The 72089-nt window shown below is 46.7% G+C and overlaps 1 protein-coding gene and 1 pseudogene across 3 annotated transcripts; one reads left to right on the top strand and one right to left on the bottom strand.

Moving 5' to 3' along the window:
- The first annotated feature begins 20458 nt into the window (after positions 1–20458).
- LOC123177763 (uncharacterized) lies at positions 20459–23791 on the top strand. 3 transcript variants are annotated; one of them, XR_006489119.1, is made up of 4 exons: positions 21594–22800; positions 22897–23027; positions 23153–23211; positions 23616–23791. XR_006489119.1 is itself a non-coding variant. In XM_044591307.1 (3 exons), the coding sequence occupies exons 1-3, from the start codon at positions 20563–20565 to the stop codon at positions 23013–23015; spliced, it is 306 nt and encodes a 101-aa protein (XP_044447242.1). In that variant the 5' UTR covers positions 20459–20562; the 3' UTR covers positions 23016–23114. The 3 variants fall into 3 exon arrangements, 1 of the variants encoding a protein (XP_044447242.1); XM_044591307.1 differs by lacking the exons at positions 23153–23211; positions 23616–23791 and adding an exon at positions 20459–20638 and having other exon boundaries at positions 22690–22800; positions 22897–23114; XR_006489121.1 differs by lacking the exon at positions 23153–23211.
- Positions 23792–25218: 1427 nt separating this feature from the next.
- On the bottom strand, positions 25219–31864 carry LOC123161239 (DNA-directed RNA polymerase V subunit 1-like; annotated as a pseudogene).
- Between the last annotated feature and the right edge of the window lie 40225 nt (positions 31865–72089).

The raw sequence follows: 72089 nt of genomic DNA, 5'->3' as shown, positions 1-72089 counted from the left end.
TTGTCGTCTCGCCAACTATTGCTACTACAACTATCGCTACCGCATAGTGATAAAATAAAGCAATTACATGGTGATTGCATTTCATACAATAAAGCGACAACCATAAGGCTCCTGCCAGTTGCCGATAACTTTTACAAAACATGATCATCTCATACAATAAATTATATAGCATCATGTCTTGACCATATCACATCACAACATACCCTGCAAAAACAAGTCAGACGTCCTCTACTTTGTTGTTGCAAGTTTTACGTGGCTGCTACGGGCTTCTAGCAAGAACCGTTCTTACCTACGCATCAAAACCACAACGATTTTTCGTCAAGTGTGCTGTTTTAACCTTCAACAACGATCGGCCGTAGTCAAACTCGATTCAACTAAAGTTGGAGAAACAGACACCCGCCAGCCACTTGTGTGCAAAGCACGTCGGTAGAACAAGTCTCATGAACGTGGTCATGTAATGTCGGTTCGGACCGCTTCATCCAACAATACCGCCGAATCAAAGTAAGACGTTGGTGGTAAGAAGTATGACTATTATCGCCCACAACTCTTTGTGTTCTACTCGTGCATATCATCTACGCATAGACCTGGCTCGGATGCCACTATTGGGGAACGTAGCATGCAATTTTAAAAAAATCCTACGATCACGCAAGATCTATCTAGGAGATGCATAGCAACGAGAGGGGAAGAGTGTGTCCACGTACCCTCGTAGACCGAAAGCGGAAGCGTTAGGTTAACGCGGTTGATGTAGTCGAACGTATTCACGATCCAACCGATCCAAGTACCGAACGTACGGCACCTCCATGTTCAGCACACGTTCAGCTCGATGACGTCCCTCGAACTCTTGATCCAGTAGAGGGTCGAGGGAGAGTTCCGTCAGCACGACGGCGTGGTGACGGTGTTGGTGATGTGATCCGCGCAGGGCTTCGCCTAAGCACTACGATGCTATGACCGGAGGAGTAAACTGTGGAGGGGGGCACCGCACACGGCTAAGAGAACAATTGATGTGCCTTTGGGATGCCCCCCCCCCGCCCTCGTATATAAAGGAGAGGAGGAGGAGGCCGGCCAGGGGGGCGCGCCATGGGGGGGAGTCCTACTAGGAGTGGGATTTGCACCCCCCCCCCCTTTTTCCTTTCTTCCGCCGGAGGGAAAAGGAAGGAGAGGGAGAGGGAAAGGGAAAGGGGGGCCGCGCCCCCACCTCCTTGTCCTATTCGGACTCCCTAGGAGGGGGCGCGCGCTACCCCCCGTGGGCTTCCCTCTCTCTCCCTTAGGCCCATGATGGCCCAACACTTCCCCGGGGGGTTCCGGTAACCCCTCGGTACTCCGGTAAAATACACGAACCACTCGGAACCATTCTGATGTCCGAATAGTACCTTCCAATATATGAATCTTTACCTCTCGACCATTTCGAGACTCCTCGTCATGTCCGCGATCTCATCTGGGGCTCCGAATAAACTCCGGTCACCAAAACACACAACTCATAATACAAATCGTCATCGAACATTAAGCGTGCGGACCCTACGGGTTCGAGAACTATGTAGACATGACCGAGACACATCTCCGGTCAATAACCAATAGCGGAACCTGGATGCTCATATTGGCTCCTACATATTCTACGAAGATCTTTATCGGTCAAACCGCACAACAACATACGTCATTCCCTTTGTCATCGGTATGTTACTTGCCCGAGATTCGATCATCGGTATCATCATACCTAGTTCAATCTCGTTACCGTCAAGCCTCCTTACTCGTTTCGTAATGCATCATACCGCAACTAACTCATTAGTCACATTGCTTGCAAGGCTTATAGTGATGTGCATTACCGAGAGGGCCCAGAGGTACCTCTCCGAATACATGACAAATCCTAATCTTGATCTATGCCAACCCAACAAACACCTTTGGAGACACCTGTACAACATCTTTATAATCACCCAGTTACGTTGTGACGTTTGATAGCACACTAGGTGTTCCTCCGGTATTCGGGAGTTGCATAATCTCATAGTCAGAGGAATATGTATAAGTCATGAAGAAAGCAATAGCAATAAAACTAAACAATCATAATGCTCAGCTAACGGATGGGTCTTGTCCATCACATCATTCTCTAATGATTTGATCCCGTTCATCAAATGGCAACACATGTCTATGGTTAGGAAACTTAACCATCTTTGATTAACGAGCTAGTCAAGTAGAGGCATACTAGGGACACTCTGTTTTGTCTATGTATTCACACATGTACTAAGCTTCCAGTTAATACAATTCTAGCATGAATAATAAACATTTATCATGATATAAGGAAATATAAATAACAACTTTATTATTGCCTCTAGGGCATATTTCCTTCAATATTGTATGCACTGGAAGTGAAAGAATGGTCCATCTGCTTGGCAGGGGCAGTATAAGTGGCATGTCAAAGCTTGCACTATCATACTTGAGGCTGTGTGGCTTCACAAGATCTCTAGATTTGACACTCTTTTTCGGCATGGCTGACTCAACGTGCTTTAGCGTTCTCCAGTGTTCGGAAGGCTTGTAGAAGGAAACTGCCCAGAGGTCAACGTGAGATCGATGGCCACCATTACAAAAAGGGATACTAACTAACTGATGGTATCTACTCTCAAGCGACAACTCTTGTGAAGATAATCCCCAACCCGCTAGGAGAGAAGAGGCAGAGATTTGCCCAAGCACCAGAGAATGCTAGGAAGGATATGGACAGTGCTTTTGGTGTGCTTCAATCTCGATTGGGTATTGTTCGGTATCCTACTAGAACTTGGAGCACAAAGAAGTTGTAAGAGGTTATGACTGCTTGTGTGAGCATGTACAACATGATCGTACAGGATGAGAGTGAGGATGAAATCTTCGACCAGGGGTTCCAATTTCAGGATGAAAATATTGTGCCTGAGGATGGAGAAGCAGCAACGTTTGCATAGTTCACCTAATTTTCATCATGAAATGTGTGAATGGGAAACTCACATTCAACTCCAAGATAATTTGGTTGAACATATGCAGGCTCACCTTGGCAACCAATAGATGTATCGGCTCTATTTCTGTTCAATGTACTTATCGAAATTTCAATTTATTTGGTTTGTAAACTATGAGAATTTTATTTGGTTGCGAATTAAACTTTAGGCAATGTTTACATATGTATGTAAAAAATTGTGAAAAAAATATGGTGTATACCGCGCGTTGACCAACAAAACGGTGACAAGCCGGACGCAGTCCAAAACACCGACCCAAACGTACAAAACACGGGTCTGTTTGTGTGGTTATGTTGGAATGGACAAACTCTCGATTATTAACGTGTGGTTTATGTCATAGTACAATTACAATCAATCACTCATCATCTCAGATTTTTACTGTGGTGCCATGAAGCCGGGGAGAAAGATACCATCGGTTGTCACAAATTATCTCAAAATTAAAATCACTGATATATTCTACAAGTGGAGAACTAAGCCCTAGTCCACGCACTCACGAGTCCACGTGCACACCATGCATGGTCGTTTCCTGAGCAACAGCTTCAAGTTGCCAAGAGCAGATCGCATTCGTTTACTCATTTCGAGAAGCTACCCCTCTGTAAAAATATAAGACTTTAGATCACTCATCTCTATATGGAGATATAAGACTTTTTAGATCACTAACTTAGTGATCTAATTTTCGCAAAAAAAAGAACTAACTTAGTGATCTAAAAATCTTATATTCTTTACAGAGGGAATAATATATAGTAGCAGCAGTATTCCAATTCCCTCCATCCTGTTGAATTGTTAAGAGAAAACTTTTGATCATTATCAAAAGGTTTATGTTTTAGTGCAATTGACAATCAATCAAACATCGTTTCAGTTTTTCATTGTGCTGCCACACCCGAAGAGAAAGTGACCATCAGTTGTCACAGATTATCTCAAACTAAAGTCACTGGTATATTCTACTAGTTGAGATATTAGACAGTAAGAGTGGAGCTGGAAGGCACAATATGGTTTTAGCTAGAATCTAATCTTTACAAGAAAGCAAAGGCATGATTAATTTGATGGATCTATAAGAGCCTGAGGAAGGGATAGTTTGTTTTCAAGTTACAGATGACTTTCTTGAGGTGCCGCATCCATAGTTGAAAAGTACCGTGAAAGTTCGGTGATGAAGGCTGATCCTAGGACAGTTGTTTCGAGTGAGTATGGGTGGTTGAAACAGACTATTGTCGCGCCCGGTGAGACCCACACATTGTTTGTCAGAGTGACTGCAAATGTGTTCTTTGATCTTCATGACTTGTTGGTGCTTAAGTATGGGCATGGGCTCAAAGCAACATGATTTGTTAGCACATATGAGTCTCTTGCTACATTCTTGTGGACACTGAAGGGTTGTGAATCAAATAGAAGAATCCAAAACCGCTTCAGGCATGCAACTGATACAATCCATTAGGATGGCATCTCACTACATTAAGCTGCAAGCTCCAAATTTCCATGAGGTGCGTGATATGATTAGGAAATATTGGAAGATTTTTCCTCATCTCAAGGACTCATTGGTGCAGTAGATGGGACTGATAGTAGGTTTTCTATGCCTAAAGCCCCCGAAAAGTAAGGTGGGTAGGAAAAACATGCGCAACAACTCATGATGGGATGGTAGTATGTAACTTTGATATGCACTTCACATATACTTCAGTTGGACAACCGGGTTCTATGCATGATACAAGTGTGCTTCCATGCAATTGAGAAGGACATGGACACCCTCCCCCAGTTTTGTCGTCATTGTCGTTGTAGTCTAGCCAAGTACTACCGTGTCAATGTTGGCTATCCTAAGAGAGATAGATATTTAGCGCATAGATCGTGGAATAACGACCTAACACGGACCCCCAATGCAAGTGCGTTGCTTCCAAGGGGCTGACCCAATCTAAGTTTTCCTCCCTGCCGGTTTGGGGAACGTTCTAGAACATTCCATGAACAGGGGTTTCCAATCCATTTTTTCTTTCTTTTTAATTTTCTTTTCTATTTTTCCATATTTGGTTTCCTATTCCTTTTTACAAATCCAACAATTTATTTCAAAACTTGTGAACTTTTCCAAATCCCCAAACTTTATTTCAAATTAATCATTTTTTAAAAACATGAATCATTTCAAAATTCAATAACTATTTATAAAATCACGAATAATTATTCAAATTCACCAACAATTTTCTGATATGTGAAAAAAAATTGAAATATGAAATGTTTTTCATATTCGTAACCATTTTCTATAATTCAAAATAATTTTAAAAGTATGGAAATATTTCTAAAATCTATGAACACTTTCCTGAAATTTGAATTAAAGAACTTTTATTAAATTCAGAATATTTTCTTGCAATCCAAGATTTTTTAATATTTTATTAACATTTTCTAAAATTGGAAAATAAAATAAAAAATTTTCACATTTTAAAAAAATATGGAAACATTCTTAAAATTTCTGCACATTTTAATAATTTCTTGAGCATTTTTTTTAATCTGGGAAAACTTTGAAATTTGGCACATTTTTAAAATTCGTGAGCAAAATTCCTGAACTTTCTTTTAAATCTGGGAATTTTTTTGAGAATCCGTCAATATTTTTAAAATGCATGAACATTTTATTAATTAATTTATTTACTTAAATTTCAGAACTTTTTTTGAATTTGGAATTGATGATATTTCGAAGTTAAAAAAGCAAACAAAAATTAAAGAAATAAAAATGAGAAAAATAGGGGCGCACCCGTCGCACATGGGCAGGCCCAAAGCATGCAGGAGAGTAGTGTGTGTTTGCTCGAAACACTCCTTGGAAAGGTCACCCACATTCTCACACGCTAACAAGTAGTGCACTGCATGTGCGCCACTTGTCACAACATGAGAGTTTTATATTTCTTTCATACAACTGTTTTTCAAAATGTTTTATCTCTTGCACTGTGTGTCCAAATCTTGGACCATTTTCATCGTTAGATTTCTCGCGTCATGGTTTTCGAAACTAGATCCCTTGTTTAATAGATTTTGACGAACTTATTTTTCAGGAAAAAACTGGACACCAGAAAAAAGGAAGAAAAGATTACAAAAGGGGTAAGAAAAAAAAACTAGGAACAAAAAAAAGACGAAGAAATGAAAGATAAAAGCCGGAGAATAAGGCACCTTTTTTCCTTTTTGAGAATCGTAGTTGTAGTTCTCGCGGAAACAAATCTGTGCGCCCACGAGAAGCAAATATATGCTTCTCGTGGAAGCACTGTTTTTTTTTGAGAAGTACAATTGTCCTTCTCACGGAAGCAAATGTGTGCCTCCACAAGAAACAAATGTATGCTTCTTGTGGGAAGCACAGTTTTTTTCCTGAGTTGTGCTTCTCACGGAAGCAGTGAGATTTAAATATGTGCTTTTTGTGGAAGCACATATTTGTTTCTTTTTCCGAGAAGCACAGATTTTTATAGTTTTCGTGGAAGCACATATTTTTTTCCTTTTCGAGAAGCATAACTCTACTACTCGCGGAAGAAAATATGTGCTTCTCGTGGAAGCATTTTTTTCTGTTCTAAATTGTGCTTCTCGCAGAAGTAAATTTAGGCCTCCAAGAGAAGCAAATATGGCTTCCCATGGAAGCATAATTTTTATTATGTGCACAAATAAAATCCATGATTTTTTCCACCAAAACCTAGGAAAAACCAGACGAAAACCAAAAAGCCGCCCCCCCTCCCCCCAAAAATATCATCTAGAACCCAAAAACGCGTACAAAAAATAAATAAATGAAATCCAGAGGGTGTGTCCAGCACGTGACATGTGAGGGCGGCTGAACACACCACTTGACGTGCTCCCAGAGCACCAAAAGTGACCCCTGGAGGTGTCCCGCAAGGTGTAACCTTGTTACTCTCGCGTTGCTCGTTGCACTCTGTGGGGAATGTCTATGCACCAAATTCTATCTTGTTGTGAGCAGTACCCAATTGCTCACTAACATGAGGACATTTCTTGGCCTGGCCCATTATCACACAACGTACTGTTTTATGCCAAAATCACTAATTGAGAAGGACTATTTGCAAAGATCACCCCCACCTTCTCAGGTTGTGACAAGTGGCGCGTTGCATTCGCGCCACTTGTCGCACCCGGGAAGTTCTTCATTTTCGTACATCTGTTTATTCAAAATATTTTATCTCTGAAACCGTGCGTCCAAACCTCGAACCATTTTCACCGTTGGATTCCTTGCGTCGAGATCTTCAAAACTAGATCCCATGTTGATCGGTTTTGATGAACTTTTTTTCATGAAAAAACCGAACAAAAAAACCAAACCGGGAGCACGGTTTTTTCCCTTTTCGTAAGAGGCACAGCCGTGCCTCTCGCGAAAGCACAATCGGGCCTCTCGCGGAAGGAAAAATAAATAGAAAACGCGTATTTTTTCGTTTTTCGAGCGGAAGCACAATCATGCCTCTCGCGGAAGCAAATCCGTGCCTCTTACCTAAGAAAAAAAAATAGAAAACGCGTTTTTTCGTTTCCGAGAGGCACGGCCGTGCCTCTCGCGAAATCAAAACCGTGCCTCTCGCCAAAGAAAAAAACACAGAACGCGCTTTTTCCATTTTCGAGAGGCACACCGTGCCTTTCATGGCAGCAAAAAAACGCGTTTTTTCGCGAACCAAAGTCGAATTTTTTTTGGTCCAAATCTAATGAAGACCGATGGAAAACCAAAAAGTCGAATAAACCGCTTAAAAAGCCGAAAACACGTGTGAAAAAAAGAAATCCGAAGGGAGCGCCAAGAGCGCGACATGTGGCGGCGGCTGAAAGCGCGCCAAGTGACGGTCCCTCAGCCCAGCCACAAGTGATCGTTGTGAGGCTCCTGAAGGAGCGCTCGTCAACTAGTTGCTCCCGTTTTGTCCTACCGGTTGCAGGAATGTCTCTGACGTTTTTTTTCTTTTCTTCATTTTCTAGTTTTTCTTTTTTCTTTTTGTTTTCACCTTTTCTTCCTTTTATTTTCATCCCTTTTGCTTTTTTCTTCTTTTTTCATTTTCCTTTTTTAAATTTCATTACGTGACATTTTTCAGTTACAGAAACAATTTTCAAATTTGTGTAGGTCTGCAAATATATTCTGAATCCTTGCATATCTTTGATCTCTACGAACATTTTTTGAATTCACTAAAGTTTCACAAAATTTAACATTGTCCAACACGCATCTTTTGAAATTTCTGAACATTTTTGTAATTCGAAAAAAAATCAATTTTTCAAAATTGTAAATTCAGGAATGTTATAAAAAGTTATTAACATGTTTTTCAAATTAGTGAACATTGAATAAATTGGTAACCTTTATAAGATTTGTTTAACATTTTTAAAATTTACTTATGTTTTAAAATTTGTGAAAAAAAATAAATACACAATTTTTAGAAATTCATTATTTTTTTAATTATGAACATTTTTGGAATTTTTTTGGTCCAGGGGAAAAAGAATATGAAGAAGAAAGAAGCCACAAGTCGTACCTATGCTAACATCAAGTAGGTTGGATGGTGATCTTAGGTCATGTCTTGGCCCACACCCACGCCCCGGTATAATCAAGCTAGCTCGACACAGGCTCACAACCTCGCGCTAGTTTGCTTGATTTAGGCATAGGTAGACATGTTCGGTTGGGCAATCCCCATGACCTAAATCTTGTAGCAATCCCCATGACCTAAATCTTGTAACTATGAACATTGCTATGAATCAATAAAGTGGGCGAAATTTCTCAATAAAAAAAACAAGCTAGCTCGACGCCCCGAAGTGAGCAGTTGGTCGATCGGGAACCATTGCGGGCGATACATATCACTGCCCCTATTGTATGTCTCGCCTACTTCCAGACCAAAGAACGCCTCGCCACAAGGAGCCTCTGTAGTGGGGTGGCCATTAATTGTAGCGTTCGCTAGTTTTTCGTATGACTGATACATTTTCTTTATATTTCAAATATTTTAAATAAATTGTCCGCGCAAGCCATAAAAATGTTCGCATCATTCAATAAAACAAGTTTGGCATTCAAAATTGTTCACATATTTAATAATATGTTGATGAAACTTTTAATAATATTCATGAAATGTAAAAATCACTTAAATTTTCAAAAATATTCATAACATAATAAAATGTTTGCACCATTCAAAAATGTTGAGCGTGTGTTTCAAAAACGTTCATTTTGTATTAAAAAAAATGTTCAACGCACATTTTACAAATGGCATATATGTATTAAAAATAAATGTTTATTGTGTATTTGAAAATATGTTTAGCATGTTTCTGAAAAAAGTTCAACCTATATATGAAAAAATGTTCAACCTGTATTTTAAAAATTAACATGTATTCGAAAAATGAAGATAAAAGAAAGAAATATTAGAAAATTTAGAAAGCAAAAGAAACCAGATGAATAAAACACACAAAGAAAGAAAGAAATATACACAAAAGCTTCTAAGACTTGTTCATACTGGTTCATAGAAGCTTCTCAAAACCGCTCAGACAAAGCCTTCGAAAACCGCAAGAATGGACCTTATTGAGCTGGCCCACTAGCGAGTGCGCCAGAGGCTAGAGGAGCATACATCTTGCAATAAGCAAGAAATAGCTCTTGCGTGTTGAACAGAGCTGGCTTCTCTCGAGGAGCTAGCACACGCCGCTCTGCTGGGAAATTGTGAAGTTCAGCGCCATAGATGACTTCCGACCAAGCCCTTGGTTGTCTTTAGAGGCATTGGTTCTAAATTTAGTGATTCATGTCCTCACCATATATAACATGTACACTAAAAATTGTAACAATGTTCTGCCTACACATATGCTCTCATGCGAGAGGCACCTAGGCAAACTCAACAATAAACCTGGCTACCAGACATAATAGACATATTTTGATTTGCATATGTATATGTTTCAAAGGCCATATGTCAACATGTAGAAGCGTACCCTATTGAGTACTTTCTATGTAAAACCGTTCCGGAGAGAAAAATAGGAAAAACATTGTATGTATATTGTGTTCAGTAGATAAGCCACCCAATTTTGCTTTTGATTGGCTCAAATTATGTTAAGTAATTTTTGTAAATAATCTTAGTTGAGTTAGTGATGCAACTACAATATTGTGCTTAGCTCCAAGGGGATAAGTACAAAATTAAATTCCCCCGCAAAAAAAGAACAAAATTAAATTAGTTGTGAATAAAATACATTCATTAGTCATTTCCGAAGTCAAAGGGAAGTATAAACTCCAAGTCACATCGACCCCATGTCTCTACAATTATGTTTGTGAATGTCACGGTAATAGAATTGACTTTCTGATATATGTATAGAACACAATACTTTCTGAGTACTATATAAGGTGCTCTATATAGAAACTATTAGCCAATTTTTCATAGACCTTGTCTGCCACCCTTCTTACCCAAGCCTAAGGCCAAACCTGATAGTAAATGACATGTGAGTAAATATATTTTTATCGAATCAATGTGTGAAAAAAATCATAATTGTTCAACATTGTTTTACGCACGACACACAACAACTTATATGGAGCAGGGAAATCATGAGACCTAAGTGAGGAGTCGAAACCACCTTGAGAAGAAAAAACGTGTGCTCACGAATAAGAACTTTTGGCTTCGGGGCTCCATGGAGCTCTTTATTAGAAAAAAAACAATGAGTGTATCTACGATTCCAAAAAATAGTCACAAGGGATTCTCCAACAATGCAATTTTTGGCACATTGGATTTTTTTTATGACGTATCGAAGAATAACTTAAGAGAAAAGGGAAGGTCTTTTTTTTCGAACCCGCAACCATTGATCAAGCTCGTAGGTGGAATAAGAAAGCAACCTCACATATATATGTATGACTGTACTAGCTTATGCCCGCGCGGCGGCACGCCGCGCCTGCTCTGCTTCTAGATAATACTTTGATAAAGGATAAAGATGACGCATCCTTCCAATCTTTTATTTATGGTCAACATTGGTAGGGAGATTGACCTGTTTGGTTCAGTTACAATAGAACTACATTGACCACTAATTCAACGATGTATATCTTCTGAACCCCTGTAAAGCGAAACTACACAATGAAGATCCGAAACTTATTAATATTGGCTATTAAAATCAACCACTCTCAAGTGATGAATGTAGTTATTGGTATTTAGAATTTAGCAGTATATTCACCTCAGATGGTTAGCACACAATACTACTTCTCTGTGGCTAACTTTGCGCCCAAGTCTACCTAGCTATATATAATAAAGAAATTGTAGTATTAAAGAAGTCTTGAATTGAAAACAACATTAATATATATATTGATTTTGTTTCAGAATTGTGACTGCTGAATATACAAACAGTGGAACCAAATGAGTTAGTACATGCTTCTCTTAAGTGATATCCATACTTGTGGTGCGTATACCTGTCCTGTATTGACTTTGTTTCAGAGTAGTATTACAGAAATATTTGTGAACGGAATGAGTGATAAGAGCCCCTGCTTTCGTGTGGGAAAATAATTATTATTTTAAGTGATATCCATATTTGTGGTGCGTATACATGTTCCTATGCGAAGGGTAGAAAAGAGTGTATAGGCCAACGCTTGTATGATGTGGTTCCTCTCACTTTCGAGGTAATTCAAAGTTCAACAGAAGGAGATTTATGATACGCGGCTCTGCATTGAAACGTTTAATTAGCGGAGCTGCTTTTGGTAAAACAACCGTGTGCCAACAATTAACTAACCTAACAGTCATTTCCAGGCAAGATCTGCATTCAGCAAGCAAGATTTGCTTCTCCTACCACAATTCATCAAGAACCTGAGTTATGTGGCGTAGCAGGCTAAACCAAACTCTTCCAACACACTTTAGTTTGACATACCACAAACTTGCAGCTCCAGCAGGATACATCACAGGAACATGCTATGTTCTAGCATGAAGCATCTAGTCAGTTCTTTGTCACGATACCATGGAGGGGCTCAGGCAGTGCGTTGCGGCGGTGCAGTGACTCGCAGGTCAACCGTGGGCGTCGGCAGAGCTCGCGTGTGCTTGCGGCAGCGTGCGACCAGGCAGACCTCGCGGCAGACGCAACACAGCAGCAGCACGCAGGGCGCACGACGTAGAGAGTGAGGAAGAGGCAACCGACGTGTGTTCGCCATCCCGCAGATGACGCCGATCGAGGCGGAGAGGCAAGGAGCAAGGGTGCCACCTCATGTCTGCTTTGGCTCTAGCCTAGCCGGTGCAGCACCTCTCCACGCGACGACGCGGAGGGAAGGGCTCCGATGGCGCTGCCCGGCAAGGCGATGGCGGCCTGGGCGAACGCAACGTCGAGCCGGTGACGACACGACACAGAACGGCGGGGCGTCGGCAGGTAGGGCTGACTCGAGGTCAAGATTGCCGGCGCATAGGCTCACGACGAATCGACGATGACGCAGTCCATGAACGCCTTCTCCCACTCCTTCTTGGAATCCAGAGAGCTCATGTCGTCCGAGGCGCCAACGGGGTCCTCTGGAGACCGCAGCTCCTCGACGAGCGGGGCCTGTAGCCTGTCCTGGCATTAGTTGGCGACCTGGGCGCCCCTGGCAGTCGTACATGGCGAGGAAGTGTGTGGGGAGGCGGAAGGACATGGGGTCGAGGCCATCACCGCGGCGCCGTCGCCGGCGACCACCCAAAGTGGTCCAAGAGAGGGACGACAGCGGCCGCCGGCGACCATCCAGAGTGGTACAAGGGTGGGATCCCCCGCAAAAAAAAGGTACAAGAGTGGGACGACAGCGGCGACGTCCTACATCCCCGGTCGGCGGGCCCAGAAGGACTCGAGCCCCTAGAGTGGCGGAGAAGGGCGAAGACGCTCCTGCAGGCGCCGCGACCGTCGTGGTTTAGTCGGCCGCCGCGAGCAGGCCGTCGGACAGGAGCGGGGGCGAGCCGACGTCGACGGAAGGGGAGAAGAGGCCCTCAAAGTCGGCAGAGATGACGCTGTTGCAGTCGCTGGCGACGGAGCAGGCACTCCCACTGTCCTACACGCAAACCCCGCGTCGGCGAGAGCGAGCCAGCGACGTCCGGTTTGTGGACTTGCGTTGCTGCAGCTCGCTAGCTACTCATAGGTGGACGGCGATGGCGGACGCAGGCCGCCGTCCTCTGCTCGATGGTGGCCTTCTTGGTGTCCCTCGGGTACGCCCACCTTTCATGCGTGCGCCATCACATCGGCCAGCAGAAGGGAAACGGGGCTCCATGCATGGACTCGTGAGGGTCACGGAGGATGATTTGTAGACGTTGCCGGGATGAGAATTTATAGCATGACAAAGCGGTAGCGGTGATGACCGGAGTTCTCTGGAAAGAGAGAGAACGAAAAAAATAAAGGAAGCTACGCGTGAGGCGGTACCGCCTAAGAGCATCTTCAGCCGCGCCCCCCAACAGGTCCTCCCCAGACGTTTTTGCCGCCGGCGCCGAAAAAACGGCCCAGTCGCCCCCCAGAAGCCCGTTTTTCGCTGGCTCAGGTTGAATCTGGTGCCGGCGGACCCACGCAGAACCCGGCGCCCTGGGGCGCCTGGGGCGCCGGCACAAGCGAAAAGGCGCGCGTGGGTCCGCCCTGTCGGCGAGTCGAGCGCCTCTTCCCGCCGTTTCTCCCCGCTTTTCCCCCAGTTCCCTCCCATTTTCTCCTTTCCTCCCGCCATTCTCTCTCCCGCTCGCCTCCCAGCCGGCCGCCATGGCATCGAAGAAGTACGTCGTCCCCCGCGCCGCGGCAACCGCGACCGCCTCCGTCGCCCAGCCGAAGCAGAGGAAGCCGAGGGCGCCGCCGTCCAAGCCGCCGGGCATGACAAACGCCGATTGGAGGGCAGAAGTACAGCGACGGGAGGCCGTCATCGCCGACCGGCGGAAGAGGGCCCTCGCCAAGAAAAAATGGTGTCATTTTGTTTTCAATAGAAGCACTCCCCACGCGCATGCCGACGCCGCCAACAAGCCCGACCTATGATGCCGCCGAGACTGCCCGCAGCGCAGAAGCCACACCGCCAAGCACAGAGACCCCGTCAAGCCCGCGCACGCCAACTCCGCCGACGCCGGAGGCCGACCTCGCCGTCTGATGCGCGTTTCTGTTCTGATTTTTGTACGCTGAACTTTTCATCGATCGCCGATCACCGCTTGATCGCCGGATTGTGGCGTTTATTTTTGGGCGCGGGAATGAACTACGTTTGAATTTGCCAAGGTTGGGGGAGGGGCCTTTGCTTCACGCGGGTAAACATCCATCATTGCACCCATCGCTGTCCGTTGTCTGCCAAAAAACGCTATGCCAACCAAACCAATGGCCAAACCCGTTCAAAAAATTTGAACCAAATAGCTGAATACATCACTCGTTTCTACACCGCCAGGTACCAAAAAAAAGGCACGTGCCAAGCCCAAAATTCACCATGGGTCTTTTTCATCCAAGTGGATGAATAATAGGGCAAAAACCTTGCCGGATATAGAGGCTTGGGTATGTATATATACTCTCATGTCCTCGGGCAATTTAAATACAAAGAGTTGTTGGCTAATGATATGTCTACTTTTTCCATCAAACTACCAATCACAGAGGCTCCAACAATTTAAGCATATGTATACATCGGAATGAGCAAAAATATGAAAAATATTTCCAGCCATGACCTATATAGAAAGGAAAATTCTTGATCTAAAATAGCCAATAACACAACTTTTGTAGGAAGCCAGAGTAGATTATAATTGCTGAATTTGTGAATTGTTTACAATGTTTTGGAGCAAACCAAAGAAGATTTCAAGACACGGCACATGAACACGGCTCGGTTACTACCGTCAAGCAAAATACAGCTCGGTTTATTTACAGCCGGAAGCCGAAGCGGAGGAAGAAGAAGCAGAGCCTGGCGAGGACGACGATGGACTCGAGCACCCACAGCAGCCGGAACACGATGCTCTCGTAGAAGAACCGGAGTAGGTCGACGCGCGGCAGCCGTCTCCTCCGCTGCCGCAGCGCCGTGGACAGCGCGCGCATGCGCAGCGACCCGCTCCCGGCTGCCGCCGTCATCTTCTTACGTATCCACTCCCGCTTCCTCCCGCCGGCCATCGGTGCCGGTCGATCGTCAGGTCGCCGGTGGGCTCTAGGATTTCAGCTCTTCTCCTTTTGCTTCTGCTGTTTGGTTCGGATGGCAGTGCCAGTATGTCCTGAGTCCTTTATGCTTGAGGGCCGCACGGTTCTTGCGCTTGCATCGACGCAATTTTTAATACCTGGATAATGGATATGTGCCGGCCGATTCACGGGGCAGGCAACTTCGTGGGAGGATCATGCGCGAGAGCCGTGTCATGTGCAGTGACGATCTCGTGGAGGGTGGCTTTGACATGAGCTGCAGCAGCTAGGGTGGACCGGAGACAAGTATTCGCTTTGTGTTCTGGCCTTCCTTGTGGAATTGCTATGCTGCAGTTGGTGGCTGGTGGATGGCTTGGTTGGTGGTTATGCTGCTCATGTTGCTGACCTAGTTTCTGGTTTTGCTATGTCAACTGTTTCTCAGTTTGCTTAGACAGCTCTTGTTCTCTTACCTACCCGTTGACAAGGTCTCTTATCCAATTATTATCCTATAAGTAGTTTTATTTACTAGTCTGCTCTGTTAATGCAGAAATAAGTAAAAATGTACTGTATTTGTCAATTTACCAAATAAATTTGTTTTTTTTCTCGAAACGGAGGATGATCCTAGCATTTGCATCAGGGCGATGCATACAGTCATTTATTAATTATTCACCAAGACCTTACAAAGTAAAAAATCAATAAGTTTGAAGCCACCATCTTGGCAACATCAGTCGCTACTCCTATCAACTTGACGAAGGGGTGCGCATTGTTGGGGCCGCCTGCCCAGATCTCACACCAAAGCCCAACATCTAACACCGGACGCCTCAACCAAGCCGCAATCGCCGGGTCTGAGCCGCACACCGGTCCAACGCACTCTCAGCGGGCACCGCATGCGCACCCTGCAGAGGCCGCCGCCACCGTCTCCACCGATCCATCTTCAGCAGGTACCGACACATCGACCTTGCCAGGCCTGTTGTCGACGCCACCACAACACCAGACAATGCCACCTTCCTACGCGCGTCCATCATCACGCATCCGTCATAGAGGCCCTGCGGCGCCACACCGCCGAGACTCCATGTCGTCGATGCGTCACATGATGCGCCGCTCCACCGCTGAAACCGTTCGCTGGTCCCTCGAGCCAATGCACACCTCCAAGAACGACGCCCCCAAGGGGGGATGACACAAGAGCGTTGTCGTCATTCGATTGACTGGTCTAGGGTTTTCCTTGGAGGTAGCGGGTGGAGGTCTGGAGCTTCTCCACGGGATGCCTTTAAGAAGGGGACGACACAAAAGAGCACTGACATCGCCGGCCTTGGCAACTAGCCGAGAGCAAGGTTTTCACTCTGATCTGCTCAAAGAACCTCCATCTAGCATCGTGTGCACGACTCGTCACCGATCTCTGCCACCGAGCAGTGAGCAAGCCACACCGGCCAAATCAGATCTGACCGGAGGCGGGACCACACTTGCCGCCGACCCGTCCACCAGGCCCTCCTCCACGCTGCCGCCGCTGATCCGAGGTCAGATGGCCCATCGCCGCACAACCGGCCACCGTCGCTGACTGCATCCATTGCCGCTGCCCGAAGCAAGGCGGGTCACCATGCCACCAAGACCCGTTCGGCACCGCCTCCTCACGCAGAGAGGCCACGCACTACCCCCATGACACGAGAGAGAGGGAGACCCCTGCCACTGCCATCGGCCCCTGAGCTTAGTCCAGCGGTGTCCCCCGGCGGCGACGGGAGGAGGGAATGGAGGAGGTAGCACCCCAGCGGCTAGGGTTGCGGCACCACCCTTGTTGCCCGAGCAGGGGCGACGTGGGGGTCAGGGAGGAAGTAAACCTTCGTGACTCATGTGATGACCAAATATTTGGTGTTTCAAATTTTCTTTTGTTTTCAACAAATCTCATTACCCGATATTGTTGTCAATAGTTAGCCTTGACACGCGGGACTCAGCCATCAGTTTTGTTGTTAGACCGAACAGATATGTGATCAATGGCCTCAAAGGTGGTTGTTATTTGAGATTTTCGTTGATTTGTGGTGGTTTCATGTTACCCTATCCCCCAATGTGGTGGTTTCATGTAGTTACCTCACTATTGTACAATACATGCAAACAACTAATAAACGACGCTTCTAGTTATCCCTAACAACTATTTTACACATGCAAGTGTGATGGCCCACCAATAAACGGTGCTTTTAGTTATCCCTAACAACTATTTTACACATATGTAAGTGTGATGCCATACAAGAATATGTTTGTGGTTACTAGTTAAACTGTTATTTTACTAAGCCGTATGTAGTTTAACACTTAAAACATATTGTGAACACGGTGTCTCATAATGTGGCTCAGCGATGTCCAATTGTTCGCACGCACCAGGAATCGTCGCCGCCCGCCTTCTTTGCAAACAGAGGCTCGAACAGGGCAGAGGCCACCCCAAGATGTCGCCATATTGGTAGATCCGCCATGAGCCGCCGCCTCCCACTTCCGTGAGCTAGCACTCCAACCCACAGCTCCTCGCTGACAGTGTCAGTGAAACAGATTTGGAGTGAGTGAATCCGATGGTGGCTCTTCCTCCTCTGCCGCTTCCACGGGCACGGGTGCGCCACACGGCTCGCCGTTCACCCCTGCTAGTGCTGCTTTGCCCTACGCCGCTTCTCTCCAAACCGTGAACATGTTGACGCCCCATGCCTCAGTTGTGCTTGACATCGTTGAGCCCAACAACTACTCACGGTGGCGCTATTTCATGGATGGCATCATCGACGACTCCGACTTCATCGGCGGTCACCTCGCCTCCTCCCCGAACACATCCGAGCGACGTGACGATGAGTCGTCGATGGTGGACCAATGCATTGTCGAGTGGTTGTACGAGAATGTCTCCACCTATGTCTGTGACATCGTTCGCGTCCACAACGCCACGGCCTTCACCGTCTGGCGCAGCATCCACGATCTTGTCCGCGACAAATAGCTCCAACTCCCCGCCTCCTCCGGCCCCACCAACGTTGCTAGGTCGTTCACGAACACGCTATCGGGCCTAACTCCAGCACTTGCCGCTGTTACCGTCACCTGCGTGCCTCTCGCAGGGACCAACTCCTCCGACTGGTTCCTGGATACCGATGCGACATCGCATGTGGCCTCCACTCCCGGTATCACCCACTCTGTCACTCCCCTCTGGCCTCAACCCCCCGCCTCCTTGTATTGTTGTGGGTAACGGTGACCAGCTCCCTGTTACTCATCTGTCACAGACCCACCTTTTCTCTTCCTCCAAGCCCATGTTCAATACAAATAAATATACATTTGAATGATCAGTATAGAATGATGTTGAGTTCTATCTGTTGTTTCATTCACAGCAACTACAACTCAAGATGGCAACGGGGACGAAACCCACCGGCTTTTGCTTGCCCAAGCCCATCCCCATGAAAAAATCGCAAACCCGTCCCCGTCCCCATCAACGTGCCTGGGTTTAAATTTTTGCCCGTCCCCTAAACCCGTCGGGTTTTCAAAACCCACATGGAACCCATCCCCACGAGCAGTCAATGAAAACAACAACATTTGAAAGGAAAACAGGAGCATATTACAACAGCAGGCGACGGATGGGGGACCTAGGTTTAGGTTTAGGTGATGTGTTGTGCGAGAGAGAGAGGCCTGAAGAGCGAGCGACACTGCAGCGGCCGGGCGAGGGGTTAGTTTGTACTCCAGGTCCTCGATGCTGTGGGGCTCGGCTGCTCGGGCACTGTGGCTTTGGGCCACTTTAGTCAAGATGGATCGGTGCATGCTAAATAACGTATTTTGACGGGTTTTGTCAGGTTTCGGGTTCGGGTAGTACTCAAACGGGTTTAAACCCGTGAAACATGCCAGGTTTTATAATGTACCCACGAGCAGCCCCGCGGGGAGAGAAAGTCGCCCATCCCCATCCCATAATAGGGTAAAAACCCGCGGGGGCGCGGGTTTTGGGGCCCCATTGCCATCTTGAACTACAACCCAACTCCAGTTGGCTCCCATTCCGCCGCCGCTCCACCGCCTGAAGCCCTACGACGGTGCCCTGATCCCGGCGCCTCTCAGCCTCCGCCTCCGCGCGCTCGATGACGACCAGTCGTGCTCCGCCCGCCACGCACCTTCGCCGCCTTGGTGTGGTCATGGCTTTCGCACCTCTACTATTCAGTATGCAAGTGGTTCACAAAGCAATTTCAGGCTATTGCAGGAATCCAAACCTGAGTAATAGCATTCTTGTGCCACCAACCTTTGCAACGCCACCGGCGTGCTGCAGTATTGATTCAGCGAATTTTCAGAGGATGGTTAGCTAGAAAGAGACTGTTAGGTTAGTACTTATTTATATCTAAGATTGCCCTCGATATATTGTTGTTGCATATTGACCATTGTTTATAGCTGGACGGTTGCCTTATATGTGGATGTTAGAGGCTGCCAAGATGTGATTCATCTTGCATTATCTTAGTATTGTTGACCGGTGCTACTTGTATAGGTTCTTCTCCACGACGAAACTACACAAGACTTTGTCTAGTTGACTTTGCTAAACTACACAGTCTTGTGTAGTTTCGCCGTGAAGAAGAACCTGTACAAGTAGCACCGGTTAGCAATACTTAGATGATTCAAGATGAATCACATCTTGGCGGCCTCTAACATCTATAACGCAACCGGCCAGCCAGAAACAACGGTCAATTTGTAACAACAATATATCAAGGGAAATCTTAGATATAAATAAGTACTAACCTAATAGTGTCTTTTTTGGTAACCATCCTCTGAAAACTCGCTAAATCAATACTGCAGCACGCCAGTGGCGTTGCAAAGGTTAGTGACACAAAAATGCTATTACTGAGGTTTGGATTCCTACAATAGCATGAAACTGCTTTGTGAACCACTTGCATACAGAATAGCAGAGGTGCGAAAGCCATGACCACACCAAGGCGACCACATCAAAAAGAATGGAGACGAGTTGAGCTGTGAGGTGCCGCCGGCGCCGCTGGAGTTGCGCTGATCTCGCGATTTGACAACTGCAAGATGACGGCGAGAGGAAGGATTCCAGCGATTAGGTTTATCTATATCCATCGAGTAGGCCTTCTGATGGGCTTCAGATCGAGCATTAACAGGCCCTTTTGTATCCCTGTGTATCCCAGTCGTATTCTGAATTTTTTTTGCTCTATTTTAATTTTTTTTTAACATAGTACAGACGCAAGTGCTCATATACACGCGCATACACTAACTCCTATAAACGCACACGCGCACACTCTACCTCTATGAACACCTCCGAAATACTGAGCCGACATATCATCTTGAAGTCACCGTAGCCACCTCGTCGTCAGGCCCGGCGCATCGGGCGGGCAAACGGGGCGCCTGCCTTGGGCCCCCTTGGAAGCAGGGGCCCCGGCCCAGGTATAGTTCTCTCTGTTTAGTTTTATACCCAGAAAAATACAGAGGAAAAAAAATAAGAGGGCCCAAAGTGCAACCAATCAGGCAAAGCCCACCACGCCCTCAAAAAAAACGAAGGAATTAATCAATCCCGACGGGGATCTCTCTCTGCAGTTGGGCGTCTCCTCTTCTTCCCCAATTCCCGATCTCAGTCTCCAAGAACAGTGCCGCCCTTCCCATGCCTTTCTGATTTTGAGGTCGCGGCCAACCATGACGGAGACAAATGGCGCAATTCCAGTCCCCAATTAGCTCTTCTTCATCCCGTACATTCTTCTCCATCCCCATATGGTTGAGAGATGGTACGGCCCTGGTTCTTCTTTGTTCTTTCTAGTAATCTCGTTCCTCAGTATGATGATTCAATGTTAAATAATGTCGATCCATGGTAACATAGGAATTATAATTTCCTTTTCCTAGCACTATTTTCTACATTTTAAACTTTAGACATGCTTATCTTTTGGAGGTGATGTCTCTTGTATTTTGAGGACATTTTTCAGATATTACAGTCTGCGGTTTCCATGGATTCGTACTTTTCTTACGTCCGATCCAAACCATCCATATTAAGGTGCTTTCGTTCCTTGACCATATATATCTTGAACAAAAATTGCACTTTTTGTATTTTTGTTGTGGAATGCCTTCCAGTAAGTATTTTGCCAGTAGTGAATTGTGACTAGAGGAAAGAAAATAATGGGATTAGATTTGTTGATACAATATCATTTTTTAAAGGAATTCCCAATGGGAGCAATTAACGTTGCAGAACCAGTGGTTATTCTTGGGAATGTGTGATATTGGTTTTGTTTCATTTGAACAACCAAATAATTATTTAGATGAAGACAAGATCATCGAGATGTAAATTGTTACATGGTTCGGATTGGTCATCTTACTAACGAAAATAAGTGGAGTATTCATCTATGTGTGAGGGCCCTAAGTTTTAGTTTCGCCCCAGGGCTCCCAACATGCATGGACCGGCCCTGCTCGTCGTCGACGGGAACGTCTCCTCCCACTGAATGCGCATCGCCGGAAATCCTGAAATAAATCCAAAAAAATGCGAGCACCAGGACTTGAACCGGGGATGACTAGTATAGAATCTGAGCCTAGGGTGCAAAAATAGAAAAAATGGATATGTACCATCGGATGGGAAATTGATGACCCAGATTTGGGTGGGTCGCTGTGTGCGCAAAATTTGCAAGAAAGTCCCTCCCTGCAAGCTATTTCGTTCCCCATGCCCCTCGCCGTTCAAACCCGAATCCACTCGGCAGAGAGCTAGATACAACGCACAAACCAAAATCTCCCCGACGGCGGCCGCGGCGGCAGCCGAGATCTCTCCTCCAAGCTGAGCGAGTACGGCCGGTAGAGGAGGCATAGATCCCTCTTCCATGTTGTTCCAACTCTTAACGGCTCCCTGCTGTTGTGTGGGTGGCGTCCCAGTTTGAGGCGGACCAGATCGGAGCTCGCCGGCGACCTCCGCTCCGCTGCTCGTCGCAGCCTCCCTTCTGAAGCTCCGGGAGCGGTGCCTTCGTCGCCTCTCTCTCGCTCTCTCTCTCTCTCTCTCTCTCTCTCTCTCTCTCTCTCTCTCTCATGCTCAAGTATTAGCTCGCATCCTCCTCCCTCTCGTCGGCGGCAAGCCGGTGGTGGTCTCCTCGGCTCCTTCCCGACCGGCCCGTGCGACGAGGTGGTTCACCTTTAAATAGGTGTTAACTTTTGTTTGCTAGTAAATTTGTGCTACATCCCAATTTTATTATCATGTAGATTTGTACTGCATTTCTCTAGTTCTGTTTTCTTGTTCATGTCGAGTGAATGATGCAGTTTAACAACTCCGATTTGATGGTGCATTGCTATTGTTTTAGGTGTCTTGGTACTCTCTTTGAACATTTTGTTTCACTGATTAGTATTCTGGAGGATCAAGTTGGAAGGTTGAGGATGGTTAGATAATCGCGCTGGCGTGAACTTCAGGAAAATTCAGTAAAAATATTAGTACCTGCAGTTCTTATACAGAGTCAATAGCTTGAAAAGCTGGAAATAAATTAGATTGATTCTGCTAGGAAAAAAATGAAATTGGTCCATTTGTCAGCATAAGATTCATGTATACATGATTCACCGCTGGAAATTGATCCATTTAAACAGGCAATAGTAAGAACTGTCCTAGTATATATGAATTATGATTCTCAAAGATGGTGGCATTGAGGGTCAACAATTTATGCATACAGGGCCAACAATTAGAAGTGTCCTAGTAAATATTCTAATTCATAGACTGTTGCCCTAGGCTGCGTCCTTTATGTGATCCTTGTGCCCAACGTCTGAACTACAAACGATGATCTCATTTTTGACTTTGCAATTCTCATCTCGGGACAAGTGAAAAAAAATATCGCATCTGAGGATTCAGTAATGGAGGGGAGCAGCACTACTTCGCCATCAGGAGAGCCCATAGTTGCAATGGCCACAACATATGCACCAATGCTATCAGGTGAGAAATCCGTCTAAGAAACTAAATAATCTGTTGAGGTACCTAACATTTTGTTAATCCCTTGTGTGATGTTGTTTCCTATAAAATTGTTTGCAGCCATGGAATCGGTCAATAGTGCTCAAAATCAAGATTTCAGCAATGGTAGCTCGTTTGCAGAGATTAATTCCCCAATGCTTGTCATTACTGATTCCAGTACACTCAAAAAGAAACAATAGTTCTTTCAAGAGGTACACACACTTCTGGATTTTATGTAATGTAAAATTTTCACTTTTGTCCATGTTCCATGATTTCACTAATATTTCATAGGAAAATATACGGCCTGATCATCTATCATTTCCATGCCAAACCATAGGTGCGGAACAAGTAGGCGCTAATGTGAACAACTGAGAGTTTCATGGTTGAAATTACAAGGTCCTATAAATGTTCACAACCTCTGTTTAGTACTATTGGTCATGTTGTGTTATACTCCCTCCGTCCGAAAATACTTGTCATTAAAATGGATAAAAAAAGATGTATCTAAAACTAAAATACGTAGATACATCCCCTTTTATCCATTTTGATGACAAGTATTTCCGGACGGAGGGAGTACTAGTTACTACAGAGCATAATGTAATGCATGCCATCATTCTTTGTTTGTTACTGTTGAATTAGAATAATAATCTGCCTTTTTGCTCATTGCCATTTTTTAACATTGCTATTTTTGCTTTTACGTGGTCCTTGAAACTTGTAATCTGCTTGAGGCTATGTTAAAACTTCATCAAGTGTGAACATATGACACTTACATGGACCTGTGCTAACTGAACTGTATTTGTTAGATTTGATCTCTCCTAGCACAAGAAGCTTGACGAGCAAGAAGCACTAGAACTGGAGGCAAAAGGCTGTAGCTTTTCTATTCTGTAACACCATTCTAGCCAAGTTGATGCAGTTTCTAATGTCACTGCTTGTTGAGCTGTGATTTATTTTCGTCGTTCATAGTCAGTCTTGCCCATGATGTACCACAAACGATCCTCTAATGCAATGTAACACTTGATATGTATTTACGTCTCTTCTGTTGGTTCATGATTGTGATTGTGCAGTTTGAAATCTATGTTTGCTTGAAGTGGATGAATTAATTCTCATGTACTGAAAGATATTTCTGATGATGCTCACATACTTTTTAGTGACCAGCATGTTCGAATTTCTTGCATGATTCGTGATAACACAAGTTACTGACAAAATTAGATACACGGAAGCTTCACGCGGTATATATGTGCAGATTTTTTATAAATCTAAGACGAGAGGGAATCTATACAGATCTGAAAAGTAGTCTTATTAATGAAGAACTGTATGATTGATATATGAGAGCTTTGAGGTGGCTACTGCAAAAGTTATCTTCTATATGGAACTAGTTGTAGGGGGGTTTCTTGAAATGTACATTGAGAACCCTGCACCTCAATATGTACCAATGATGCCGCATCTAATGGCTCAGGTTTGTTTTTTCATTTTTGCACCCTAGGCTCATTTTCTATACTAGTTGCTCCCACTTGAACCCTGATGGACTAAGGATACCACAGTCCCTCTAACCATCTAACCACATGTTGGTTTGCGCTTTATTTTAAATCAAAAAAATGTGATACGAAAGGATACGATGTATCCCACGTGTATCCGGGCGTATCCCCGTCCTGGTGCAGTATTCTTACTGCACCGATACGGCACGACGTATCCCTGCAACATAGGCGACAGTGCGCGGCGATCTCAGCGTCAACGACTACTGCCGCCGCCTTTAGGGCATCGCCGCCGCCCTCGCTGACGTCCGGGAACCGGTGAGTGACCGTACACTCTGACCTTACAGATGCTGGACGGGTTGGGGCCAAAATTCGCCATGCAGGCCGCCATCATCCAGTCCACAATCCCTCTTCCCACCTTCCAGCAAGCGCGGTCACGCCTTGTCCTCGCCGAGCTCTCCATGGACAAGCGCGCAGGGCGAGGGCTCTCAGGTTCTTGCCGTCCAGAACGACGAGCGCAGCGCGGACCGCTCATGAAGTACAAACTCAAAGCATATTGCTGAAGTACAAACTCTCCACTACAGTACCAGCCATAAGAAAATAACAAACATGATATTCATCATTCAGGCATTTACACTCTTTTTGGTTGCTGCTGCTCGGAAACTATCTCACAGGTATAGGATGTTTTCAAGCATACCAAATTATATCAGTTCAAGCATACCAAATTACATAAGTTCAAGTATACCAGTTTTTTGTTCCCTAATGTTCAAAAGAGATAGCATCGCAGTTATACAATATTTTCAAGCACACACCAAATTATAGAAGTTTGTGGGCATCTGAGTCCACATAAATCGTGTAAGCCAGTATGAGGTCATTTTAGGGGGTTAGGCATTGCACTACTGCAAGCACACACAGTTTGAGGTAAATGAACATGCTATGCTTCACCATTGGAAGTAAAGTACTTTGCGCCGAATGAACTTGCATCGCGTGGGTACTGAATACTGATCATGTTCTTTAGGCACTTCTTGTAGGAGAAATCTGTAGCGGGCCGGCCTGACGACACCACGTGCAAGCACCTGTTGTCGAATCTTTGATGCTTGGCAACCTGCAAGCAGGGAAAGAATTGTCATGTCATTTCCGTTTTGGTTCTTGGTTCTTGTGATGCATCGGAAGACAGAAAGGCAAGCTGCTTACCACTATGTAATTGTCATTCCCTGCCATCTTCCTTTCTTTCTCTGGGTGGTACATGAGAATATTTGTAACAATGAACTTCTTGTCGTCTTCAGAAAGCCTGATTCCATCCCTGCAAAGTATGAAAGTAGATGGACTACGAGTAAGGGATACAAACATAGACAAGGAGCCACTTGGGGTCTACAAGATCAGGTGCATTTTTCAATCACTGCAGTTACTTAAGACTTTGTTGAATTTGAAACTTAAACCCAACACTCATACTATCATCTATATGGCAGCTTAGCACCTGAAGAATTATAGCTAGTTTTTCGAGCTGCATTGGGCTAGAAACTATACCTTGATTCACGGATGATCCTCTGTGCTTCTTTCATGATTGGATCGACTCGTGCATGTATCTCCTATTCCGCTAGTGTAAAGTTTGAACTCCCTCCCTGTCCAATATTGGTGTTCTTATGCCCTTTCTAGTTCCTACTGTTACTACCTCCCCGACGTCGTCTATTTGATTTCCATGTTGATCCTCTGCCAACACCTGGGCCAAGATTGCCCGTCTTCTTATTCCATCCACCAAAGTTAGATGGTCCTGACATGGGGAAGTTCGGTGTGTATGTGGTATTTGCTCTCTGGGCTATCCACCTATTGTTGTTACCACCCCCTCGGTGTGATCCCTCTAATTTCCACACTGCGCCTCTACCACAAACTCGACCTCGACCAAGAATATTAGTCCTGCCCCATCCACCAGAGCGAGATCACCCTGTAACGGCAAAGTTATGTGGGTGGCATTTGCTTTGTTCCAATTCAGGTTACCATCTTGGGGTGTTCCATCTGATCTCCAATTACTATTAGGCCGCCTTCTCTGATAAACTTTTGTGGCAGAACAGCTCTGGTTCCATTCACTAGTGCCACTCGATCCTGTGGTGATGTTTTTACCATGTTTCCAATTTGCAATTGTCATTGTCTGATGCTCTTGTTCAGCTCTCCAACCTTGAAGATCCTGCAACAAGAGATCTGCTTGGCTTGTCTGTCCAAGAGATTGGGTTGTTTCCTCCAAAACAATTGACTTCAGCCTCTTTGATTTCATCTTCTCCAAGGTTGTCAACATCATACAAGCAGGTATTGTATGAAACAATCATGTTATCTTTAGTGTCTCTTGTTGTTTCTACTGCTGTGAGGAATTCATATAAACCATACCCTCCAAGGTGCCCGCTGACTGTAAAAGATCAAGAGGTTCATAGGAGAAGGGAGAACATAATTATGTGTTGCGTAGATGAGAGAACATATGCAAGTAAAATGTTCGTTGTACCATGTTCTCATCATTCCAGTGGATTTTGAAGGCTGGACCAGTCCCAATTGGTGCAGGAATGCCCCAAGAGTAGGTAGACACAACACTATTCAGTTGATCAGAGTAGACCTTCTTGGCACCCTCCTCGAAGCATTGCATTGGCCTCTGCAGCATGTTTTTCTCATTTTTTTAGTCATCATCAACACTTGCCCATCAAAATGGGGAGTTCAAAACAAAGCCAAACTGAGGACTTACAGAGAGTGTAGCCTTCATGAAGGGTGCCTGAATCTTGAGGGACTGGAATGTGGCCCTGTAACCATAGCTGTTGAAGCCATGCAACTTACATGTGCAGGTCATACTGCTTGCAACGGTTGTCATGTGTTCTTTGAGAACTGATTTTGTAACCATTCCAACTGCCTTTGAAAGTTGCTGCAAGGATGGTCGAAAGGATAAAGGGAAAAAAGAGCAGAACGTGAGTAATGCTGTAATAGAAGCTACTGAATTCATGAGAAAGGTAAAAGGGCAAGGAGTTACTGGACCTGTGTGACTCGACCGAAGGCAGATGAAATTCCAATTACTTGCTGAACTTGTTGGATGCTGTAGGGCATAGACCTGGTAGTGTCGATCAGATCCATCACAGGGATGCAGGCGTCCATTGCTGCACCCCAGGCATCACCACTCTCTCCCGTTGAGGCTTTATCCACTGTGATTATCAGCGCTAATTCACCCTTCTGTTCTGTACCGGAGTTACTGGACCCAACATGTGGCTTGTGGTTCAACCCATATTATGTTCACCTCCTGGACTCGTGGATCACCTGGGAGAAGATGCAAGAATGTCTCTTTTAGGAAGCAGAATTGCATAAGCCGTAACTATCATCAGCATATTCATCTGGATTTTCTATATGCATGATATCTAGTACGAATGTGAATTCTTGGTTTACCTTTTACGATCGTGTCCAACAGTACAGGAGAAATGGTATTGACCATCAACTGGACAACTCACGCAGAAGATTCAGATATTTGTGTGGTGATACTTTCAGTTAGGAAAAACTGCAAACAGGAGATCTCGAAGTGTTTCTCACCATCTGCATCCTGGTAGCACTTACATTCACTGCAAATGAGAAATGCCAGGTTATGTTAAGAAGTCATAGATTATTTAAAATTCATTCTTGATTTTCTCATTATAGCATGGTTGGAAGTCCCTAATGCATAAATACCCATTGAAAGACATTATTCAACTTTAGTCACTAGAAAAATAACTCAAATCTTAGTCAATCTGAATAGTAAATCCAAATATAATTTTTGGAATATTCTTTAATCTAATTGAAATATGAGTCTCCCATGCTATTTGAAGGTTCAAAACTAGAAAAGATCAAATTACCTTGAACTCAGTACAATTCTCTTCAGAACTTGATACACTTGCCCCTTTTTCTTTCGGCGTTCACAAATAGCTTCCTGGCATTTCTGAAGAATATCTTCCATACTTATGTTCATTTCATCCAGTTGCTTCTGTACGGGCACATAATTATTTCTTCAACATAAAATCTTGATGATATTGCTGAAACAACGATAATATTTGAGGAGCAAAGTAGGAGAAAATACCTTGTCAAGGTGAATATGGCCAACAAGACAATGTGTTGCTTCCATATTTTGGTGTTGATACCTGAAACAAGACAATAATTCTGAGCCTAGCACCATATACGCTGAAATGTGTAAGAAGTACAGTTACTTATGAATGCTACATACTGGACTGAGAACTCAGTAGCACAGTCTTCTACTTTGGTCCTCTTTAAGCAGGCTTGAACTGCTAGTGATGCTCTTTCCGTGCAAAAATTATTCCCACAAGAGCATTTACTCAGATACAAGATTATTCTTTGGTCATTTTCATTTCGAGAGCTAGCTCTTGTAAGTAGCACTTCCTGTAAATTCAAAGATGAGAAGACAAAACATGTGAACTGAAGTCTTAGATGGAGTCCACAATTTTCATTTCGAGAGCTAGCTGAGTTCCCAAGAAACCAATCTGCTCCACTACTTTGTTCATGGCAGAATCACTCTTTTGATCAACCAACAAACGAGTATCAGAAGAAGAAGCGATGAAGTCCACAACTGGTTTCCGTAACTTGTCAAGATTAAGTGCCTTATGCTGAATCATCTCTGGTATTGAATTTTCGACAGTGAAGTCTCTGCGGTTTATACTGGAGCCATCAGTAAATAATGATTCCATCAGCAGGGGCTGCAGAAGATTCAGAAATTCTATGGCCTCCTTTGGATGATAAAACTGATGAGATGGTGACTGTGCCAGTAAGTCTCTGACTAACATTCTGTTCTCCTCTGGCAGTAATGTCTCTAGAATCTGAGCAAAAGTCCACTTTGGTCCACCTGATAGTTGCTTCTTGGGAATCAACCCTCCCGTGAACATTGCATTTGTAAGTTGGTTGGCCTCCCTTCTAGAATACTCTCTACCAGACATTCTCTTTAAAGCTAGTAAGCAATCATTCTTGAGTTGAAAATTCAGTTTAGCACTGTGAGAGCTCACCAGCTGCTTCTCCACCGTGAAGAGCTCTGTAGCTTCAGCCCTTGCTGACACTGACCTTGGGGAGGAAGATGTGGACACAGTCACCGTCGAAATCTGGTGGTCCGCAGATGAGCGGGTTGATCTTGATGGTGTGATTAGTATGTACATGGACATACATTCCTTGGACTGAGTGCTTGTCGGTGCTCGGTGGCCTGTTGATAAATACCCCCTCCTTTTTTTTAATCTGCATATAAGATTTGGTCAAAGTCAAACCTTGTTAACTTTGACTAAGTTTATAAAAAAATATCGAGATTCACAATATGAAATCAATATTGTTAGATGCATCATGAAATTAATTTCCATACCATATAGCTTTAGTGCTTTAGATGTTGATATTTTCCTGTACAAAGTTGATCAAACTTTATAAAGTTTGATTTTGACCAAATTTTATATACAGACTAAAAAAAAGGAGTACAGTATCTCCGTATAGAATTCTGCGGTTGACCGTTTCACCAACCTTCAGCATGATGCGTTTCTTCTTTGCTTTCCCCACATCCAAGGAATGCGTGATGGAATTAGCATCTTCATGTGTCAGACACTGCTGGATGACTCTAACTCTTAGCCCGCCCGCCTCCGCGTCGCCCTCCCTGGCGACACGGGGAAACCGCATCCGCCGCCGCCGCCGTCAGGCAAACCCCCCTCCGCCCGCCCCCGCCGCGCCGCCGCTGGAGGGCCGGCCAGCGAAGCCGCGCCGCGCCCCGGGATGGCGGCGGCGGGGCGAATCCGTCCCTCCCCCAACCTCCCCCCTTTCCCCGCCCCCAGATCCGCCACCGCCGCTGCGCCGCCGCCGTGGGTGCCGGCCAGCTTGGTCGAGCCGCGCCTCGGGAAGACGGCGGCGGCATGGATCTGCCCCTGCGCACGCATCCCCCTCCCACCAGTGCCCCGCGTGGCACCCCTCCCTCCCAGCTGTTGCGCTCTGCCGGTCCGGCGATGGCCACCGTGTGCCAGCCTTGGCCACAGGGCGCCATCCCAGCAGTTCTCCCTCCCCCTTCGTGCATGGCCCAGCCCTACTGGTGGTGCTGCCCTTGGATTGGGCGCGGGATCTGCGGCCGGTCGCAAGGGTGTCCGCGGCATGCCTTCCTGCTGGCGGGCCCCTCGCCGCCGCCGGCCCATCCTCTCCCTCGAGCCACGGAGACGGCTTGCACGGTGGCGATGAGTATACAGTGCTAGTGGTGGTCTTGAAGCCCTCAAGGCGGGTGCTTGCTGGCGTTGCTCCGGCCTCGACGACCTTGGACCCGTGTCCCTTCCGGTGTCCATGGCTATCGGCGTCCTCTGCCGGGCGGCTCCGGCCTCGGCGACCCAGCAGCTGCGTTCCTTCCAGCTTGCCTGGTCCCCCGATGTCCCGACGACTATGGCCACGGTAGCCAGGATCTGCGTCCCTCCAGTCCTTGCTTGCCGGCATTGCCGATCGCCGTCGCCCCACCCCCCTCCCCCCTTGTGGCTTGCTTCGCGCCCGCCCTACCTTGTATGCCTCAAAGCCTCCGCTTTCGCCAGATCCAATGTTCGTGAGTTCGGTGGCGATGCCACCCTCCGACGGCAGTTGCAGTCCCGCCAACCCCCCATCCGACATGGTGACTCCGACCGGCGTTGGCGTCCTCATCTTCGTTTCCAGATACTGTGGCTATGGGATTGCTCAGCCTTAGGCCTGGGAGAAATCCATGCACGGCTTGCCGATGCTGGCAGTGGCTGCGTCTGTGGATGTCGTTTTCCTTCCTGGAGGCGCTGTCAAGGCCCTCGGCTTCGCCCCTCTTCGAGCTCAGGGGAAACCCTAGGTCCGGTTCCTTCGGATCGGATGGCGACGGCGTCTCGACGTCGTCCTCCTTCTTGAAGGCGCCATCTTGCTCGCGCGCGGTGTCCCCTGTTTTGGTTCTCGAGATGTTGATGCTCGAGTTGGTTCGGCGTTGGCACTCTTGGTTCGGGTTTGGTAGGTTTAGCTGTGATGTATCCTCTCTTTGGATCGAGCATCCCTTTTCTTTCTGCTCCGGGCACCATGTTCATGTCTGCCTGCGTTCGTGTCATGTGTTGTACTTCTATCTGTACTCATTCTATTTTCTTTTATCAATGCAATGATACGCAAGCTTTGCGTATTCGAGAAAAAAAACTTGTACCGACATCCGTCTTGCTACTTCGTCAGGCACTCCTACCACATTCATGGGAATGTATGGGTCACCCGCACACCATGGCATGAGAAGCTTGAGCGCTTGCTGATACAGAGCGACTTCATCTTCTGCTGCCATTGTTTTGTTGCAGGCTGACTTGTGAAGGTGACATCTTGAGGAGGGCCCTTCAAAAGATACATGAAGACACGTTATGAACATACAGTTATTTGGATGTCTCCTCCACCTTTCCTCCCCTGCGGCCCCTCGGCCGCTCCCAGCTCCACCCAGCCCACACCTCCGGCCACCGCGGCCGCCCTCCACTCTCCAGCACCATCGTCCGCACCATTTGCCCCGCCTCCTTCCACGACCCCATTCCATGGCACGACTCCCCCACCTCCCGAGCCTTGCGCATGGCTCTTGGAGTTGGGGACGCCATGGGTGACGACTTCCAAGCGCAGGTCTGGCGCTGCCTCTCCAAGCACAGAAGGAAATATGCCCTAGAGGCAATAATAAAGTTATTATTTATTTCCTTATATCATGATAAATGTTTATTATTCATGCTAGAATTGTATTAACCGGAAACTTGATACATGTGTGAATACATAGACACACAGAGTGTCACTAGTATGCCTCTACTTGACTAGCTCGTTGATCAAAGATGGTTATGTTTCCTAGCCATAGACATGAGTTGTCATTTGATTAACGGGATCACATCATTAGGAGAATGATGTGATTGACTTGACCCATTCCGTTAGCTTAGCACTCGATCGTTTAGTATGTTGCTAGTGCTTTCTTCATGACTTATACATGTTCCTATGACTATGAGATTATGCAACTCCCGTTTACCGGAGGAACACTTTGTGTGCTACCAAACGTCACAACGTAACTGGGTGATTATAAAGGTGCTCTACAGGTGTCTCCGAAGGTACTTGTTGGGTCGACGTATTTCGAGATTAGGATTTGTCACTCCGATTGTCGGAGAGGTATCTCTGGGCCCACTCGGTAATGCACATCACTATAAGCCTTGCAAGCATTGCAACTAATGAGCTAGTTGCGGAATGATGTATTACGGAACGAGTAAAGAGACTTGCCGGTAACGAGATTGAACTAGGTATTGAGATACCGACGATCGAATCTCGGGCAAGTAACATACCGATGACAAAGGGAACAACGTATGTTGTTATGCGGTCTGACCGATAAAGATCTTCGTAGAATATGTGGGAGCCAATATGAGCATCCAGGTTCCGCTATTGGTTATTGACCGGAGACGTGTCTCGGTCATGTCTACATAGTTCTCGAACCCGTAGGGTCCGCACGCTTAAAGTTCGATGACGGTTATATTATGAGTTTATGTGTTTTGATGTACCGAAGGTAGTTCAGAGTCCCGGATGAGATCGGGGACATGACGAGGAGTCTCGAAATGGCTGAGACGTAAAGATCGATATATTGGACGACTATATTCGGACTTCGGAAAGGTTCCGAGTGATTCGGGTATTTATCGGAGTACCGGAGAGTTACGGGAATTCGCCGGGGAGAAGTATTGGGCCTTATTGGGCCATACGGGAATAGAGGAGAGAGGCCAAAAGGAAGGAGGCGCGCACCCCCCTCTGGTCCGAATTGGACAAGGGGTGCAGCCCCCTTTTCCTTCTCCCTCTCCCCCTCTTTCCTTCTCTCCTACTCCAACAAGGAAAGGAGGAGTCCTACTCCCGGTGGGAGTAGGACTCCCCCCTTGGCGCGCCCTCCTCCTTGGTCGGCCGCCTCCCCCTTGCTCATTTATATACGGGGGCAGGGGGGCACCCCATAGACACAACAATTGATCATTGATCTCTTAGCCGTGTGCGGTGCCCCCCTCCACCATATTACACCTCGATAATATCGTAGCGGTGCTTAGGCAAAGCCCTGCGTCGGTAGAACATCATCATCGTCACCACGCTGTCGTGCTGATGAAACTCTCCCTCAACACTCGGCTGGATCGGAGTTCGAGGGACGTCATCGAGCTGAATGTGTGCTGACTCGGAGGTGCCGTGCGTTCGGTACTTGATCGGTCGGATCGTGAAGACGTACGACTACATCAACCGCGTTGTATTAACGCTTTCGCTTTCGGTCTACGAGGGTACGTGGACAACACTCTCCCCTCTCGTTGCTATGCATCACCATGATCTTGCGTGTGTGTAGGAAATTTTTGAAATTACTACGTTCCCCAACAGTGGTATCCGAGCCTGGTTTTATGCGTTTATGTTATATGCACGAGTAGAACACAAGTGAGTTGTGGACGATATAAGTCATACTGCTTACCAGCATGTCATACTTTGGTTCGGCGGTATTGTTGGCTGAAGCGGCCCGGACCGACATTACGCGTACGCTTACGCGAGACTGGTTCTTCCGACGTGCTTTGCACAGAGGTGGCTGGCGGGTGTCAGTTTCTCCAACTTTAGTTGAACCGAGTGTGGCTAAGCCCGGTCCTTGCGAAGGTTAAAACAGCACCAACTTGACAAACTATCGTTGTGGTTTTGATGCGTAGGTAAGAACGGTTCTTGCTAAGCCCAGTAGCAGCCACGTAAAACTTGCAACAACAAAGTAGAGGACGTCTAACTTGTTTTTGCAGGGCATGTTGTGATGTGATATGGTCAAGACATGATGCTAAATTTTATTGTATGAGATGATCATGTTTCGTAACCGAGTTATCGGCAACTGGCAGGAGCCATATGGTTGTCGCTTTATTGTATGCAATGCAATCACCATGTAATTGCTTTACTTTATCACTAAGCGGTAGCAATAGTCGTAGAAGCAATAGTTGGCGAGACGACAACGATGCTACGATGGAGATCAAGGTGTCGTGCCGGTGACGATGGGGATCATGACGGTGTTTCGGAGATGGAGATCACAAGCACAAGATGATGATGGCCATATCATATCACTTATATTTATTGCATGTGATGTTTATCTTTTATGCATCTTATCTTGCTTTGATTGACGGTAGCATTATAAGATGATCTCTCACTAAATTTCAAGATAAAAGTGTTCTCCCTGAGTATGCACCGTTGCCAAAGTTCGTCGTGCCCAGACACCACGTGATGATCGGGTGTGATAAGCTCTACGTCCATCTACAACGGGTGCAAGCCAGTTTTGCACACTCATAATACTCAGGTTAAACTTGACGAGCCTAGCATATGCAGATATGATCAACATAGTGATGTTCACCATTGAAAACTACTCCATTTCACGTGATGATCGGTTATGGTTTAGTTGATTTGGATCACGTGATCACTTAGATGATTAGAGGGATGTCTATCTAAGTGGGAGTTCTTAAGTAATATGATTAATTGAACTTAAATTTATCATGAACTTAGTCCTGATAGTATTTTGCAAATTATGTTGTAGATCAATAGCTCGCGTTGTTGCTTCCCTATGTTTATTTTGATATATTCCTAGAGAAAAATTATGTTGAAAGATGTTAGTAGCAATGATGCGGATTAGATCCGTGATCTGAGGATTATCCTCATTGCTGCACAGAAGAATTATGTCCTTGATGCACCGCTAGGTGACAGACCTATTGCAGGAGCAGATGCAGACGTTATGAACGTTTGGCTAGCTCAATATGATGACTACTTGATAGTTTAGTGCACCATGCTTAACGGCTTAGAATCGGAACTTCAAAGACGTTTTGAACGTCATGGACCATATGAGATGTTCCAGGAGTTGAAGTTAATATTTCAAGCAAATACCCGAGTTGAGAGATATGAAGTCTCCAACAAGTTCTATAGCTAAAAAATGGAGGAGAATAGCTCAAGCAGTGAGCATGTGCTCAGATTGTCTGGGTACTACAATCGCTTGAATCAAGTGGGAGTTAATCTTCCAGATAAAATAGTGATTGACAGAATTCTCTAGTCACCATCACCAAGTTAGTAGAACTTCGTGATGAACTATAGTATGCAAGGGATGACGAAAGTAATTCCCGAGCTCTTCGCGATGCTGAAATCGACGAAGGTAGAAATCAAGAAAGAGCATCAAGTGTTGATGGTTAACAAGACCACTAGTTTCAAGAAAAGGGCAAAGGGATAGAAGGGGAACTTCAAGAAGAACGGCAAGCAAGTTGCTGCTCAAGTGAAGAAGCCCAAGTCTGGACCTAAGCCTGAGACTAAGTGCTTCTACTGCAAAGGGACTGGTCACTGGAAGCAGAACTGCCCCAAGTATTTGGTGGATAAGAAGGATGGCAAAGTGAACAAAGGTATATTTGATATACAGATTATTGATGTGTATTTTACTAGTGTTCGTAGCAACCCCTCGGTATTTGATACTGGTTCAGTTGCTAAAGAGTAGTAACTCGAAACGGGAGTTGCATAATGAACAGAAACTAGTTAAGGATGAAGTGACGATGTGTACTGGAAGTGGTTCCAAGATTGATATGATCATCATCGCACACTCCCTATACTTTCGGGATTAGTGTTGAACCTAAATAAGTGTTATTTGGTGTTTGCGTTGAGCATGAATATGATTTGATCATGTTTATTTCAATACGGTTATTCATTTAAGTTAGAGAATAATTGTTGTTCTGTTTACATGAATAAAACCTTATATGGTTACACACCCAATGAAAATGGTTCGTTGGATCTCGATCGTAGTGATACACATATTCATAATATTGAAGTCAAAAGATGCAAAGTTAATAATGATAGTGCAACTTATTTGTGGCACTGCCGTTTAGGTCATATTGGTGTAAAGCGCATGAAGAAACTCCATGCTGATGAGCTTTTGGAATCACTTGATTATGAATCACTTGATGCTTGCGAACCATGCCTTATGGGCAAGATGACTAAGACTCCGTTCTCCGGAACAATGGAGTGAGCAACTGACTTATTCGGAAATAATACATACTGATGTATGCAATCCGATGAGTGTTGAGGCTCGCGGCGGGTATCATTATTTTCTGACCTTCACAGATGATTTGAGCAGATATGGGTATATCTACTTGGTGAAACATAAGTCTGAAACATTTGAAAAGTTCAAAGAATTTCAGAGTGAAGTGGAAAATCATCGTGACAAGAAAATAAGGTTTCTCTGATCTGATCGCAGAGACAAATATTTGAGTTACAAATTTGATCTTCAATTAAAACAATGTGGAATAGTTTCACAAATCCGTGCCACCTGGAACACCACAGCTTAATGGTGTGTCCGAACGTCATAACCGTACTTTATTGGATATAGTGCAATCTATGATGTTTCTTACCGATTTACCACTATAGTTTTGGAGTTATGCATTAGAGACAGCTGCATTCACGTTAAATAGGGTACCATCTAAATCCGTTGAGACGACATCTTATGAACTGTGGTTTGGCAAGAAACCAAAGTTGTCGTTTCTTAAAGTTTGGGGTTGTGATGCTTATGTGAAAAAGTTTCATCCTGATAAGCTCAAACCCAAATCGGAGAAATGTGTCTTCATAGGATACCCAAAGGAGACAGTTGGGTACACCTTCTATCACAGATCCGAAGGCAAGACATTCGTTGCTAAGAATGGATCCTTTCTAGAGAAGGAGTTTCTCTCGAAAGAAGTGAGTGGGAGGAAAGTAGAACTTGATGAGGTAATTGTACCTGCTCCCTTATTGGAAAGTAGTTCATCACAGAAACCAGTTTCTGTGACGCCTATACCAATTAGTGAGGAAGTTAATGATGATGATCATGGAACTTCAGATCAAGGTATTACTGAACCTCGTAGGTCAACCAGAGTAAGATCCGCACCAGAGTGGTACGGTAATCCTGTTCTGGAGGTTATGTTACTAGACCATGACGAACCTACGAACTATGAAGAAGTGATGGTGAGCCCAGATTCCGCAAAATGGCTTGAGGCCATGAAATCTGAGATGAGATCCATGTATGAGAACAAAGTATGGACTTTGATTGACTTGCCCAATGATCGGCGAGCCATTGAGATTAAATGGATCTTCAAGAGGAAGACGGACGCTGATAGTAGTGTAACTATCTACAAAGCTAGAATTGTCGCAAAAAGTTTTCGACAAGTTTAAGGTGTTGACTACGATGAGAGTTTCTCACTCGTATCTATGCTTAAGTCTGTCCGAATCATGTTAGCAATTGCCGCATTTTATGAAATCTGGCAAATGGATAAACAAAACTGCATCTTAATGGATTTATTAAAGAAGAGTTGTATATGATGCAACTAGAAGGTTTTGTCAGTCCTAAAGGTGCTAACAAAATATGCAAGCTCCAGCGATCCATCTATGGACTGGTTCAAGCATCTCGGAGTTGGAATATACGCTTTGATAAGTTGATCAAAGGATATAGTTTTATACAGACTTGCGGTGAAGCCTGTATTTACAACAAAGTGAGTGGGAGCACTATAACATTTCTGATAAGTATATGTGAATGACATATTGTTGATCGGAAATAATGTAGAATTATTCTGCAAAGCATAAAGGAGTGTTTGAAAGGATTTTTTCAAAGAAAGACCTCGGTGAAGCTGCTTACATATTGAGCATCAAGATCTATAGAGATAGATCAAGACGCTTGATAAGTTTTTTCAATGAGTACATACCTTAACAAGATTTTGAAGTGGTTCAAAATGGAACAGTCAAAGAAAGAGTTTTTTGCCCGTGTTACAAGGTGTGAAATTGAGTAAGACTCAAAGCCCGACCACGGCAGAAGATAGAAAAAGAATGAAAGTCATTCCCTATGCCTCGGCCATAGGTTCTATAAAGTATGCCATGCTGTGTACCAGATCTATTGTATACCCTACACTGATTTTGGCAAGGGAGTACAATAGTGATCTAGGAGTAGATCACTGGACAGCGGTCAAAATTATCCTTAGTGGAATAAGGATATGTTTCTCGATTATGAAAGTGACAAAAGGTTCATCGTAAAGGGTTACGTCGATGCAAGTTTTGACACTAATCTAGATGACTCTAAGTCTCGGTCTAGATACATATTGAAAGTGGGAGCAATTAGCTAGAGTAGCTCCGTGCAGAGCATTGTAGACATAGAAATTTGCAAAATACTTACGGATCTGAATGTGACAGACCCGTTGACTAAAATTATCTCACAAGCAAAACATGATCACACCTTAGTACTCTTTGGGTGTTAATCACATAGCGATGTGAACTAGATTACTGACTCTAGTAAACCCTTTGGGTGTTGATCACATGACAATGTGAACTATGGGTGTTAATCACATGGTGATGTGAACTATTGATGTTAAATCACATGGCGATGTGAACTAGATTATTGACTCTAGTGCAAGTGGGAGACTGAAGGAAATATGCCATAGAGGCAATAATAAAGTTATTATTTATTTCCTTATATCATGATAAATGTTTATTATTCATGCTAGAATTGTATTAACCGGAAACTTGATACATGTGTGAATACATAGACAAACAGAGTGTCACTAGTATGCCTCTACTTGACTAGCTCGTTGATCAAAGATGGTTATGTTTCCTAGCCATAGACATGAGTTGTCATTTGATTAACGGGATCACATCATTAGGAGAATGATGTGATTGACTTGACCCATTCCGTTAGCTTAGCACTCGATCGTTTAGTATGTTGCTAGTGCTTTCTTCATGACTTATACATGTTCCTATGACTATGAGATTATGCAACTCCCGTTTACCGGAGGAACACTTTATGTGCTACCAAACGTCACAACGTAACTGGGTGATTATAAAGGTGCTCTACAGGTGTCTCCGAAGGTACTTGTTGGGTTGGCGTATTTCGAGATTAGGATTTGTCACTCCGATTGTCGGAGAGGTATCTCTGGGCCTACTCGGTAATGCACATCACTATAAGCCTTGCAAGCATTGCAACTAATGAGCTAGTTGCGGGATGATGTGTTACGGAACGAGTAAAGAGACTTGCCGGTAACGAGATTGAACTAGGTATTGAGATACCGACGATCGAATCTCGGGCAAGTAACATACCGATGACAAAGGGAACAACGTATGTTGTTATGCGGTCTGACCGATAAAGATCTTCGTAGAATATGTGGGAGCCAATATGAGCATCCAGGTTCCGCTATTGGTTATTGACCGGAGACGTGTCTCGGTCATGTCTACATAGTTCTCGAACCCGTAGGGTCCGCACGCTTAAAGTTCGATGACGGTTATATTATGAGTTTATGTGTTTTGATGTACCGAAGGTAGTTCGGAGTCCCAGATGAGATCGGGGACATGACGAGGAGTCTCGAAATGGCTGAGACGTAAAGATCGATATATTGGACGACTATATTCGGACTTCGGAAAGGTTCCGAGTGATTCGGGTATTTATCGGAGTACCGGAGAGTTACGGGAATTCGCCGGGGAGAAGTATTGGGCCTTATTGGGCCATACGGGAATAGAGGAGAGAGGCCAAAAGGAAGGAGGCGCGCACCCCCCTCTGGTCCGAATTGGACAAGGGGTGCAGCCCCCTTTTCCTTCTCCCTCTCCCCCTCTTTCCTTCTCTCCTACTCCAACAAGGAAAGGAGGAGTCCTACTCCCGGTGGGAGTAGGACTCCCCCCTTGGCGCGCCCTCCTCCTTGGTCGGCCGCCTCCCCCTTGCTCCTTTATATACGGGGGCAGGGGGCACCCCATAGACACAACAATTGATCATTGATCTCTTAGCCGTGTGCGGTGCCCCCCTCCACCATATTACACCTCGATAATATCGTAGCGGTGCTTAGGCGAAGCCCTGCGTCGGTAGAACATCATCATCGTCACCACGCTGTCGTGCTGATGAAACACTCCCTCAACACTCGGCTGGATCGGAGTTCGAGGGACGTCATCGAGCTGAACGTGTGCTGAACTCGGAGGTGCCGTGCGTTCGGTACTTGATCGGTCGGATCGTGAAGACGTACGACTACATCAACCGCGTTGTATTAACGCTTTCGCTTTCGGTCTACGAGGGTACGTGGACAACACTCTCCCCTCTTGTTGTTATGCATCACCATGATCTTGCGTGTGTGTAGGAAATTTTTGAAATTACTACGTTCCCCAACAAGCACATCAACCCGCGCCACCACGAGCCACCATGCTTCCTCTCCGTGCAAGTTCGCCACTCCTCACTCGACCTCAACGAGGAGCTCGTTGCCGTCCTCATGCAAGCTTGTCTGGTGGCAACGCTCCTGCCTTCCAGGTGACTCGCCTCCAAGATGACCTCTTCCGAATCTCTGTCTCCGACGTGCGCATCGTTCGTGCTCTCCTCGCCGAGCCCGTGCTCGCTGCCACCACCCACTCGATCCAGTTTCTGCCTTTTCCTCCGCCCCAACAAACTCATGACCCACCCACCAACATCCAAACAACCTTGGACATCGGCGACCGCTTTGGCCATGCGGATGCCTTCCTGCGCTCTCAACTCGGGTTCGTCCCCTCGGCCGGCATCGATTTTTCACGCAACATCTTCGATCTGTTCTCCACCAAAGTCTTCTCTTCGCCACAAGACTCCTCCTCGGCCACTAGGATAATTTTCTTCGTCCACAAAGCTAACTTCATGGTTGGCGAACCGCTTGTCGCCGTGTTGCTCTCATTCCGTTTTGGTGGATCTCCGCGAAGCATTTCCATCACGCGCCTATCCCACGCGGCGTTCACAGCGTCGGTATCGTCTTACCACGTTGCGTCACTCATGGCCGCCTGCTCGCCGATCGCTGCTCCTCGCATGTTCGCCACAGTCACGGTCGTGCCGCTTGCGATGCCGGCCCCGCCTCCATCTCCGGTGGCCTCGCCGCTCCTGCTTGTGGGCGTGCCACCTCAACCTGCAGGCGCTCCGCCACCAGCCTCTCCTCCGTGCATGGCGTCCATGCATGTGGGGCCCGCAACCGCCAACGGTCGTCCGCCACTTGGGGCTCCTGTGACCTCCCCAACACTCAGCCTCTCGCGTTCACATGCAAAGGTACGACCGTTCCGTCCTGGGATCTCGTTTAATAAGCTGATTTTTTTCTAAGTACCACTGCCTTGTCACCACGCCCACTACATGCCTCACACATAAACCAACCACCCCTATATGGGTTGTCTTCCACTCTGGCTCGGTTTGCGCTAATGAAACACTGATTAATATGCCTTAGACCACCAGTTCTCCTTTAAATGTGTCTTCCACGCAACCACGCTTGCTCCGAACCTGTTCTTAGTGCATGTGTTCTCGGTCTTGGTCAGAGGAGAGGTTCTCCGTTGCGCGCCACTAGAGTTTTCAAATTTCAAATTTCTGCTCTTTGACTCTTTTGACCATGCATCACAAACAGTGCGATCAGTACCATTGCCAACTGTATTCAAACCGGACTCAATTGACCCGTCCCACACCGTCCGGCCTACCCACTCCACGTCCTTGCTTGGACTGCACCCGTCAAGTAGAATAAACACACAAAATCTATCCCCTCTGAACCCGGGGATTCATCTCACTGTTCTAGGCGAGGATTCTCCCGCATCGTCCCCGGTTGACCAAAATCCACTCGATGGCCTGGGACACGTGGACCTCTCGGCCAGCTTGGCCTCTCCCGTCACGTCTCCCCGAAACCTTTCCAAGGAAAGAAAACAAAAACTGGGTGCGGTCTGCGCCGTCCCCTCCCCCTCCCCTCCCAGCCTACCCAGTTCTTTAAACCCTAAAACGCTAGACCATCCGCCCCCACGCCCTCTATCCACCACTGACTGCCTGGACCCGCTGCCGTCGCCGCAGCCGCCCCCCGGTCGGCTCCCGGGGCTGCTCGATCTTGCCACCGCCTGCGCTGACCCAAAAGCATACCCTACTGTCGCTGATTTGCGGGACCCATCCTCCCTCACCCGCTCGCCCTCACCGCTCGCACCAACCAACGCTTGCATGCACACGCATGCGCCCATTATCACGTCTACTCCATCACCTGCCTCCCCTACCTCCGTCAGCCTACACACCGCCCCGTCCCCTCAGCTTCGTCCCGAGACCGCCATGGACCAGTGCCACGCTCCTGCCACCCCTGCCACCCCTGCGTGCTCTTCGGTCTCCACGCCGCTGCAGACCCCGCGCTCCTACCGGGAGGTTTTGCTCAGCTCCCCAGCTCCGGCCGCTGCAATCGCCCCCTCCCATCCTCTGGCCTCTCTGGCCTATAAATCAGCCCCTCCCCGGACGGCCAGCCCCAAACACATCCACCACAGATATAGCCGAAAGCAAAAACCCAGATGCTTCCGGTGTCTTGCCAGTGACCACACCATCTCCGACTGTCGTGATCCCGTCCGCTGCTCTCGCTGCTGGTGCTCCGGTCACCGGACTTTCAGGTGCAAAGCCGTCCGCTTCCTTCCTTTCTTCCCCCTATGCCCCCCTCTCCGCGTATTAACCCTGCGTTTGTACGTCCGCCATGCAGCTCAATGGCGCACACGACAGGCACCCACACCGCCTCCGGCTCGTCGGCCGGATCTAGGCACTCGGACGGCGCTCCCATCTGGTTCGGCTCCCACTGCGTCCTCACCAACGACCTCCCTCCTTTCCGCCTCCCTCTCATCTTCGGTCCTCGAGCCTCCAACGCCTCTCCTCCGGTGTCGTCCTTCGCCCCGCCATCTCCCCCCTCCCCAGCTACCACAGCTCCGTCTGCTGCTAGCCGTTCTCCTCCGGCGCCTCACATCCCACTACTTGTCCCGCGAAGCTGCCTCGTTCGCCAGGTCGATAACCTATCCTACGTGCACCTCACCACCCCCATGCTCAACCCCTTTCGCTTCATCCGCCAGGCTATCGCTCTCCACCGCAACAACCCTACGTTCAGGCTCACCTCCTCTGGCCGTGGCGCTGCGCGTCTCTCCTTTGCAAACGCTGAAGAGCGTTTCGCCGTCACGGGCCATGGCCCTATCCACCACGAGGGCAACACCCTCTCTTTGAGCGTCCAGAGCACGCAGACAACAGATCCCTGGCTATCTTCATTCACATGACCGAGATCGAGGCCTTTGACTATCCCGATGAGCTCTGGCACCCTGAGGGGGCAGATTACTTCTTCTCACACCTGGGAGACTTCGTGTCAGCAGATCAGCACTGCTTCCAGGGTGACCACTCCAGTGTCCGTGCTCTTTTCATGGTGGCCCGCGACTTCGTCCTTCCTCCTTGTCTCACGGTGCGCCTTCCTGACAACGATGTAGTTGTCGTCAAGCTTGAGAGCAGTGCTCTCTTCCGCCATGGCTCGGGCGCCTCCCCTTTCTCCTCTGATGACGAGGACAACTCTTCCCTTTCCTCCCAGATATCCAACCCACGCCTGTCCCCCGCCACCACGCGCCAGATCCGATCCATTGCTGCAGCCATGTCTCCTTTCGCATGCACGCCCGAATCTCCCTCGGGCCCTCCACCAACACCTGCAACTACGATCCCTCTGGACGGCATCCCTATCCTTGCTGTCATGGCCGATGGCATGCCTGTCGCCATGCTGGTGCATGCCCCATGGTCTCCTCCCACATGCACTCCCACTCCCGCTCGCAAGCTTGTCCGATCGACTACTCTCCGTCCTATGCTCGCATTACCAGCTCCCCCTCTCCAGCTCCCATACCACCACCACTGTCCCCTCCCCACTCTCCTCCGGTGCTCCATGAGCCACCTCTGCCTGTCGTCGTAGCCGATCCGGCTCCCGATCTGCCTCCTGAACCCACGCATGAGTGTCTGGCCAGGCGCATCAGCAGGCGCGCCAAGATGGCCGATGACTCTGGTGTTAAGGCCAGACGCAGCGCTCGATTGGCCGAAATCGAGCCCCCAAACTACTCCTCCATGACTGCCAAGGCCATGCGCTCCAAGGCGAAAAAGCTCGACCTCTCAGCTGCTTCCAAGGATCTCTCGGACGCCCTTGTCCACGCTCGTCTCTGCGATATGGATGGATTCATCGATGACTCGGCCCGCGGTCCTGCCTCGCCAGAGGATCTCGCGGCCATTGCTACTGCCTGCGGTGCTCCGCCAGAGGTGGCGGCTGATATCGCTTCGGGCTCCGGTGTTTTGGGCTCGCCATGATTACATCTCCCGTATGCCACTGCCACTCTGCTGGCCGCCCTTGTTGGGCATGTATCCGGTGCGTCGCACCCTACCATAGTTGCTCTGTTAGGTTAAAGTTAGTTGTTTTAGTGCTCACGCGTGCTTCTGTCAACTTGTCCCGCTATTTCCTGTACCTGGATGCTCGCTTGCTGGGTTTCTTATCCTATGTATGGTGCTTGCTAAAGTTTCCATTATGAAAAATGAATCCTACTCTATCGTGTCTTGGAACGTTCGAGGTCTTGGTGACAATGATAAATGTGCTAATGTGTTCTCTGAGATTAATCAACTACGCCCATCGATCGCTCTTTTTCAAGAAACTAAACTTCTCAAACCAGACACCATTAAAATATGCTCGATCCTACCACGCTTCCTAGACTCAAACAACCATCTAGACGCTATCGGTTCTGCGGGTGGCATTCTCTCTGCCACTAACTCACGCTGTTTTACACTTCTCAGCTGTGACCATAGGTGTTTTAGCTCCACCCTCACCCTCTCTTGCCTTGCCTCGCAACACGCCGTCTATATCACCAACGTCTACGCTCCTTCGCAAAGGGAACTAAAAAAAGATTTCCTGGATGAGCTTAAACAAACTGAACCACCACCACAATCCCCCTGGCTCCTCATCAGTGACTTCAATCTGATTCGCTTCCCCAATGAAAAGAACAATAATAACTTTCGCCGATCTGAAGCAGATGCCTTCAATGATACCATTGATCAACTTGCTCTCATTGAGCTCCCTCTTCTTGATTGACAATTCACGTGGTCAAACAAGAGGCCATCCCCTACGCTTGTAAGGCTAGATAGGGTTCTTATTAACCTCGCCTGGGATGCGCTCTTTCCCAACACCCACCTGACCTCTCTCACTCGTTTCGCCTCCGATCACGTTCCGCTACTGGTTACTGTGTCCACATCTATTCCCTCCTCCTGCCTTTTTCGCTTTGAACGTTACTGGACCTCCCCCAGGCCTGCAAAACCATAGTGCAAACCACTTGGCAGCCCATTGATCAAAACCACAATGGGCCGGTACTGGACCCCGCGACTTCTCTGGCTCAAAATCTGAAGAAAAAAAACACGGTCAGCCCTCAAATCTTGGGCCAAAACTCTTAGGCCCATCTACCAATGGGAGGCAAATTGCAAACTTGCAATTCTGGCCCTTGACCTTAACGAGGAACTTGCCCTCCTCTCCCTTCTGGAACTAAAGCTTAGGCTCACAATTTCAAACCTGTTACAAGCTGCTATTAAACAGAAAATTTCCTTCTGGAAACAGAGGGGTAAGGTCAGAGGGGTCGTCGACGGCGATGAAAACACCAAGTTATTCCACGCCTCTGCCACACAACGATCTCGCTCAAATAAAATCCCGTTGCTCATCCACAATGACTCTGAAATCTTCCTGCACGAACACAAAGCAGCAATCCTAAAAAATTACTTCCAAAAACTCATCGGTACCACAAAACATGCAACCTGGAACTTCAACTTACTACAGCTCTATCCGGCAACTCTTCCCCAGCTACGTGATCTTGCTAATCCGTTCTCCCAGGAGGAAATTCATCAAGCCTTTCTCTCCATGAACACAAACGCTAGCCCTGGACCAGACGGATTTGGCCCTATTTTCTTTAGAAAATATTGGCACGAAATCAAACACTCCATCCTCACGTTCTTTGCTGCTTTCCATGATCAAACAGCTTCCCTAGATCGATTTAACCGAGCATACATGGTCCTCCTTCCAAAAACACTAGCCCCAACCACCCCCGATGCATTTAGACCAATCTCTCTACAAAACTGTACCCCAAAAGCGGTGGCCAAAGTTCTTACAAACAGGGTCAAACCACTCATCCCTCTACTCATTCACTACGACCAAACAGGATTTCTTCATGGCCGCAACATTCCAGAAAATTTTATTTACGCTGCTGATATTCTCGGCGCTTGCCACACAAGAAAGGCCCCCACCATGGTCATCAAGCTGGACTTCAGAAAAGCATTTGACTCCATTTCTTGGTCCTCTCTAACATCGATCCTACAAGCGAGAGGTTTACCTCCTATCTTCTGTGCATGGGTCCAAAACATTCTCCACACTGGCAAAATGGCTATTCTCCTCAATGGCACTCCGGGGTCCTGGATCCAATGTAGAGCTGGCCTTCGACAAGGTGATCCCTTTTCGCCGTATTTATTCATCATCATCGCAGATGTCCTTCAAAGACTGATCGCACAGGCTTTCAGGCAAAACGAACTATGCCACCCCCTCCGTTCGAATGAACCACCAGTAACCCTACAATACGCCGATGACACACTTATTATTGCTGCTGCCAGCGTCGCAGCAACCACTATTCTCAAAAACACCCTGCATGACCTCGCTTCTCACCATTGCCACAGATGACCTCACCCAAAACAACATCGCTGCAACTATTGGATGCAATCTCTCCTCCTTCCCGTTAATCTACCTAGGCCTCCCTCTCTCCCCTATCAAACTGCCACTCTCGGCTTTCGACCCTATACTAGATAGCTTTCGGAAACTCCTTTTCGGTTGGGTTGCGCGTCTGCTCTCTCGTGGAGCAAGACTAACCTTGCTCACTGCTGTCCTCGATTCCTTAACTATTTACTTCATGTCCGTTTTTCGCCTACCGAAGTCTATCCTAGTTAAGCTAGACGCCATCCGGAGAGCTTTTTTCTGGTCCAACGAAGAAACTTGCACGGGTGCAAAGTGTCTGGTCGCGTGGAAAAACGTTTGCAGGCCTAAAGAACTGGGTGGTCTAGGCATTAAAAATCTTGAAATTCAGAACCGCTGCCTACTTATGAAATTTTCCTTCAAAATTTTGCAACACCCAAACATCCCCTGGACCCAGTGGTATCATCAACAATATCCACTTGGGATTGCAACAAAAAACCCTAGGCCTTCTTTCCTTTGGAAGATTATAAACAAAAACCTGCCTCTCCTAATTGAGCACTCCTTCGTGATTACCTACAACGGCCTCTCCACCTTCTTTTGGCTAGATAAATGGCTTCTTGACTCACCTCTACAAAAAGTTTTCCCCCAACTATACTCCCACTCCATAGATGACAAGGTTCTAGTGGCTATAGTTTGGCAAACCAGCTTATTATCGAACCTGCGAAACCGTCTTACTAATGCTGCTGCTCGAGAGTTGGACTGTCTGTTGTTGTTGTTGCAGGATTTCCAGCAGGTGGACCGACCAGACGAGTGGTCCCTCACGCATGGGCTTGCTTTCTCTGCCAAGAACGCTTACTCTTCCATTGTTGCTGATGACTCCTTCGATCCACACCATGATTTTGTTTGGGCCTCTAAGGTTCCGATCAAAGTCAAGATTTTCGCTTGGCTTCTCCTTCGCGATCGGCTAAATACGAAGGCCAACATGTTTCACAAAAATGTGGCTCAATCCGCAGCGTGCCCTCGATGTCAAGACCCATATGAGGATGCTCTTCATCTCATCTCCACCTGCTCCTATGCTACACAAGTTTGGTCCAGCATGGGCCTGTCTGCTCCGACATCTCTCACTGCTCTTCACCAACACCCACCGATTCAGGGCCTCAACCCTAACATCTGGCCATCGGTGGCCCTCACCATAACTTGGAAGCTCTGGGACTCAAGAAATGCTCTCGTGTTCAGGAATGAGGATCACTCTCACAGATTAACGCTAAGAAATATTGTAGCAGACTTCTCTCTCTCTGGGTTTTCTGGTTCAAAAAAAACTGAGGACAGTGGTTCGGCTAGACAGTGGCTAAATTTTCTCTCCTCTGTAATTCCCTCCAGCTGAACTTGTAACAATAACTTGCCTGTATTCCCCTAAACCCTTTGAGTGGTAATATATTCAGGTGGGGAAGCTCTCCCCCCCCCCCGGTGACCGTTCAAAAAAACATACAGTTATTTGTGATCAACCCTTGAGCCTCAGGATCATCTGCTTCCGCCTCATCTGTGGACCACTAATAACTTTGACTGGCCACTAATAACTTTGACTGTAAGATACTAATAACTTTGACTGCCCGCTGGTTGGTGGCACATTGGCCATCCTCTCCCATTCCAACAAGCCCTCGCCAGCCTCCTTCATCGTCGCCGCCGCCGCCCACACCGCCCATTTCTCCGGTGCCTCTGCCAGCTGCCGGCGCCACAACATCCTCTCTGCAACGCCGCCACCTCCCACGTCGCCCGCCACCGCCGTCTTGCCGCCGGGGAACCGAAAACTTCCCACCCCCGCTCCCCCGACACAGCCGCGACCGCGACAAAGAAGCCGCCTCGCCGCCCCGTCCAGATCCTCACCAGCACGCTCGTCGGACGCCGACACGCTAGCTGGTCCGAGGGCGGCGTGACTCCCTTCGCCGGCCGTCTCCTTCGTCGACGCCCGCAAGCTGCTCGACAGTTTGCCAAGGTACAAAATGGACTCCGCCGACGAGTTCTTTTTCCACAATTTTCTTTGCGACTCTGACGATTCCTCGTCCGATGATGAGAAGGAGATCTTGGCTGCCGTGTTGGTACATCACCACCTCAATAGCCAGCGCCCGTCGTTTCGTCTTTCATGGCTCCATTCCGGGGCACCTTCCGGCGTTGAATCGCAACCGAGAGAGCGGGCATTTCCTTCTTTGGACCACTATTGTGAAGACAATCCCCAACCCTGTCAGAGAGAAGACGAAAAGATTTGCCCAAGAGCAAGAGAGTGCTAGGAAGGACGTCGAGCGTGCCTTTGGTGTTTTGCAATCTCGATGGGGCATCGTTCGGTATCCTACTAATACTTGGAGCACGTAGAAACCGTGGGAGGTGATGACTGCTTGCGTGATCATGCACAATATGACCATAGAAGATGAGCTCCCGGAACGTCTGTACGATCAAGGGTTTCAGTTTCAGGGTGAGAATGTTGTGCCTGAGCATGGAGGAGCGGCAACGTTTGAACAATTCACCCAATTTCATCATGACATGCGTGATTGAGAAACTCACATGCAACTGCAAAATGATTTGGTTGAGCATACGTGGGCTCATGTTGGCAACCAATAGATGTACCTTTTTTATTCGGCTTGCAAAACTATGTGAGACATTTTTACTTTTATTCGGCTTGTAAAACTATGCTATTTTATTCGCTTGAAACTATGTTATTTATTTGGTTCTGGACTATATGTTTGAATGCAAAAGTTGTGTCTGAAACAATGCAAAAAAATGAGCTACTTGTTGAAAAAGGGCGACCAGGCGGCCACGCCGGCACATATGGGTCGGCGAGTTGGGCACACTACTGACCCAAATCTAAAACAGGGCGGACGCCAGGCGAACGGCCGACAGACAAAAACGCCGTCCGTTTGGGTCGGCGCGTGGAGTTGCTCTAAGTATCTTGGTCAGCTCGGCAATATGGCTCGTCGTAGACAGACACGGGCAGCTTGATGAACCCGAAATGACCTTGAGGCAACCATGAGAAGACGAGTTTGTCAGAAAAAATAAATGAAGATGCAGCATGCACACATGTGGGTACTGTCTCTGATTCAGAATTTTATGTTCAGAGTGATCTAACCAAGGTCTAGTTATGCTATCTTCAGTAAACTGACTTTTTTTTTGCGAGGTTCAGTAAACTGACTTGGCTGAACATTTTCCAGGTGGAAAGAGAAGCTATTGTTGCAGCCAAGTTTTTTGAGTATCACACAAAGCTTAGGAACACGAGGTATCTCTCAGTTGAGATAAATGCTGCTGCAGAATTGGTTTTACCAAAAATGTCCCCGACAATGTATATAGTCAGATCAGCAGTGACCATATCATACCAGCTATTGGTGTTCTAACAAAGTAAGTGATCTTAATTACCTAGGTAACTAACTAGTTATGTTGCGATAAATTGAACTTGTTTGAATATCGTTCAGTTTGGTTTTATTTTATCTAGTTTCAGGAGCCTGAAAAATTGTCCCAAATTCAGTTCCCAAGTTAGTTATCACACACTGAACCATGTTTGCAGGATTATCACACGCTGACTGAACTAGCTAGCTAGCTGACCAAAAAAGTTTTAGCTCCATGTTCGTAGTGGCACTGTCTATATTCATCACTTAACTGAAGAGACACTGTTAAAGAAAAATCAACCAATAACAAGTGTTGAGAAGCTGTTGTTGCAGCCAAGTGTTTTTTGAGTATCGCACAAAGCCTAGGATCATGAGGTATGTCTCAGTTGGGGCAAGTGCTGCTGCAGAATTGATTTCACAAAGAATGTTGTATTATAACACTCAAGTGAGTAGTCAGCTCAGCTGCGACCATATCATATTCAGCTATTTATTTGTGTTCCAACAAAGTGAGTGATCTTACCTAACCTAGGTAACTAGTTATGTTGCGATAAATTGAACTTGTTTGAGTATCCTTCAGTTTGGGTTTATCTAGTTTTAGGAACCTGAAAAATCGTCCCAAATTCAGTTCCCAAGTTATCACACACTCAACTATTATGTTTGCAGGATTACCACACACTGACTGAACGTTTAGCTGCATGTTCTTAGTGGCACTGTCTATATTTATCACTTAACTAAACTAAAGAGACACTGTTAAAAAAAAAATTGCTGAATTAATCAAGAAAAATATGTATAACCTTCGCATTTGGCGTGGTCCGTTGCGCCGCAGGAGTCGCAGCAGCCAGCAGCCGAGCTGCAACGGCAGGCCCAGCGCCGGGTTCGGGGCCAGCTGGCTCGGGTGCGTCACCGGGAACTACTCGTTCATCGGCTGCGCCCTCACCTGCAAGGCAATCGTTAATTAATGATGTTTATTAATTTACTAATCGCTTTCTTTTTTGTCCTTGTGTAGGCAGTGCAAGATGAAGAACAAGGAGGAGGAGGAGGAGGAGGAGGAGGAGGTGAAGACGCCATGGCATGGTTGTTGGAGTGAAGGTGGGCAGAGTGATTACCATCTCCACGTTGGAGGCGACGGCGAGCCTGATGCAGGTGACGGTGCCCTCCGCGACGAATGCAGGGCCGTCGCCGGTCTCCATGGTTGCTGGCGCCGCCACAGTGCTCAGGGACCGATGGATGGATCGATCGATCGATGTGATGAAGCGCGCGGCTGGCCGGCGGGAAGAAAGTTGGGTGAGCTAGCCAGTGGTGTTTCTCGCTCACCAGGAGAGATCCAACTCCACTGATATAAAGCCCAAGTAAGGTAGTGCACCCAACACGTACGTACGTACGTTGGGAATGACATGTGCATGCACACGCTTGATCGATATTTACCCAGTGAACGAAATGAAAAAAAAAACTGTCACGTTTTCCATGTTGAAATGCATCAGAGAGATGGATGTGGCGATTTTTTTTTCATATATGAGTAAAAAATATTTGGACGACTCAGACAAAACAAATAAGTTAATTAAGGTGACGCCTGGTTCTTATTCCTCTTGATCATTTTTTTTGCGGGGTTGAGAATGATAGAATCTGTTGATCCAGTGGGCATGGGATTTCGGTAGTGGTGATAGGTATTACCTTTTCCTTGTGGCTCGAGGAGCTCCCGGTGCCGGGCATGGTGCCGGTGATGGCAGAGAGTAGCGGGGTGGTGGCGGTGCTTCCCGTCAGCACTGCACTAACCCTAGATCGGTAGGGGATGTAGGTGGGGTGTACGGTATCGCGACGAACCTCGTGATGCGAGCCGCCAACCCCCGCCTCTTTATATAGTACAGGTGACAGGGGCCGTCAACCATAGTGGGTTGAGCGCCCCCGATCAGGGCGCAGATCTAAGGGCCCGGTGGGCCGTTGGGCCCACACAGTGGAGATCATCCTAACATTCTCCCCCTTGATCTCAACTTTTACTTTTGACCTTATACTTTTACTTTACTCGTTTCATAACAGATCAATACATAGAACATGTTTCATCGTCACAGCTCAATTGCCGATAGAATCAGACAGCCACAACGTACCTCTCTGTTTTGAAACAAATTCTTTAACCTTGGGCCCTTTTATTGTCCGGAAATCTTAGACTATACCATAAAACCCATGTCGACCGTGTGTTCTTCGAACACACTGGGCGGTAAGCCTTTAATAAGCAGATCTGCAAACACTTCTCTGTTGCTTTTATGCTTCAAGCATTTCTACATAATTCCGGACTTTCTCCTTTACAACGCATAACTCTGTGTCAGTGTGTTTGGCATCAACACTTGACTCATTGTCATAGGAGCGAAAAACTTAAAATGGTTATCGCTGTTGTCAACCATTATTAACTCCGGGTACAGGTCTCCTTAACCATTTTGCCTGTCCCTCAGCCTCATATCAAGCTATAAAATATCTTTGCATCACATTGATGATAATTTCATTCTTTGGAGCTTTTCCACACAAAAACCTCCAAGTATGAAAGTTAGCGACAATTGTGGGTTTCGCTATACATTTCACAAGTCCTGTCTTTGTACTCACAATCTTTTGAGAGCACTTATTTCTTTCAGCATGAGGCCGATATCTTTGACTCCATTCCAGTGATCTATATATGGACTGGACATTGCCAAAACAACCCGGATACGTGAATTGTGTCAGCATAATATATTGAGCTTCCAACAGCTGAAGCATATGGTACCATATCCGTTTTCAATCTTTTCTCATCAACTTTTGGAACACCATAGTTTCCAGTTCAATTACCCTTGACTATAAGAACAGGCGTAGGTTTTCTCGCATGCCTACTTTAGAGACCTTTGTTAGCATGTCCATGCGACATTCCTAATACCCCATTTTATTCTTTTCTTGGTGAATCTCGACATTTATAAGGAGAGACACTCTGAGAAATGCAATTTTGAACTTTGAGGACAAGAACTTCTTTTCTCCTCCTGAAGTAGATTGACATCACCACTAGCAAGTAGGACGTCATCCACATGCACAGGATTGGGAAATGAATTTCCCATTCAATAACTTTGCATGAATACAATTGTCCTTCCATTTTCTTTAACCCAAAATATCATCTGATTCTTTAAACTTTAAATGCAACTGTCTAGAGACTTGCTCTAGTCCATAAAAAACTTCTTGAAGCAGTATCCCTTGTGTTCTATACATTCATCTGATGTAACTCAGATCATGATGTCGGTCATGATGTGCCACTAACACTCATTGTAATTAGTTCATTCTCTTTGCACAAAATCTTTCGATTCAAGTCGCGCTTTACACCTTTACATATTTCCTTTGGAGTCACATTGACCTTGTAGACCTTTTACAGCCTACTATTTATGCTCCATTGGAAATTGTTTATGAGTCCCAAACATTGTCGGGATTCACCAATTTTATTTCATCTCACATAGTCTCTTATCATTTGGACAAACAGACACTTCTCTAAGCTCGATTGAGCGCTTTAAATGAGGCGGGATCAACCTCGATTTGAATTTCACTAACACAGACTTTATAGTAATCAGAAGTATCTGATTTTCTCATTCCTTGAGACCATCTGTGTCTCAGGTACTCGCACTTCTTTCATATGGGGCTGTTGTTGCTCTGTGATTGCCAAGAGGCAAATTAATTCTATAGTCTTTTATTACCAAGAGGCAATAGGTTTTACAGGGACCTGTGTCACAAGATCCATGTGTACTCATTCATCCTTTATAGAGCTAACATCAGGTGTTGTATAGGTCATACAACATGCTCCCCCAGATTACTCCATCTTCACTAAAAATGGCGTATCTTTAAACTTTATTATTTGGATTTATTCTGTTAAAACTTTCTTCTTTATGGCACTTTAAGCACCGTCTTAGTATTCCTTGGTCTGCTTTCGGAACTGTAAAAGACCCAGGAATACAGCTATTTCTTTTCTTTAGGGGTATTATTATGATCGTCGTACTCCCCCAGATGATCACATTCTTCATTAATGGATATCTCATATTTCTTTCTCCCCCTCGAAATGTGGCAAGAACTTTTCTACCACAATTTTGAAAAACCATTCACAACTCTTGTGAATTGAGGAAACTTTGAGTATCTACTTCATGTATTGTCACATCCCTAGCTTCTGACATTGCACTAGGCTAACTTCATGTGTGCATCATGTTTAAACTTTGAAAGAAACTTGAAATGGGGATTGCCTAAACCCTAGCATTAAAGGAATTCACTAGGTTCAACCAAAATATTTCCAGTAAATCCAAATGGCTTTCAAAAATGTTCATCATTCTTGGAAAATGCTGGAAACAGTAACCAGAGGTGATGCACATTTTTCCATGACATATTTGGGCTCTGGATTAAATCATACTCTATTTGCATTTGGGCATTTAAATGCTATTAAATATTTAAATGCTCAAATAATCATAAACTAAAATGTTTACTGTAGGATATATTCCCAACAGTGATCATGAGTAGTTTCATGATTTTTGGAAGTGTCTAAGTATTTTTAATAAAGCCCCGAAGTTACAGAAAAATAGAAAAACATTAACATAGAAAAAAGAGAGAGAATACCTGGCGCTTACCTGGCCGGCCTGGCACTGTAGCAGCCCACCAGGCCCATCTGCCAGTCGTCTCCCACCCCGCGCCAGAAGGACGCGAGGGCGTGTGCCCACCGCGCGCCGGCACGCGCCGGCCACCTCCTGCTTATCTGCTCGCCGCTGGAGGCACCCGAGGGCGCCACGCACTCCCCTCAACCCCTCTGGCCCTCTCTCACTCTCCCCGTGCTCCTCCTCCCCTCTGTCTCTCTCCCACGCGCACGGCCGAACGCCACCGTCGCCGCCGCTCGTCGTTGCCGTGTCCACCGCCTCCCCCTTGCTTCCCCGACCAGTCCAGGAGCTCCGCCACATCGTCCCCGACCTCTCCGCCAAGCCAAGCAAGCCGGGACGCACCGCAGCACCGCCCTGTCGCCGTCTTCAACCTCGGACCGCCGGAGATCCCTCTCGCCGCCCCGCTCGCTCCGGTGCTTCCCCGAGCACGCCGAGGCCACCTCTGCACTCCATGTGAGCCCATGAACCGTTTCCCCCTACTCCCGTGCTCGATTTCGAGCTCTAGCTAGACTAGCCACCGTGCTCGAAGCTCGCCGCCGCATGAGCTCGTCGCCGCCGTGGCTCCGGCGACCAAATGGCCCCGCGCGTGCGTCCGTTGCACTCGCGACGTCCCGTAGAGCAACGCTAGCGCGATAGCCAGTTTGTTTGCAAGCCGCAGCGCTAACCCCGCACCCACCCGAACTCCGGCGGCCGCAAAAGAGCTCGCCGCCGTCGACTCCGGTCACCACAGGCCAGCCGCCACCACCACTCGACGTGCGCCTGCAAGAGCTCTCCAATGAGCCCAAGAACGGCCTCGTCCGTGCCCTGTGGGCGTTTTCCGAGCCGCGCCGCCGTCTCGGGCCTCGCCGGAGTCGAGTCGCCGGCGGGTTTGACCTCGTTTGACCTGGTTTGACCCCAGTTTGACTCCCCCTGCATCACTCACGTGTGGGCCCATGCTCTTAACTAAACTAGATTAGTATTAGTTTAGCGCTAATTAATCTGGATTAGTTAGGTTAGTCACTGACAGGCAGGTCCCACTGGTCAGGTTTGACCTGGACCGTCTCCGTTGACCTGCTGACGTCAGCATGATGTCATGCTGACGCAGTATTGGTTTTCTGGATTTAAAATAATTCAGAAAATTCCAGAAAATTGTATAAACTTCTAAAAATCATATAAAATCAACCGTAGCTCAGAATGAAATAATTTATATATGAAAAATTATCAGAAAAATGCAATCTATCCATCTGTATCATTTTCATGCATGTCAAACTAAGTTATACCTGCAGTATAGGTGAAAACATGATAATGCACTATTTGAATTCATAGTTTGAATTTGAATTTGAACCTTGAGTTCAAATCAACCCAAACCTTTCTGTTGCTAGTTGCATTAGGCCAAATCACGTCATATTGCCATGTCATAATCATGCATCATAATTGTTGCATTGCATTGATTGTGTTCTTCCTTGTTTGCCGGTGATTGTCCCCTCTCGATAGCCGTGATTCCGGCGATGAGTTCGATGACACCGATGAAGAACTATAATATCTTCAGAAGTGCCAGGCAAGCAAAACCCCCTTGTCCATTCCGATACAAACCCACTCTCTCGCTCCTGCTCTCTTTTACTGCATTAGGACAACAACGATTCAACTGTTCATGCTGCGGTAGTTGAACCCCTTATCCTCTGCATGACCTGTCATTGCCACAGTAAATAGATGAAACCCACTAGCATGAGTAGGAGTTGTTTGAGCCCTGATGTGCCTACTCATTCATGCTTGTTTGTCATGCCTGCTACTGCTTAGAGTTGAGTCGGGTCTGATTCGTCGGGGATGAATTGGAATGGTGATGAACATGTCCTACTGAGTGTGAGCTAAGTGTGTGAACACGATTTGGTAAAGGTAGCGGTGAGAGGCCATGTAGGAGTACATGGTGGGTTGTCTCATTGAAGCCGTCCTCAGGAACTGAGTTCTGTGTTTGTGATCCATGATACAGTTACTACCACGCATTGGGCCCGAAACCAATGGACCCTCTCGGCTTCTTAATCACCCTTGTCCTCTGTCCAGGAGTTGCAGGTAGTTTCTGGTGTTTGTAGTATGCTGGAGGCCGTGGGCAGCGCTGACCGGAGGGGTGGGCTGTGATGCGGTAGGCACGTGGCACGGTGTACCGGGCGCCCGTTTGGTGTCTCGGGAACCCTGCACACATCGTTCGGGGCCGTAGGTGGAAACCTCGGCCGGACTCCCTGCGGATGGAACCTGAATAGGCGATAAACCTGGACTAGAGACTTGAGTGTTTAGGTAGGCTGTGGCCGACACCCACGTTGGGCTTCCGCTTGAAGGTTGCCGAGTACATGTCGTGTAAACGACGGTAAGTGGTGAGAGCGTGTGTGTCGAAGTACACCCCTGCGCGTTAACATCATCTATTCGAATAGCCGTGTCCGCGGTAAAGGACTTCTGGGTTGCCTATAACATCTCATAGACAAGTGAAAGTGGATACTCTAAAATGCGCAAGATAAGAGTGAGTGCTATGGATGGCGTTCTCGTAGGGAGACGGGAGCGGATCCATAGTGGAGTATTGATATGGTGAATATGTGGACTCGTGTGCGCCACCTCCAAAGAGTTACTTGCAGTCGTAGTTAGGATAGCCACCGAGTCAAAGCTGGCTTGCTGCAGTTAAACTCCACCACCCCCTTTGTTGATACCAATGCATATGTAGATAGTTCTGATGTAAGTCTTGCTGGGTACATTTGTACTCACGTTTGCTTATTTTATGTTTTGCAGAGAGACGTCAGTCTCGCTAGTAGTTCCGTGTGGACTTCGGCGTTTAGCTTGATACCTCAGCTACGATCTTGTGCCCTCGGCAGGATCTAGTAAATAGTCAGGCTTCTCAGCCTTTTTCATTTGTAGATGTCTGTACTCAGACATGTTAAGCTTCCGCATGTGTTTGACTTGTATGCTCTGAATGTTGGGTCATGAGACCTATGTTTGTAATATCTCGCTCCTCGGAGCCTAATGAATAAGTACTTGAGTCGTAGAGTTATGTTGTGATGCCATGTTGTATTTACACATATCGAGCATATTGTGTGTATGATTGAAATGCTTGGTATGTGTGGGATCCGACAACCTAGTTGTTTATCCTTGGTAGCCTCTCTTATGGGGAAATGTAGTCTTGTGCTTCCATGAGCCATAGTAGTCCGCTAGTGCCCGGTTCACCGGAGTCCTGCTAGCCCAGCACTACTGCTCCGGACACTTGACTGGCCGGCATGTGTTTCACTTCGTTCCTGTGTCTGTCCCTTCGGGGAAATGTCACGCGGTGACATCCGGAGTCCTGCCTAGCCTGCTACAGCCCGGGTTCCCGGAGTCCTGTTAGCCCAGTGCTACAGCCCGGATTCACACGCTGCTGACCGACACGTTCGATGTTGATTCATGTATGCCTGTCCCCATACGTTAGTGCTGCTTTGGGTTCACGACTAGCCATGTCGGCCCGGGTTCTCTGTCATATGGATGCTAGCGACACTGTCATATACGTGAGCCAAAAGGCGCAAACGGTCCCGGGCCATGGTAAGGCGACACCCGTGGGATTACCGTGCGTGAGGCCGCAAAGTGATATGAGGTGTTACAGGCTAGATCGGTGTGACTTAGAATCGGGGTCCTGACAGCGTTGGTATCAGAGCCTGACTGCCTGTAGGATTACCAAGCCAAACTGGTCGAAGTTGAGTCTAGAAATGCTTTAGATATATAAGGGAATTGATTGTGGAAGGGAACGTAAGGCTCTTTTTACTCCTTTACCTTATGCCCTTCTGATCTGAGTCACCCTCTTCTCTTCTACGGGGATTAAGAACTAGGCCTTCTCATCTATCTATCAGGATGACGTGTTACTAATCCATAGACTTATAGAATTGATAGTTTCAAGTCTCAGCTCAGTTTCTACTACTTCCGTATGTTCATAGCTGGCCTCAGAACCTTGATATTGTGATGTTGAGTGGTCATGCCACTATTTTGCAGGATGTCTCAAGTATTTTTGAGCATTTACAGTCGTTATGCTAACCGAGTCATCCCAGGTTTCTAAACTATCTGATGTATTTGCAAAATCATCTACCTCTGGTTTCGATGTTCCTTTAGGCCAGGTTAATCACACTAATAGCTGAGTTGAGGTACTCTATTGCCTCGACATATATGTTGGAGTTATTATTATGACCCTAGGTGTCTTAGAGGACCACTTAGTAATCTAGCAATGCTTGCATCGCCAGTGTGATGATTTTGGCCATTATTCTCGAAAGCATCCTGTGATGCCATTTAGTTAGTAGGCATTCTATTTCTGGGTTCTTGAGCCCAAGATTCACTCCACTTACCTCCTGTTGATAGTGTTTGCTCGTTCCTTTAGGTTATTAGTAACCTTTGTGATAGTCTTCGAGGTCCATGGTATATCGTTCTTCCAAATGCCATGAACCATTCTTGGCAGGAGTTCTTTTGAACCAAAAGATCAGAACCAGGGCGCTCTTGAGGAGTACCCCATTCATATCGTGACTCTGCCAGTCCTTCCTCCTCTGCATGGGTTATCCGGAAGAAATATGTTGAATTTGTTCGACATACTAATCCATGCATCCACAACTCAGAAAAACATATGTTCCTTTGGGTTGTCCCTCTTTAGTTATTTTCTGGCCCTCGTCTATCAATTGATAGTCAGGAGTAATTGTGCATTTGTGTTATCGATGCCTATTATTCTTGTGGTCTGTCAAGCCATTCTAATCCGGAATGACTAGGAGAAACAAACTCCAGTACCTCGTCCATCTCTGGGATTGGGTCAAAGTAGTTGTAATCCGCAGATCAAATGCCTAACCAGCTTTTGTTCTGTTCTACCTTCGAGTATTACCCCCTTTATGTCGAGAATATCGTAGGAATTGCACCACCTTTTGTGAATTCTTGACGCAGTGATACTCCTCGCCATCATCATTCATTTCTCGGTCCCGTGTTATTGTAACCGGAACACCGACAAGTGAATCGTGATGCGTGAAATCAATACTCCTAGTGTGTTGGTTACTGAATCACATCCTAAGGTGATCGTGCTACCTAGTCCTTATTTCCGGTGCACTCTTCGATCAATGGGTTAGGATTATTCAATCCCTTGCTTATTTGATCATATCGTCTTGCTCTGAAAGGCGAGATTGTTCTCGAGCCTAGTAACATATCGGTGGTACGTGATTTTCCGAATATCTTCTCGGGAGTATCACCAGGTTGTCACCTGACCGCTATGTTGAATTCGTGATCAAGTTGGTTTCCTGTAAACCACCCCTTCTCCAAGAATCCGTGTTGGATACCCCTGAGCTAGTTGGTCAAGCTAAACAACAACTTGGAGAGTTGGAAGATAAAAGCTTGCCAGCTTAGTTCATTTCAAGGGATATATTTGCGTGTGTTGAAGATAGATGATATCTTCATCGATTGGTCCCCATGATCAGTTGTTGGACCTATTGTCGTATCAAGACTTTGATTTGAGTATGGGCTATCATCAAATCAAATCAGAACCAACGATGTTCATAATGTTGTCTTACTCGTGGTTGATCCCTTGAGCAAACACCATTATATCTTTTGGGTCTGACCAATGCTATCACTTGTTCACATAATTATGGAATTCCATCTCCATGGAAACCTGGATGAATTGTTGTTGAGCCCATCAGCAACACTGCTACCTTCTCCATGACTCGTGTTGAACATCCAGCTAGTATTGGAAACTTTATAAGCATTATCTTCGTGTTCCGTTCATGAAGCATATGTTTGGATGAAAGTAGTGACTTCCTCTAATTCACGTGCATCTGATGCAAGTTGCCGTCGTGGATTCGAGAAAGTCAATGTTGCTTCCTTTGGAATCATCCCAAAATCAGTCATGCATACGTGCGAAGTATTCTGTGGTTCGGAGACTTGCAACCTTCGTTCTATATGTGTTCCTAGCACACCAAGCCACTGACTGATTTGTTCCAGGAGAAGGAGTTCCTTTTAAGAGCTAACCCGGGCTTAATTGAGAACTTCATTATCTGCGATGATGGTTCCCCTCCTGAACTCGGTAGTGTTTTATTATAAGACTACCATGTGATCATGCTTGTCTGGGACAACGTGCTCACATGTATGTAGCAGAACCAGCTCATGTTTTGGAGCTTGCTATCGTAGTTCATCCCCTGAGAATCTCGCAACGTCATCTCGTCGATTTGTGTTGCAAACTTTCATTTTTCCTTCTAGACTTGATGAGTCTGGAATATCCTGACACCAACCAGATCTGAATCTCGGGCAGATATGATGGTTGGAACATTTTCCAAGAATTATAATATTGGTCTCTCGATAACCGGTAAAGTGGATGTCGTGGCCAACACACCCAGCCGGAAGACCTATTATGGTAGTATCTTGATTGAGTAAGTTGGCCACCTCCCCATAAGGATTTCTTAGGATTTATTCCACTAGTTATTCCTTATGGATTCCTGCGCTCCCGAAGTCCGACCTACTACTTGATGTTCAAGATACCAAACCACATCTAATGGGTTACGCTAGAACATCAAGGAGAACATCAGAAGCGGAGTGCTAAAAGTCTCTCGGTCGATCATCCAGATTTTGCTCCCTTGGCTTCGCTAAGGTGAAATCTGAGAAAGTGTTGTCCTCCTTTGCACCTGCATCCTCCATCACCATTCATCATGGTAGTATGATGTGTTGCCAGGATCCTCGGCACGGATGTTGGTAAAACCTTGATGAATATGGAAATTCTCAAGTTCTGGAGAGCATACTCAGACACTAGGTTATATCCCCGGTATCAACGGGAATGTGCCTTCCGTTTGCCGAGTTGCTCCATAACCATAGTTTCCTTTCCGATCTGAGTATGCCATTTCTCTGAACTCCTTCAAATGATCGTTTGTGATTGCCTTAGGCTGGCATAAAGAGTTTCAATGATATTTATATCAAAAGTAATTCTTTTTGCCACTTCAGGGAATAATTCTACGAGTCACCTTTTCCAAGGTGCCCCGTTATGGAATCGTAGCAATTATTTCCTCGCTACTTTGAACTCTTGTCCCATCTTACCCAAGCGTGGAATTGTTGCCTACCAACTTGAACTTTCGCCATCTGTCTCTTCCCATCACCCTGATGCATGTTTTGCCTCTCAGCTCCAGAGATGTTTCTATGTCCCATTCCGTGAGTTGATCTTGTGATCATTAAGATGATCCTAAGTTGCTCGAACCTCAGGAAGATTGATTCTTCTAAAAATTCTCCCTTTCTACTCGTTGTCATGTTGGATGTAGTTCTCAAAGCAAGACGTTGAGATCAAGGGGATGCAATGAATCAACATCCTCGAGAAAGACATCTGGATCGTGAAGATTGTGTTAGCTTGTGTCCCTCTGTCTTCTTACCTCACGACTTGAATCTCGGGACGAGATTCTTGTTTAGTGGGGGTGAGTTGTCACATCCCTAGCTTCTGACATTGCACTAGGCTAACTTCATGTGTGCATCATGTTTAAACTTTGAAAGAAACTTGAAATGGGGATTTCCTAAACCCTAGCATTAAAGGAATTCACAGGTTCAACCAAAATATTTCCAGTAAATCCAAATGGCTTTAAAAAATGTTCATCATTCTTGGAAAATGCTGGAAACAGTAACCAGAGGTGATGCACATTTTTCCATGACATATTTGGGCTCTGGATTAAATCATACTCTATTTGCATTTGGGCATTTAAATGCTATTAAATATTTAAATGCTCAAATAATCATAAACTAAAATGTTTACTGTAGGATATATTCCCAACAGTGATCATGAGTAGTTTCATGATTTTTGGAAGTGTCTAAGTATTTTTAATAAAGCCCCGAAGTTACAGAAAAATAGAAAAACATTAACATAGAAAAAAGAGAGAGAATACCTGGCGCTTACCTGGCCGGCCTGGCACTGTAGCAGCCCACCAGGCCCATCTGCCAGTCGTCTCCCACCCCGCGCCAGAAGGACGCGAGGGCGTGTGCCCACCGAGCGCCGGCACACGCCGGCCACCTCCTGCTTACCTGCTCGCCGCTGGAGGCACCCGAGGGCGCCACGCACTCCCCTCAACCCCTCTGGCCCTCTCTCACTCTCCCCGTGCTCCTCTTCCCCTCTGTCTCTCTCCCACGCGCACGGCCGAACGCCACCGTCGCCGCCGCTCGTCGTTGCCGTGTCCACCGCCTCCCCCTTGCTTCCCCGACCAGTCCAGGAGCTCCGCCACATCGTCCCCGACCTCTCCGCCAAGTCAAGCAAGCCGGGACGCACCGCAACACCGCCCTGTCGCCGTCTTCAACCTCGGACCGCCGGAGATCCCTCTCGCCGCCCCGCTCGCTCCGGTGCTTCCCCGAGCACGCCGAGGCCACCTCTGCACTCCATGTGAGCCCATGAACCGTTTCCCCCTACTCCCGTGCTCGATTTCGAGCTCTAGCTAGACTAGCCACCGTGCCCGAAGCTCGCCGCCGCATGAGCTCGTCGCCGCCGTGGCTCCGGCGACCAAATGGCCCCGCGCGTGCGTCCGTTGCACTCGCGACGTCCCGTAGAGCAACGCTAACGCGATAGCCAGTTTGTTTGCAAGCCGCAGCGCTAACCCCGCACCCACCCGAACTCCGGCGGCCGCAAAAGAGCTCGCCGCCGTCGACTCCGGTCACCACAGGCCAACCGCCACCACCACTCGACGTGCGCCTGCAAGAGCTCTCCAATGAGCCCAAGAACGGCCTCGTCCGTGCCCTGTGGGCGTTTTCCGAGCCGCGCCGCCGTCTCGGGCCTCGCCGGCGTCGAGTCGCCGGCGGGTTTGACCTCGTTTGACCCAGTTTGACCCCAGTTTGACTCCCCCTGCGTCACTCACGTGTGGGCCCATGCTCTTAACTAAACTAGATTAGTATTAGTTTAGCGCTAATTAATCTGGATTAGTTAGGTTAGTCACTGACAGGCAGGTCCCACTGGTCAGGTTTGACCTGGACCGTCTCCGTTGACCTGCTGACGTCAGCATGATGTCATGCTGACGCAGTATTGGTTTTCTGGATTTAAAATAATTCAGAAAATTCCAGAAAATTGTATAAACTTCTAAAAATCATATAAAATCAACCGTAGCTCAGAATGAAATAATTTATATATGAAAAATTATCAGAAAAATGCAATCTATCCATCTGTATCATTTTCATGCATGTCAAACTAAGTTATACCTGCAGTATAGGTGAAAACATGATAATGCACTATTTGAATTCATAGTTTGAATTTGAATTTGAACCTTGAGTTCAAATCAACCCAAACCTTTCTGTTGCTAGTTGCATTAGGCCAAATCACGTCATATTGCCATGTCATAATCATGCATCATAATTGTTGCATTGCATTGATTGTGTTCTTCCTTGTTTGCCGGTGATTGTCCCCTCTCGATAGCCGTGATTCCGGCGATGAGTTCGATGACACCGATGAAGAACTATAATATCTTCAGAAGTGCCAGGCAAGCAAAACCCCCTTGTCCATTCCGATACAAACCCACTCTCTCGCTCCTGCTCTCTTTTACTGCATTAGGACAACAACGATTCAACTGTTTCATGCTGCGGTAGTTGAACCCCTTATCCTCTGCATGACCTGTCATTGCCACAGTAAATAGATGAAACCCACTAGCATGAGTAGGAGTTGTTTGAGCCCTGATGTGCCTACTCATTCATGCTTGTTTGTCATGCCTGCTACTGCTTAGAGTTGAGTCGGGTCTGATTCGTCGGGGATGAATTGGAATGGTGATGAACATGTCCTACTGAGTGTGAGCTAAGTGTGTGAACACGATTTGGTAAAGGTAGCGGTGAGAGGCCATGTAGGAGTACATGGTGGGTTGTCTCATTGAAGCCGTCCTCAGGAACTGAGTTCTGTGTTTGTGATCCATGATACAGTTACTACCACGCATTGGGCCCGAAACCAATGGACCCTCTCGGCTTCTTAATCACCCTTGTCCTCTGTCCAGGAGTTGCAGGTAGTTTCTGGTGTTTGTAGTATGCTGGAGGCCGTGGGCAGCGCTGACCGGAGGGGTGGGCTGTGATGCGGTAGGCACGTGGCACGGTGTACCGGGCGCCCGTTTGGTGTCTCGGGAACCCTGCACACATCGTTCGGGGCCGTAGGTGGAAACCTCGGCCGGACTCCCTGCGGATGGAACCTGAATAGGCGATAAACCTGGACTAGAGACTTGAGTGTTTAGGTAGGCTGTGGCCGACACCCACGTTGGGCTTCCGCTTGAAGGTTGCCGAGTACATGTCGTGTAAACGACGGTAAGTGGTGAGAGCGTGTGTGTCGAAGTACACCCCTGCAGCGTTAACATCATCTATTCGAATAGCCGTGTCCGCGGTAAAGGACTTCTGGGTTGCCTATAACATCTCATAGACAAGTGAAAGTGGATACTCTAAAATGCGCAAGATAAGAGTGAGTGCTATGGATGGCGTTCTCGTAGGGAGACGGGAGCGGATCCATAGTGGAGTATTGATATGGTGAATATGTGGACTCGTGTGCGCCACCTCCAAAGAGTTACTTGCAGTCGTAGTTAGGATAGCCACCGAGTCAAAGCTGGCTTGCTGCAGTTAAACTCCACCACCCCCTTTGTTGATACCGATGCATATGTAGATAGTTCTGATGTAAGTCTTGCTGGGTACATTTGTACTCACGTTTGCTTATTTTATGTTTTGCAGAGAGACGTCAGTCTCGCTAGTAGTTCCGTGTGGACTTCGGCGTTTAGCTTGATACCTCAGCTACGATCTTGTGCCCTCGGCAGGATCTAGTAAATAGTCAGGCTTCTCAGCCTTTTTCATTTGTAGATGTCTGTACTCAGACATGTTAAGCTTCCGCATGTGTTTGACTTGTATGCTCTGAATGTTGGGTCATGAGACCTATGTTTGTAATATCTCGCTCCTCGGAGCCTAATGAATAAGTACTTGAGTCGTAGAGTTATGTTGTGATGCCATGTTGTATTTACACATATCGAGCATATTGTGTGTATGATTGAAATGCTTGGTATGTGTGGGATCCGACAACCTAGTTGTTTATCCTTGGTAGCCTCTCTTATGGGGAAATGTAGTCTTGTGCTTCCATGAGCCATAGTAGTCCGCTACAGCCCGGTTCACCGGAGTCCTGCTAGCCCAGCACTACTGCTCCGGACACTTGACTGGCCGGCATGTGTTTCACTTCGTTCCTGTGTCTGTCCCTTCGGGGAAATGTCACGCGGTGACATCCGGAGTCCTGCCTAGCCTGCTACAGCCCGGGTTCCCGGAGTCCTGTTAGCCCAGTGCTACAGCCCGGATTCACACGCTGCTGACCGACACGTTCGATGTTGATTCATGTATGCCTGTCCCCATACGTTAGTGCTGCTTTGGGTTCACGACTAGCCATGTCGGCACGGGTTCTCTGTCATATGGATGCTAGCGACACTGTCATATACGTGAGCCAAAAGGCGCAAACGGTCCCGGGCCATGGTAAGGCGACACCCGTGGGATTACCGTGCGTGAGGCCGCAAAGTGATATGAGGTGTTACAGGCTAGATCGGTGTGACTTAGAATCGGGGTCCTGAGATGTATCTGATTACTTCATATGTAATGAAGTTATCTGTTAACGGTATAGGAGTACTTTTTCCTTACCCTCATTCCATTTCGGAAACTCAAAATAGTTCTTTATCATTAGTACTTTTGCAACTCACACTTGCATATCATTCTTATCTTTAGGTTCGTCTGTAACTTTTATTCTCTTTGGATTTATTGAGTGCTTAATGACCGTTACACATAAGGTGTACGGTCGATACTAGGAAAGCATAATAGCTACTCCATACTTTTCTCCCAGAGTGGGACACATTAAACGCACATGAGTCATCATATCTTTCTCCTGTCATACAGGTAAGTCCTTTGCCTACATTTCTCCTGCCATACATGATTTTTTGACATAATACTATGTCAACTTTACCCAGTTACGCAAGTATTTTCCCACACTTTTCCCGCCATGCGGGTTTTATCATAATCAACTTTTCCCGTTATGCGGGTAATTCCCTGTAAGGGACATAAATGCCATAATTGGCTCTTTTGACTGCATATTCAATCATCAAATTCAGGAATAAATCCGAATGCTCCTTGACACACATGCTTGATCCGACATTGGTCAAATTAAACACGCATGTTGCTTGTTTCATTTCAAATCATGTTGACTGAAAAACCTTCTTCATAGAGAGTAAATGAAAGACATTCGTCAACCAAGACTCTCAATGATCTATCTCTTTTCTTTTGAAGCCATTCTTTAGAGAGAACATACTCTCTCACGTTATGACCTTTCTTGGTCATCTTTCGGGTCACAAGTACCCAGACATTCGCTTTCACGAATGAAAGCATGGAAAACTTTTAGTCTGAGAAAACTTAGCCAATAATCAACAATAATGAGCATAAAAAATAACCCTATGTTGGTCTGGTTAAAAAAATATGCACATTAAACTTTTTAAAACTTTCTTTTTATATTCTAAATCACCGTCGTGGCAGAATTAGAATAAAACACCATCCTTCTACATTAATTCCATATCACCGTTGGACGGAAATGGAAATAATGCATATAACTCATAAACAATGTGATGATAGTATTTCTATTAAACAACTTTGCTAAGAAATAATAATCATCATCAACTTTATTGCAGCGGGAACAAGAAATATACATTTCTCTAGCTCAAGAGCATTTCTTGATCTTTATTTGTTCTCTGAAAATTGATTACTTTGATACAAAAATTATCAGAGATTTAAGCTTTGAACATAAGACTCATAGAATTATAGTACCGTTATCATCAACGTTGGTCAGAAAATAGCAATACCATATTTTAACTTTAAAAACAAATATCTTCCTTTTGTCATAGCGGAAACTATCTGCATCTTATTTCACCCACAGGGGAAAAACAATGCTTAAGAACAGTTCTTCCAATTAAATTTTCCTGTTGGTTCCCATTTAATTGGAGGATAAAACTTTTACTTTGCAGCGAAAATTTTACAATATTCTATTCAGAAACAATTCTGTACTCTTTTACTCTCTAAGCAATTTTAACCGGTTGGTTCAAAAATGCATTTGAGAAGCAACAATTTAATCTTTTACTTTAGTTCTATTCACTTTTAAAAGAGCACTTTTATTTTATTTGCAGCGGAAAAACATGAATAAAAAATCCATGAACATTTTATTCTTTACAGAAACTTTTCTTTGACCAAATAAAAATTCATGAATTTTTTTTTACTTTTCAGATTCATTTCTTTTACTTTTCTATTCTCTAAACAGATTTTTCGTTAGATAAATCGGAATAGAAAAAAGAATTAAAACTGTATAAAAATTTTGTTAACAATAGTAACTTTTCAGAAACTTTTCTATTTTCTAAAAAAAGCAGAAAATAGCTGCAGCAGAGCCCAGCGCGCGTTGCTGCGGCGTCGGCCCAGCACGCGGCTGCGGCCTCGTCCAGCGCGCGCGGCTGCTGGTGGCCTGGGCCCAGCCGACTCCCCCTTTCGGCCCAAAGGCCCATCCGGGTTAGGGTTTGTGGCCTGGCCGTCGGATTTCATCCGACGGTCCGGCGCGCGGATCGGCCAAACCAAACAAGGCTCCAGGCATCGGGGGGAAAACCCTAGCGCTCATTCCCCCCGTCCCGCACGCGCCGCTCGCCTCTGTCCCGCATGGGGTGTCGGGGCTCGGCAGTCGTTGGCGACGACGATGAACCGCCGCGGCGTGCGTGCCTCTTCCCCTTCCCCCTCCTTTTCCTTCCCTTTCACCTCCTTTCCTCCCTCTTTCTCTGTTTCCAGTGGCAGAGAGGCGAGGTCGAGCCCTCCTCTGCGCTCTCCACAGATGGCGCAGCAGCGAGTCCGGCCACGCCGGTCGCCGGCGACGGCGTCGAGACGCGACCGCGCCGCGCCACTCTTTCCCCTTCCCCTACCTTTCCTCCAACAACCGCCCGGGCTAGAGGGAGAGAACACGAGCTCGCCGCGCCCCTAGATCCCAGCTGTGCCCGCGGCAGAGTTGCGGTGCTGTCTTGCAGCGACGCCGTTGCCATCCCCCTCGCTGGTTGCGCGTTCCCTTTGTGGTAAGCGCGCCGCCGTCGACCGGTTTGGCCACGGTGCTCTTTGCCCCGTGTGGGGTGGTTCTTCGTCCGGACGGCTCGGCTTGCCGATGCCCGTTCGGATCGAGAGGAACCGGCGCGGCCGGAGTGGCGGCGCACTTTGCCGGCGGGCCAAGGCCTTCTCCGATGTACTTTTGTTTTCTTTACTCTACCCTGTTCTAGGGTTCTTCGGGGAGGGGGGAATTTCTGTTGCTACTGAAAATCCAAAACGCCAACCTGGGCTGATACCATTGATAGAATCTGTTGATCCAGTGGGCATGGGATTCCGGTAGTTGTCGTGGAATTGTCACGGCAGATGTCCTCGTGCAAGGACTTAGTCGTGGAGCCATCGCAGCTAGGAAGCTTAAAGGGGTTAAACGGGACAAAGGACACGAGAATTATACTGGTTCGGCCCCTTACGGTGAAGGTAAAAGCCTACTCGAGTTGAGGTGGAATTACTTAGGGTTTCGATGACCAGGGAGCTTAACCGCTATGCCTGGCTATCAATCTGATGTTGCCTATCCTGAACCGCCGCCGGGTCGTCTCTTTATATAGAGAGGTTGACGCCCAGCGGCTCTCAGAGTCCCAGCCGGCTTATAACAGCATCCGGCTCGGACTCTTAACTATTCTTGCCTTACACTACAAGTCTTGCCATAATGGCGGTTTATCACTACGGGCCTTAAGCCACCTCCGGGTATTAAGCCCATTACTAAACCGCCATCCTCAAGCTTGGTACTGGGCTTCACATGATGATCATTATGACGTAACCCGGCCCCTCCTGGGCGGGTGACTCCAATGGTTATATCCTAAACATTAGGCCCCAGATTGATTTGAACCGGTTCATGTCAATCTTCAATACCTTTAAAAGAAAATCTTCCGGCTTCTGCTTGTGCGGAGGTTATAACCCGCCGTGACGTCATCTTCTGGATTCTTGGTAACCCGCCATGACATCATCTTCCATTAAATTCATTTTTTTATTCTGTCATATCCCAACGGATCTTATCTTAATGACCATCCCGAGAATCGAGGCGTTTCTGTGGCAAGATAATCATGTCTTCAGCCTCCTCGTTTCTCGCGCCCATTTACTAGCCGTCCCTTATAAATAGGCCCGGCCCATAAGCCTTCGTCACTCTTCTCGATCCATCGTCTTCCTCCTCTTACGCCCCAGAGCTCGAGCTCCGCCGCCACTGCCGCTCCCCTTGTCTTCCTCAACCTCGGCCGCTGCATCACCCTGAACTGGTCCAGAGAAACGGCAGCGACCTCCGCGGCTCATCAGCACCAGTAAGTCCTTACTACTCCATACAGTAGATTCGCATTAGGGTTCTGTCATTCTTCCCTGTTCTTCATAGTTTCATCTCGAGTTCTTCACAGTTCCTCCACCGAGGCTCTTTTTGATCCGAAAACGGTACAGACTCCCTGCGGTAGTAGTTTCTCACCCATTTTTATGCTAGTAGATCCCTTTTGCCTGAAAAAAGACCTCATTTAGAACTTACGAACTCCTCTGTACCAGTTTTTTAGGTCTAGAAATTTTTCCTTTCCAGACGATCGTTTGATCCAAAATAATCCCTGCAATCTGTGAAACTTGTTTGTGCAACACTTAGACAAAAAAACTGCATCTGTTAGCCATGGCGGCTCATATCGCCGGCTTAAAGAAACCCTGCTTTGTGAAATCTCTGGCTTACTCACAGTAGAGTTAAATAACTTAAATTGCTTAAGACATTCGCGGCGGCTTAGATAACCTGACACAGTTAGTCATATATCATTAGGCCCTTTCATAAGCCGCCATCTTGAACACTGTACTGAAATCTTCCTCCGGCTTAAATTTGAACCGGAAATTTCCTTTTGTCATAGGCTTCCATCTTTCACAATGCCGCCCAAGGCTCCCAAGGCACCCATTACGTGCAACTGGGTGAGATCCAACGTTACTGATAACACCTTAGATGACTTCGTGAAAACGGGTTACCTGCCTAAAAAGGAGGTCATGTCCTATCGTGCTCCTGACCCGTCCGAAGAGAGACCTCAACCAAGAGACGGAGAGGTTGTTATATTTGCTGATCACATGAGCCGGGGTTTTGCACCTCCTGGCTCAAATTTCTTCAGAGATGTTCTGCACTTTATCGATCTGCGACCTCAAGACATTGGACCCAATTCCGTGTCGAACATTTGTAACTTCCAAGTGTTCTGTGAGGTGTACCTTGGAGAAGAGCCCAGCTTGCTACTTTTTAGGGAGTTATTTTACCTGAACCGCCAGAATGAATGTGCCAACGGGCCTAGCTTGGAACTTGGTGGAATCTCAATCCAACGACGGAGAGATTGTCTTTTTCCTTATGCTGAGCCGCCAAGCCACCCAAAGGATTGGAACCAGACATGGTTCTACTGTCAAGATACTTCTCCGGCTGATGAGAACCCTCTGCCCGGCTTTCGCGCCCTGCGTCTGGAGTCAAATCACCCCCTGCCAGACAAATTATCTCAAGCTGAGCGTCAACCGCTTATCCCCACCATCAACAAAATCAAAGCTCTTCTGGGAAACGGCCTAAACGGCGTTGATCTGGTCCGGGTCTGGATTGCTTGGCGGGTGATTCCTCTAAGCCGCCGCCCCGGCTTAATGTGTGATTACACGGGCCGGAAGGATGATCCTCTTCGGCACAGCCCCAACGACTTACCTGAGGACATCGTCGATGACATGACCAAATCTCTTCTGAACGAGAGCTTAGCAGACTGCGGGAGGACAGGTCTAAGCCCCTTCTGCAAGGCTAACCCGGCCCCAGCGGTAAGCTATTGACCTGAACACCTTACTTTCCATTTTAGCAATTTTTGTCTTAACTTCAAGAAACCTTTGTTGTATTTTTCAGGCTAATGATAAGTTCTGGAAGGTCAGATATGACCATGAAGCTGCTAAAAAGGCCAGGAAGGTCAAAAAGGCCGCCAGGAGAGCCGCTCCCCGCAAGAAGGGGAGTAAGCCTAGCGCCTCGGACCTGCTTCACCTGGAGGACACCTCCGAGTCAGAGGTAGCCCTTGATTCTTTAGGCTCCTTTTTAACCATCTTATTGACACTGATTATCTGCAGGAGGATACCGGAGCGAGTAACTCGGTGATTGAAGAGGTAACTATACTTTCCTCCGACTCGGAGCCCTTGCCAAGACTGAAAGTCGAAGAGTAACCCGGAAAGTAAGATTTTCACATCCTTTAGCTTATCAAGATCCTCAATTTCTTTTGAAGCGACAGATTCATGAGAGTCGGAGGCAGACCCAGACCAGCAAGGACGCAGACTTCTCCTCCG

This window comes from Triticum aestivum, chromosome 1D, assembly GCF_018294505.1.
Source record: "Triticum aestivum cultivar Chinese Spring chromosome 1D, IWGSC CS RefSeq v2.1, whole genome shotgun sequence".
Lineage (NCBI taxonomy): Eukaryota > Viridiplantae > Streptophyta > Magnoliopsida > Poales > Poaceae > Triticum > Triticum aestivum.
Note: the sequence above shows the minus strand (reverse complement) of the source record. Positions and strands in the feature narration are given on the sequence as shown.

What these genes read in the sequence shown, in the direction of transcription:
- LOC123177763 (XM_044591307.1), top strand. Translation starts at nt 20,563, where the DNA reads ATGGCGCAATTCCAGTCCCCAATTAGCTCTTCTTCATCCCGTACATTC. An exon ending in CCCCATATGGTTGAGAGATG is followed by an intron (nt 20,639 to 22,689) that starts GTACGGCCCTGG and finishes TCTCGGGACAAG; the next exon opens with TGAAAAAAAATATCGCATCT. An exon ending in ATATGCACCAATGCTATCAG is followed by an intron (nt 22,801 to 22,896) that starts GTGAGAAATCCG and finishes AATTGTTTGCAG; the next exon opens with CCATGGAATCGGTCAATAGT.